The 72,089-nt window shown below is 40.2% G+C and overlaps 1 protein-coding gene across 1 annotated transcript; it reads left to right on the top strand.

The window, feature by feature from the left end:
- The first annotated feature begins 49,943 nt into the window (after positions 1-49,943).
- olig3 (oligodendrocyte transcription factor 3) lies at positions 49,944-56,268 on the top strand. The gene is made up of 2 exons (XM_072554396.1): positions 49,944-50,941; positions 54,572-56,268. Exons 1-2 carry the CDS (start codon positions 50,151-50,153, stop codon positions 54,600-54,602), a joined length of 822 nt encoding a protein of 273 aa, XP_072410497.1. The 5' UTR covers positions 49,944-50,150; the 3' UTR covers positions 54,603-56,268.
- Positions 56,269-72,089: the final 15,821 nt, after the last annotated feature.

The following is a 72,089-nucleotide window of genomic DNA, read 5'->3' as shown; positions in this document are numbered from 1 at the left end:
TTCTCTTCTGTGATATCGCCGTAATAATAAACTGTTTGTCAACTTCACTTCGAGCTGCGCTTTGCAATCTCTAACCTATTGGGCAAATTTCTCTGACAGTTATTACAGTTTGCCAATATTATGATATTTACAATAGTATGCTTTTTTTTTGCTCACTTCACATAGAGACATAGATTCATAGAGATGTATAGCATGGAAACAAACCCTTTCATCCAACTCATCCATGATGACCAGATATCCTAAACTAATCTGGTCCCATTTGCCAGCACTTGGTCCATATCCCGCGAAATCCTTCCTGTTCATATACCCATCCAGATGCCTTTTAAATGTTGTCATTGTACCAGCTTCTGCCACTTCCTCTGGCAGCTGATTCCATACACATGGAATCTGCGAGAAAAAGTTGCCCTTAAGACCCTTTTAAATTTTTTCCATCTCATCCTAAACCTATGCCCTCTAGTTCTGGACTCCTCCACCGTAGGGAATTGACTTTGTCAATTTATCCCATCTCTGCCCCTCGTGATTTTATAAACCTCTATAAGGTCACCCCTCAGCTTCCGATGCTCCAGCCTGTTCAGCCTCTCCCTGTAGCTCAAATCCTCCAACCCTCGCAACATCCTTGTAAATCTTTTCTGAACTCTTTCAAGTTTCACAACATCCTTCCAATAGGAGGGAGACCAGAATTGCATGCAATAATCCAAAAGTAGCTGAACCAATGTCCTGTACAGCCACAACATGACCTCCCAACTCCTATAATCAATGTTCTGACTAACAAAGGAAAGCATACCAAACACCTTCTTCACTATTCTATCTACCTGCGACTCCCCTTTCAAGGAACAATGAACCTGCACTCCAAGGTCTCTTTTACAGCAACACTCCCCATGATCTTACCATTAAGTGTATAAGTCCTGATCTGACTTGCTTTTCCAAGTCACATTTATCTAAATTAAACTCCATTTGCCACACATCAGCCATAGGCCCATCTGATCAAGATCCCATAGTAATCTGAGGTTACCTTCTTCGCTGTCCACTACACCTCCAATTTTGGTGTCATCTGCAAACTTACTAACTGTACCTCCTATGTTCACATCAAAATCATTTATATAAATGACGAAAAGCAGTGGACCCAGTAACGATTCTTGTGGCACACGACTGGTCATAGGCGTCCAGTCTGAAAGGCAACCCTCCACTACCATTCTCTGTCTTCTATCTCCCTGTATTCCATGAGATCTAACCTTGCTAACTAGTCTCCCATGGGGAACCTTGTCAGACGCCTTACTGAAGTCCATATAGATCATGTCCATCGCTCTGCCCTCATCAATCCTCTTTGTTACTTCTTCAAAAAACCCAAAGAAGTTCATAAGACATGATTTCCCATGCACAAAGCCATGTTGACTATCCCTAATCAATCCTTGACTTTCCAAATACATATACATCCTGTCCCTCAGGATTCCCTCTAACAACTTGCCCACTACCGATGTCAGGCTCACAGGACTATAGTTCCTGGCTTGTCCTTACCACCCTTCTTAAATAGTGGCACCACGTTAGCCAACCTCCAGTCTTCCAGCACCTCACCTGTGACTATCGATGATACAAATATCTCAGCAAGAGGCCCAGCAATCACTTCTCTAGCTTTCCACAGAGTTCTAGGTACACCTGATCAAGTCTTGGGGATTTATCCACCTTTACGCGTTTTAAGACATCCAGCATCTCCTCTTCTGTAATATGGGCATTTTTCAAGATGTCACCATCTATTTCCCCACATTCTATATCTTTCATATCTTTCTCGACAGTAAACACTGATGCAAAATACTTGTTTAGTATCTCCCCCATCTCCTGTAGTTCTACACATAGGCTGCCTTGCTGATCTTTGAGGGTCGTTCTTCTTTCCCTAGTTACCTTTTTGTCTTTAATATGTTTGTAGAATCCCTTTGGATTCTTCTTAACCCTATTTGCCAAAGTTATCTCATGTCCTCTTTTTGCACTCCTGATTTCCCTCTTAAGTGCACTCCTACTGCCTTTATACTCTTCTAAGTATTCACTCGATCTCTACTATCTATACTTGACAAATGCTTCCTTCATTTTCTTAACCAAGCCCTCAATTTCTCTGGTCATTCAGCATTCCCTACACCTACCAGCCTGGCCTTTCACCTTAACAGGAACATACTGTCTCTGTACTCTCGTTATCAAATTTTTGAAGTCTTCCCATTTTCCAGCCGTCCTTTTACCTGCAAACATCTGCCCCCAGTCAACTTTTGAGAGTTACATAGAACATAAGAACAGAGTTCTGGCCTAATACCGTCAAAATTGGCCTTCCTCCGATTTAGAATTTCAACTTTTATATCCGTTCTATCCTTTTCCACCACTATTTTAAAACTAATACAATTATGGTCACTGGCCCCTAAGTGCTCCCCCACTGACACTTCAGTCACCTGTCCTGACTTATTTCCCAAGAGTAGGTCAAGTTTTGCACCTTCTCTAGTAGGTATATTTGCATACTGAAACAGAAAATGTTCTTGTACACACTTAATAAATCCTTCTCCATCTAAACCCTTAACACTATGGCAGTCCCAGTCTATGTTTGGAAAGTTAAAATCCCCTACCATAACTACCCTATTATTCTTATAGATAACTGACACGTCCTTTCAAATTTATTTCTCAATTTCCCGCTGACTATTAGGGGGTCTAAAAACACTCCTAATAATATGATCATCCCTTTCTTATTTCTCAGTTCCACCCAAATAAATTCACTGGATGTATTCCCAGGAATATCCTCCCTACGTTCGGCAGTGATGCTATCCCTTATCAAAAATGCCACTGCCCCTCCTTTCTTACTCCCTCTCCCCTTTCTATCCTTCCTGTGGCATTTATGTCCCATAAAATTTAGCTGCTAATCCTGAGCCCTGAGTCCATCCCTGAGCCACGTCTCTGTAATTGTTATGATATTCCAGTCCCATGTTCCTTTCCAAGCCTTGAGTTCATTTGCCATCCCTGTTAGGCCTCTTGCATTGAAATAAATGCAGTTTAATTTATCAGTCCTACTTTGTTCTCTGCTTTGTTCCTACCTGCTCTGGCTGTTTGACTGCTCCTTTTACCAACTGTACCAGTCTCAGATTGATCTCTTTCCTCACTATTTCCCTGGGTTCCATTCCCCCACCTTACTAGTTTAAATCTTCCCGAGCAGCTCTACCAAATCTCCCTGCCAGTTCAGAACAAGTTTGATTATCTGAATGGGACGGGTAGGGAGTATTTTGTTTGGATAAGTACTGATTGCTCGGATAATTGATCTGAATGTAAACAAAGGAAGCCATAGTGAGTATAATTATGTAAAAAAGCATATTTACAGAGTTTTTATTTCATTCAAGCAATAAAATGTGTATAAACACTGGATATTGCTTAAAAATTCATAATATTTTGCAAATAAAATCACTTTTTGGCTAGATTTTGACTGAAGTCTGTGAAATTTTTCACTGACATTTTCCTCGGTTTTATCCTAGTCCTCAACAGAAGCCGGCATCTTTCTGTTCGGTGTCGTCTCGCTGTCCAGACTGATCAAGTGCTGTCCCTCCCTCCTCAGTGACCGCCGAGCCCTTAGAAAAAGAGAGAGAGAGCGCAAAATACAGGGGAGGACATGAGAAAGGGAAGATTTTTTTTGCTGACTTCAGTTTCTGTCCTCTCATCAATTTCTTTTTTGGGTAGTAATGTTTTCCTCGTGTTTCCTCCCGTCAAGTTTCCCTCCTGTTTATTTTCACGTGTGCTAACTCACGATGATTTGCTCTCCCAAATCAAAAAAAAAGTTACATTAAATTTTCTTGTCAGCTGAAAGATATTGAACAACTTTTTTGTTAGGAAAAAAATGTCGTCATGGGATAACAGGAAGAAATAGCAACGGAAATGAAAAATGCAAGCACATTTTTTGAATTAACTCTACAGAGAATGAACTGTGGAAAAAAATTGTTGGGTTTGCAAAACGGAGGGAGTCAATGTGGAGAGGGAATCTTGCTGTTAGAGCACACAGGTCGGGCTTGCACATATGTTGTTCTTATGTGTTCACAGTCACAAACCTTTGTCCTTGAGGAGATTAAGTATCGGAGAGCCTTTTTATAAAAAGCGTAAGATTTAACTCTAACATCATGTCGCGAATATATATTTTAAGTTAATTATTTATTAAAGCATACTTGCATCTATATTCATGTCAGATTTACAAAATGATGCATTAAGTGGATGAAAAATAGAATTTTCCTACTTCAATTGAAATGCATGTACAGGGACCTTGAGATCTTGTTCAGATAATCTGAATTTCGGATAATTGATGTTCGGATAACCAAGGTTGTTCTGTATATTAGTCCCCTTCCAATTCAGGTGCAATCTGTCCTTCTTATACAGGTCACTTCTACCCCAGAAGAGATTCCAATGATCCAAAACTGTGAACCCTTCTCCCCTGTGCCAGCTCCTCAGCCATACATTTATCTGCTCTATCCCCCTATTCCTATCTTCACTAGCTCATAGCACCGGGAATTATCCAGATATTATTACCCTTGAGGACCTACTTTTTAAATTCCTGCCTAATTTTCTATATTCTCCTTTCATCCTTTTCTTTTCCTATGTTGTTATTTCCAATGTGTACAATGACCTCCTGCTGGTCTCTCTCCCCTTTGAGAACATTCTGCACCCTCTCTGAGATATCCTTGATCCTGGCACCAGGGAGGCAACACACCATTCTGATTTCTTGCTGCTGGCCGCAGAAGCATCTGTGCCTCTGACGAGGGAGTCCCCTGCAATAATCAATCGCTTGGAACCTGACGTACACCTCACTACATTAGCTCCATCTTCAGTAGCAGGAACTTGGCTGTTTGTGTTACATTCACCTGAGAGTCCAATTGGCAAACTAGCAACAGCATGAAATAAGGTAATTCAATCTCACTAGTTCGTCATTTCAATCTCAAAATGGTTAGAATTTCTCAGTTCTTCCAGAATTGTTTCTGTCACTTAGTGGGCATAAGTTTGTACTGCACGATGACTCTTATTTGTGAGATTGATTGCAGCTGTCTTTAAAGCCGTGGGATATCATTTACCTCTGGGCGATAGGGACGAGACTTGAGGATAATGTCAGGGCTCTTAGGCCATGCCCATCCTTCCGGATATTATTATGTTTCTGCCTTCATGGATGGAACAGGATTTACCCAGGATGTTAAAATGAGAGTCCTGGATGTTGGATGTTAAACATGACCCTGTGACTAAGACTATGTTAAACTGTCTGCTTGACCTTGGGACAACACTCTGAACTTGGGCATCAGTCAACAGGTATTAAAGAAAATTTGCAAGATTGACTGGCCCAGATTTGCTCAGGTCGTTGTCATATTTCCTTACATCCTGTAACTGAGTGGTGACTTCAAAGACTTTTGATATGCAATTACAATGTTTAGCAGCAAAATTAGATGTCAGCCAGGTTGGGTACCAGGTCCCTTTCATGACCACATTACGTTTTTATGCAATTCAGAAACTGGTGCTAGCACAGAAGTGATCAAATTTATTGAATTTAACTTTATATTTAGTTATGGTGAAAGATGAACTCATGATTATGTATTTAATAACATAATCACTAGGCTATCTTCGGGAAACTGCTAATAAGAATTTCTAGCATTAGGTGATTCATTTTATGGGTGACTCGATGATTTTAGCATGAATTATTTAGGTTTTTATGTGTTTTCCTTGTGTTATAAACATTATTTATATCGCTGCACATTCAACTAGGTCAGAAATCAGGTGGCAGCTAGAACCACTTTGAACAAATAAATTGAACTATGCGAATGATTTAAATGGTACTGTTTGAATTGGTTGCTTTTGCTGATCTATGTTTCAATTAATCAGATTTGCTAATTGGCTTATGTTAGCCAATCAGAAAAATACAATATTCAGTTTGTCTCTGCTCTGATCAAATTTAAAATGCCATCCTGCTCATTTACATGAGAGTGACCATGCACAAGAGTTTTAAGTAGATAGACAGATGGAGATAGATTACCAGACAGTCAGATAGATAGATAGATAAATAGGCAGATAGACTGAAGAAAGGTTCTGAAAAAGGGTTGCTAAGCCTGAAGTGTTAATTCTGATTTCTCTCCACATATGTTGCCAGACCTGCTGGGTTTTCCAGCAATTTCTGATTTTGTTTCTGATTTTTTTTTGTTTGTTTAGATTGATAGATTGATGGATTGATACTGTTTTGCCAATAGTATAGCTGCTGAAGATGGTTGCATAGAAATCATAGCTGCAACATATGCATTGACATAGCACCTACTGGTGCGCTGTGAGCCTTCCCAGAATTTGCAGGGAAACCTCAGTGGCTTTGTTTGCTTATGTCAGAGTGAGATGTAGGGCTTAGCAGCTTTAAATTTTATGCTGCAATCATGATCCGGACAAATAAGTCAGGGATTTATGGAGCAGTGCAGCTGCCAGGATCAGTTGGTACAGGGAAAAGTTAAGAGATCCTGACAGAGATTCTGGAAAATTTGAACACAGTTTTTTTTCTGTCATTATTTTGTCTCCATGCCCCTGGAGTAGTGTCACATGGTCAAATTGTTGCCCAGTCCAACCTCAGCCAGGGTTTCGCAGGTTCAGTTATGGGAACCTTATTATGAACCATGGGCAGCAGCACAGGACTTAATTTTACACACGCCCATGATATGTTGTCACCAATGTCTTCTCCATGTTTCACGATATCTCACTTCCTTCTAACTCCTGTTGTCATTAGCAGGACATGTTATTAAACAAGCACCCATTGCATCACAAGAATATGTCCATCATGCTTGTCCCCATATGACAATGCTAATCACTATCACTTGAGTGAAGATGTTAGTCCAGTATAACTGCATCCTTCCATATATTATAATAACACCATCAATAACAAAGTGTCATATGTCAGTGTATATTACATTTTGTTAAAGTGAATTTCAAAGGGGACAAAATCAACATAATCATTTAAACACATGCTCTCCCAAGGTGCCTGCACATGATTTATTTTGGTTGACCTATTACTGTGCTTTTCCTCAATGTTGCCTGAGGGGCTGTACTACAGGAGTTGGTTGGCTGCTTCGGCTCTACATAGACTCATGGGATTGAGCTGGCCCTCATTTCCTAGCAGCTTGCTCCTGGCAGTGGAGTTGCTGCTGGCTGCATCTCTGCAGCTCACTTCTGGGCAGCCTGGTGTTGGCTGCAATGATCCTCTGGCATGGTACTCTGAGAGAGATGGCTGGAGGCCAGATATGTGCTGCTGAGAGAACCACAATACTTTATGGGTGGACGTACTCGACTCTGAATCTGGGTCTCCTCTGCTTGTTGAGATGACTGTCTTCATGGCAACTTTTAACTGTGTGGAGCTGGTGATTCAAGCTGCACCCCATTCTGTCCCCTGTTTGTCCTGTTATGATCCCCAGGGAGGGCAAGTAACCAAAACAACCAACATTATCAAGTGATGCTGGAAAAGCGCAGCAGGTCAGGCAGCATCAAAGGAGAAGCCCTTCTTATGCCCGAAACGTCGATTCTCCTTCTCCTTTGATGCTGCCTGACCTGCTGCAATTTTCCAGCAACACATTTTTAAGCTCTGATCCCCAGCATCTGCAGTCCTCACTTCCTCCTATTATCAAGTGATCCCAATGGAAGACCAATAGTCAAAATCTCACCTTGTATCACTTTTTACTTTAACAATCAAACCAGAATTAAAATAAATTAGCACAAATAACTTGGAAAGTTACATTCAATATGCAAAATAAATTACATATTCAATAGTGTATCACAGTGATATTTATCACAATTTATCAGGCAATGCGCTCAGAATATATTGCATCAATTTCAGCCACATTGTTTTTCAAGACACTAATTTTCCCATGTAAATTCTATTTTTTTTCTTCAAGGCTTGAGCCACTAATTCACACTCAATAGCAGCAGCTCCTACTCAACCCTGGTTCCATGGGTACAATATTAAGAAGAGGATTGACTTCTCCAGAATCTTCTTAGCTTTGCTTCCATCAGCCATAGTTGTGTCATAGTTACCTTTTCGCAACTCATCAGTAATGAACCTGTGCATTGCTGTTCCTTTAATTACTTTAATGTAATAAGACAATAAGCAACCTTATTTTTTGCTTATTACTGCTCCTTCTCCAGCCACACTACATCTTCTACTCAAGCACAAACCTGGGGACATCAGATGCAGTTTTTGCTTCCTGCAGACTACCTTAGCTGATACAGCAATGTTTAAGTTAGCCCATGTAACTGGGCATGAATATCCTGGTAACGAGGAATCCAACAGATATTTATTACAGCTAACCATTATGTACAAACATTATCTTCACAGGCACATAAGGGTCTGAGTAAGATGGAGTGTGAGATCTTTATACCTGCAGGTCACAGACTACGATGTAGAGACAGTTACATGAGCATGTCTCTTAAAGGTCTATTGATATACTGAGCATGAGGCATAACACAACAACATAGCTCCATTTTCACACATTGAACTGCTGTCCTGCCAACCCAGTTCACTGGTATCCATGTCCTTTTTTCTTCAGTTCATCTGATGATATATCGTCAACACAATCTCTTTGTATTTACTTTCACTTTCTTGTGTAATTGTAATCTGCTGTAAATAATCTCCTGTTGCTTCAACATCGATAAGTTGGTCACAGGTTGCTCAGGGACTATTGGCATTGATACTACCCAGACGTACACAATCTATATATATGTGTTCCCATGAAGGGATAAGTATTGACCAGTCTTTGGTCCCTCCTTGGCCAAACATCCATGAGAGGTTACCTAGAAGCAGTCACACACTCTACTGTGCTTGCAGTGTAGATGAAACATCAGTGATATACTGTGCAAAGCATCGCTATGGACTCAAGCATGTCACCTCTCTGGTGTTGCTCATTCTTGACAATTGACCTTAGTTTGTGAATGAACTTGTAATGCTCCACAGTGAGTACTCTTGAATTATGGATCTCAAGACTCTGAAGCTACTGGCAGCTTTCTCAACAGCCTCCAAGGGAAAATGATATATTTTCACCTATTCCCCACTCCCTCCTATTTATTCATGTTGCTGTTATGTCAAACTCTATTTGGATTTTATAAGAATGAAGACATGCAGTAGGTGTATTAGAAAGTGAAAGGAAACAACCAGGCACTGTTTTTTGCTTATCTATTTGCTGCTAATCTGTCACTGCAGAGTGCCCCAATGAGAATGTAAATAAGCAGACCCAGGAAACTTCCCTCTTTAGGCACTGCTATTTTTAAAGGGAAACAGTAGCATCACTAATTTCAAGAAACTGTTAACCTAAAGGTCTCTGCTCTTCATTGATCACCCTCTATTAGCTAACCACATTTTGCTAACCACTTCATATCTCACAAAATGTGAAATTATACATTTCAAATAACCATATTTCAATCTAAATTTCAAGTTCACCTTTAAAATATGTCACTCCTTGTCCTGTCATGGTCTGAATGCCCATGGTACTACTACTAAAATATACACATTATTTGACCTGTTTTTGCTTACAGCAAATTGTACACTAAGAATTTTCTATATAATGTCCTTTTGCATCCCTAGTCATGAGCACTTTACAATTGTTGCTCATTAGTGGATAGATTATGTAATTTACATGTTCAGGTTCACTGACCTAGGGCAGCAAATCCCAGTAGAGGCCTCAATTCTTTGAGAGTGATTTGAATTTGAAAGCAGTAACACAAGTAATTACATAATCTGTCATTAATGACCATAGTGCAATCCCCAACAGTTTCTATCCTGGAATAGGAACTTTCAGGTTGAATCCCTTGTGCTTTATCCAGCCCCCTGCTTCTTATTCCAGTTTACAACAGTTGAAGATTGCACGCTGGTTATATGAGACAGACTTAAAAATAAACAGTTAAAACAACATCTCATGCTATTATATATCTGCCAAACACTTGAGCAGTTCTCAGGTTTAGGCAATGTTATGAAAGGGTGACAATGAGTCCACAGCCCAATTCACATCTCTCCCAATTTTATTAGAATGTCCATTCTGAGTTCTTATCAGCCATTTTAGACCATTGTGCAAAGTCAAGATTTGTCCATTATTTTGTTGCAGCTATAATTCTCACCTCACCACACAACAATTCAGTTCTGAATTGGCTGGTATCCAGATGTTAATTGCCACACTAGGACTGTTAATCACCAACAGGATTGTGAATTGCATATCCTGCAGCAACATACCACATCACTAAATAAAGGACTACTTCCCTGGACAGCAGCAAACATGGTCTCTAATGTAGTAGCACAGAGGCATTTCCTTTGGTAGGAGTCCTGTGAGTATAATTGACAAATCTGGCATTTAGTGCATAGGTGGGGTTATGTGACCCTGATTTTATGCAGCACAGAGGAAGTTTGTGAGGCAACCACTAAATTAAAACAAAGATCCATCTGGTGATTGTATTTTGACAGCTCTTCATCAAAAAAAACAACATTTATGAGTCATGATATTCTCCTGAGTGAAATGCTGCCTGGAATGCATCATCACTGAAGAGGATAACTTGAATATTCTGTGTATGACCAATGTCTGTAAAAACATTAAACATTCATTTAATGCTGCCTGCAGAATATAGGGTTACTTCCAACAAAAGCAGGCAGCTTAACATAACTGATTCAGCATTTGTGATGCTGGAATCATACAAACTTACAAATTTATCAGGCATCTCAGAAAGAAAGACCTCTTGTCAGCTTCAAAAAATAGTTTCTGGCAGTTGTATTTGAAAACACACACACACACACACAGACACACAAATCATACACACACATACACAAACACACACACACACATACACACACACATATACACATACACACTCACACACACACTCACACACATATACACACTTTTTGTCATTGCATGCATGTACCAGACATTTTTGTGTATGCTTCTGTGAACACCTTCCCGATGTTTCCCAATGTTCAAAGTACAATATGAAAGAAAGTTGTTGCCACTGTTCCTTGACATTGCCTAAATGGTGGTAGATTCATGCCACAATATAAAAAGGTAATATGTGGTAGCAGCAAGTGCTGTGTAACTATGTAATATAAAAAGGGAATAGATATATTTAGGTACACTGTCAGGCTGTTTTTAAACAAGGGTTGGAATTTCATAACTTGAAGAAATTTTAAGATTGATCTTTTGCACAAACAACATAACTAACAATGCCATCCTGAACAAAAGTAAAGTTAAATTTTCACTCCATAATTATTATAGGTTATTTTGGGTCTTTACTAAGGAAATAGGTACAGACAGCAATCTGAGTAGGATGGATTTTTATATTTAGCCAAACATCTAACACTTAAATGAAATAAAATAAAAGAGTCGTGAAGTGACTTTTCTAACATTGAATTCCTGGCATTATAATCCTCTCACAATCTTTCTTCCACAATTTTTAAGGGACACACTGAGGAACAGCCTCCTTGTTCAACTCCACTGAAAAGTTTCATAAAGGAGAAATGGCCACCAACATTCAGAGTTTGTACAGTATGACCTCGGGGCCGAACATCTACCAGAAGTTGAGTAGCAAAAGGCCAGCCCCTGAAGCATAAAAGGGGCTCACATCACTATTAAATAATTCTTTCTCAGAGAAGCAGATTTGTAATTAGTTACTGTGGTAACTGTAGAGGACTGGAAGTAAGCCTCAGACAATGAAAGCTAAGAAGATGTGTTCAGAGGAGTAGAGCATATTCTTTTGTATCTGTTAGTTTGTTTTCTGATTTGCTATGCTGCGCCCAAAGCAAAAAAAGAAGTCTCACCATTTGAAAGGACATTGATAAAACAGTGGCTCAGGATTAGCAGAGAAAGAATGTACAGACTGCAATAAAAAACAAAATTCCGCAGTAGTTCAATGCAGTTTCTCAATAGTCAGTGTGCAAGATTTGTTTAAAGTAGCCTCACCTTGACATTTTCAATAAACTACCTATGTACGTTTAGTGTGATATTAGATAGATAGAATTATGTTTGCCATAAGGTAGAAATGCTATACTGTGTGTACACCATATAATACACACAGTATACTATACTGTGTGTACACCATATAGCAAATATAATACACATCATAACTGGAGGTTGTGTGTTGTACATTATTTCTAGACAGTGCTTTGTATCTTCATTAGTACAGGATTACAGGTAATATACAGCATACACATTCTATTTTAAGATTACAGCTGGCAAACTAGATTTCATTCTCAAAATTTTTATTTAGATTTTGATCTGTCAGTTTTGCAGCTATCTTAAACTGATATAAGATACCTGTCAATGTGAATGTTCAAGCTACGTTGATTTCAATTTAAAGCAAATGCTTTACAAGACTAAAGAGCTGTGCATTTTTCAGCACTGAGAAGTTCTGATGCAGATAACAAATCCTCAGAGATAATTTGAAATATAAAGTCATGATTGACAAATGGGAAAAGAAAACCCTAAATTGTAGATCTATGTCACGGATGATGTGTATTCAATTTGCTGAACAAAACTACTCAAATAGTTTAACTTAGAATTGCTTTCCCTTTTTGCGATTCTCGAACATTTTATCCTTTGAATTTAACAGCCATTCTTGTGTCCTGTTTTAGTGCCCTTCGTAAAATGCACTCCTTTCAGCATATCGAATAGCTCCACCAGAATGACCATGACAATGGATGGTCATTTTACTGCTGTAAAGAGGTTTAATGATTAAGAGGTTGCAACAGGACATTAAAATACAAGCCATTGATAAACACCCATCAAACTCCTTTGGTTTAAAATGTTCTGTTGACAGGATCAAGAGTGTTTTTCATCCTGTTCCAAAGCAGAAACATCTGCACTTTTATTGATACCTCCCACTTAGCAGATATGGTTAATGTGTAATTAATGAAACAATCTTTCTAGTGGATACATGCAGTCATCAACAGGTATCCCTCAGTCTTGACGAAGCACAAATAAAGCTGGCCTGCCTTCCCTCCTTGTACTGCCATTCAGCTATAATAAACCCTGTTCCCAGCTTATCAGACCAGCTTACATCTTAATCTTTTTTTATCAGCCTCCTTAGGGAGTTGAGATGAAAACCTTCATTTTCTGGTCACATGAGCCCATTGGAAGTGGATGAACCAAATGCCAACCTACATACAAAGCAGAATAGAGGTTTCAGAGCTGAAAGGAATATAGAAAGGAGCCAAAAAGAGGTGGACAATTGACAGGATTGAAAAGATAGTTAAACAGTAGGGATTGGGATGCAGGCTAGTTCAGAGCTGGATCATATGTACAGATTTGGCTTCAGCTGTCAAGGAAAGAGGCAAATTGATGTTGCATTATGAACTAATCAAATTTTTTGGATTTGGAGGGCAAATTATTCTGACTATTTGTTTTTCTTTTGAGCTGCTGTTTGCTAATGTTTCCACCAGTCTATCCCCATATGTGGCACATGACTTGCAAATTTATTCACTAATCCATTTTCTTTGCACCTTGGGTTGTTCTCAAGCAAAGTTTGTACACTCTATATTTATTGTAATTTCTACAAGTTTAGTAAATCTTCTCTCGCGTGTATATTAAAATTAACAATGTTTCAGACTAAAATTAAAAGAAGGAAATATTGCAAAGTGCCAGCTAAAGCAATTGGAAGTGAAAGATAACTTTTTTTCTGTCTAAGTCCCACCTGGATGCTGAACTGTCTTTTTTTACCTCTGTCTTTGTAACATGTACAATGCAATCATTTTCTATTTTAATTCTTGATTTCCAGAATAAATGGGTTCTCTTTACATTTAATAGATACTTATTATTTACCATTTAAAACAGATACTAATATGGATTAGTGGTGCTGGAAGAGCAAAGCAGTTCAGGCAGCATCCAAGTAGCTTCGAAATCAACGTTTCGGGCAAAAGCCCTTCATCAGGAATAAAAGCAGTGAGCCTGAAGCATGGAGAGATAAGCTAGAGGAGGATGGGGGTAGGGAGAAAGTAGCATAGAGTACAATGGGTGAGTGGGGGAGGGGATGAAGGTGATAGGTCAAGGAGAAGAGGGTGGAGTGGATAGGTGGAAAAGAAGATAGGCAGGTAGGACAAGTTCGGACAAGTTATGGGGACAGTTACTGAGCTGGAAGTTTAGAACTAGGGTGAGGTGGGGGAAGGGGAAATGAGGAAACTGTTGAAGTCCACATTGATGCCCTGGGGTTGAAGTGTTCCGAGGCGGAAGATGAGGCGTTCTTCCTCCAGGCGTCTGGTGGTGAGGGAGCGGCGGTGAATGAGGCCCAGGACCTCCATGTCCTGTTAATGCCACAGGAGCAGAAATAAACCTTAAAGCAGTTGAGGCAGGATTTCAGTTTTCGCTGTCATGCATGGTGAAACTTCTGGCATGGTCCCAAATAGTGCTCAATAGTGTAAACAATAAACCTGAACTAGTCAGGGTCTAAGAAATCTTGACTGACCTGAAGGTGCACATTCAGTGGGTGCGATGCAAAATGACATTCATCGTGATCCTGAAATTATTCTCTGTGATGCTGGTCAGTATTTCCTCGAGATTAGCAATGGTCTAACAGGACCAAGATTACACCAGTTCCTTTGGACTATTGCATACAGTGGTGAACTTTCTTAGAACAGCCTCTCTTAAGTTTTTATGGAACATTCCTGGTAATGATTCTATCTGCTTACGAATGTGGCACTGGGGCATGCAATAAATTCACACTCCTGTAGAATGTGGATGTTAAAGGGTCAAGCAATATGGTTAGTTTTGAACTGGCCTCCACGAAAGAGCAATTATTGCAGTAATTGTTGTTTTATTCACTTGCAAGATGTGGGTGTTGTTGGCTCGGCCAATACTTTATTACGTATCATCAATTGCCCTTGAGAATGTGGTGGTGAGCTGGCTTCTTAAACCATTGCAGTCCATATGGTTTTGATACACTCACAATGCTGTTAGGAAAGATGTTCCAGCATTCTGACCTGGCATCAAAGATACATACTGATATTAGAGTCATCGAGTCATAGAGATATACAGCACAGAAACAGATCCTTCGGTCTAACTCATCCATGCGACCAGGTATCCTAATCCAATCTAGTCCCATTTGCCAACACTTCTCCTCCAATTATCCCTCTTTTGAATGAAATTCCTACTGTGGTGACAATTTCTATTTACTGATCTTTCCATTGGTGATTAATGCTGAATTGACATTAGCAAATGAATTGGGCAAAAAAAAAGGATGGGAATCTCAGGCATTCTGTCCGATTGTGACCTTTGTCTGCAACCATATTATTACTCATGCTAAGTTTCTGGTAAGTGGTAAACTCACATAATCTTGACGGTGCAGAATTCAGCAAAGGCAATGCAATAGGACATCAAGGGGAAATGGTTGGATTTTCTCTTGCTGCTAATGGCAATTACCTGGCATTTGTATTTTTAAACAGCAGAGGTTTGAGCTCATTTAAACTAAGCTCATTGCTCTTTTAAAATGACGAAGAGAAAAGTGTGTATTAATTTGCGAAATGTTTACATACTAGTGTTCGATGATGTAACATCAAGTCTACTGTTCTTTTGATCCTGGTACCGTAACTCACACAACTTCATGTTTCTAATTCTTGATGTGATAAATGATCTTGCTGGATTACTAACGGATTTGTTTCATTCCAAGTATTAATTCTTCATTTTCAGTTATTCACTCATCTTTGTATATCTTCCAAATTTTCTGTTGAATTTCAGATTTGCAATTTCACTTTGCCATTCAGCACATATTGGAAATTTAGGCAAATATGTTGCATATTTTTAATTAATGTTTAGAAAGCTATATTTTCTGTTTTGTGTCTCCAGTAAAACAAGATCAGTTGGACAGTATTAATGAAGACTGTGGGAATTGGAAATGGGGATCATAGAATCATTGAGTCATAGAATACCTACAGTGTGGAAGCGAGCCATTCAGCCCAAAGAATCCACACTGACCCTCTGAAGAGCACACCAAACTAACAACATCACTGCCATTTGTGGAAGAGAATTCCAAACATCTTACCACCCTTTGTGTGTGGAAGTGCTTCCTTATATCTCTCCTGAACGGTCTAGCTCTAATTCTCAGACTGTGCCCCCTAGTTCTTGAGTCTTCAACTCGTGGAAATAGTTTATTTTTATCCACCCTATCTTTTCCTTATAACATAGTAATTGAAACATACAGCACAGAATCAGACCCTTTGGTCCAACCAGTCTACAAGAACCAAATGAATCTGGTCCCACCCTGCCGGCACTTGGCCTATAACCCTCCAAACCTTTATAATTCATGAAATTATCCAAATGCCCATTAAATGTTGTAATGGTACCTGTGGTCACCATTTCCCTGACAGTTCATTCCATATATGAACTACTCTGTGTAAAAATATTGCACCTCATGTCCTTTTTAAATCTTTCTCCTCCCACCTTAAAAATATGCCCCTTTATTTTCAACTTCCCCAACCTAGGGAAAAGACCCTTATCATTCACCTTACCTATGCCCGTGATTTTATAAATCTCAATAAGGTCACCCCTCAATCTCCTATGTTCCAGTGATCAAAGTCCTAGCTTTCCCGGTCTATTTTTATATCTCAAACCCACCATTCCCAGCAACATCATTAGTAAATCTTTTCTGAACCTTCTCTACTTTAATAATATCCTTCCTATAACAGGGCAACTAGATGTACACACAGTATTTCAGAAGAGGCATCACCAACATCCTGTATGATCTCAACATGACATCCCAACTCCTATACTCAAAGATCTGAGCAATAAATGCAAGTGTGCTAAATGCCTTCTTAACCACCCTGTCTACCTGTGATGCACATTTCAAAGAATTATGTATCTGAACCTCCCCCCCAGTCTCTTTGTTCTACAACACTATCCAGGGCCCTACCATGAATTGTATAAATCCGGTCCTTGTTTGTATTACCAAACTGCAATACCTCACATTTATCCAAATTAACGTCCTGAAGATTCTGACAAGGTTATGCTTTTAAATCCCAGACAAACAAGACCTAATTTGTCTAACCTATCACAACGCCTGATGTCCAGGTATCATTTTTGTAAACCTACATTGTACTGCCTCGAAGGCCAATGTATCCTTCCTAAGGAGTGGTGCCCAGTCTGCTCACAGTACTCAAGCAGGGCCTGACCAGGATTTTGTATACCTGCAGCCTAATTTCTGCATTCACATAGTCCAGTCCTCTCGGGGCATAAAGGCCAACATTCCATTAGCTTTCTTGATTATTACCTGCACCTGTCTGTGGAATTTTAAAAATCTATGCACTTGAAACCCCAAGTCTCTTTGGACATCATTGTCTTTAATTTCATATCATCTAGAAAGTAACTGGATCTATCCTTTTTCCATCCACAATAGATAAACTCACATTTGAACTCCATCTGCCACAATTTTGCCCATTGACTTAGTCTATCAATGTCCCTTGGTAATTTTATGTTAACATCCACATTGCCTGGAATGCCGCCTAACTTTGTGTCATCAGCAAATTTGGATATATGGCTTTCTATGCCATTATCCAAGTCATTAATAAATAATGTGAATAATTGAGGCACTATTACAGATCCCTGTGGGACACCACTGGTCACATCTTGCCAATGTGAGTACCTAACCATTATCTTTACTTTGTGTCGCCTGTAACTCAACCAATTTCCCAGCCATGTCAGTAATTTGCTCTCAATGTTTAAAATTGGCATGCAGCTGTGTCTGAGCTCAGCAGTTTTCCTTGGCTCTGTGGCAGAAGGGAGGGGAACGGAATAATGGTACCTTGGATGGAGGCTCTGAACAGGCATAGCTGAGTCAGGAGTGAGAGGATTAGATTGGGATTTGGAGTTATTTGGGAAAATGAAGAAGTGGAAGAGGACTCCAACAGATATCAGAGTATGGGGTCAGGGAATGTAAGTATGCAAGAGCGTCTGGATGTTGTGGAGGGGTAATCAAAACGAGACACCTAAATGGCAAGGTCGACAGTGTCTCTATGTGGACCCTGTAAGTCAAACTTAAGTGCCAGTTGCTGGAGGGAATATTCACATTCACAGAAAGGGTTTGACTCAGTGAGAGAGAGGGGAAGCAACTTCAGACTGGGGTACGGATAGCCAAAGGTGTCACAAGCCAATTCATGGGATCTATTGAAAACTCTAAGGCTGATGTGGTGACAGTCTAGAATCAGAAGAGGAATCAGAGGAGGGATAGGCTCAGATTGAAGAGATGACATGCACACTTACACAGGAACCAAGGTGAATGGGGGCTAGTTCAAGGGTTACAAAGAAAGCATGTGCAATGATGTTGGGAGGGTAAAGTGTACTTTGGTCAAACTCAGAGATGATGGAGGAGGTTAGATAGTCATAAGTTGCAAAGTGAGGGTGACTAGCAAAGTATAAATACTCATTTTCAAAGATTCACTTGTAGCTCCCTGGAGAATAGACACAACCAAGAAAAGGCTGGTGTAGGATAGTAGGAGATTTGGGTGTGGACAGAGGGAGGGACAGAAAATCCTAATACTCGCAGCTGAATGGATAAAACCTCTGGACACACAGGTTCACAATTCATTGATTTTTTTTCCCACAATGCTCACTTGCTAGAATCTTCCTATAACCATGTATTGAGCCAGCAGATTCTGTGAGCCTGAGGTAGATGAGGACTAGATGCCATAAGACTACAGAGCATTCAATGCTTGTTCATGCTTACACCATGTTAGACGTTTGGTTGAGTAGGGCTTCACTAGAACCATGACATCAGATACCTGAGGAACTATACGTTAGGTAACTGAGGTAGTCCTGGGAAGCGGTCACTAATATCTGTCAGATCCTGCTGCCACAATGATTTGGATAGTAATCCAATACTGCTGGCACTCAAAGTGATGGTGGCACTCAACTTTTTCACTACCAGCTACTTCTGAATCCATGGACAACATGTGGCATTACTTAGCTGTTATATACAGGAGCATCAAAGTGGTGACTACTGCCCTCTTCCATCCTGTCAATGCATTCATTCAGTGAATGATAGTCATCATCCATTTCCCCAAAAGGCAAATATTTAGGTAATTCACATGCAATATTATAGTAAGTTAAGTGGTGACACTAAATCTTGAGGAGATCAGTTTTTCAGCCATAGTCACTGGACCAAACCTTACCATCATTTAAGTTCTTCTGCCGTTGGGATAAAATGTGCTCCCAATTCCAATGATATCAGCTGACTGCACAGTCCTCCCACTTCCTTCAGACCAAAGGGGTAGCCATAGGCACCTGCATGGGCCCCAGCTTTGCCTGCCTCTTCATTATGTGAATATGTCCATCTTCCACAGTTACATCTGCACCATCCCCCATGTTTTCCTCCACTGCATTGATAACCATATTGGTTCCCACAAGGAGGGTTGAACAGTTCATCAACTTCACAAACACCTTCCACCCTGACCTTAAGTTCACATGGACTGCCTCAGACACCCTCTTCCTCTTCCTGACCTCTCCGTCTCCATCTCCGGCAACCAACTCAACACGGACATCTATTTCAAACCTACTAACTCCCACAGCTACCTTTACTGCACCTCCTCCCACCCCCTTCCTGTAAAAATGCAATCGCTTATTCCCAATTCCTCTGCCTCCACTGTATCTGATCCCAAGAGGAGCAATTCCACTCCAGGACATTCCAGATGGCCTCCTATTTCAAGGACCACAATTTCTCCTCCCACGTGGTTGACAATGCCCTCCACTGCATCTCTTTCACTTCCCACACCTCTGCCCTTGAACCCCATCCCTCCAATCACAACAAGGACAGAACTCCCCCTGGGCCTCAACTTCCACCCCACTCATCTCCGGCTGTAGCGCATTATCCTCCACAATTTCTGCCACCTACAATCAGACCCCACCACTTGAGATGCATTTCTCTCCCACCCCTTTCTGTGTACCAATCCCTCAATGACTCCGTCCTTAGGTCCACGCCCCCCACCAACCCACCCTCCACAGCTGTGCCACTGCAAGAGGCGTAAAATCTGCACCCACACCTCCACTCCCCATCTCCATCCAAGGCCCCAAAGGATCTTTTCATATCCAGCAGAGATTTTCCTGTATGTCCACCTACCTTATCTACTGTGTCCATTTCTCCCAATGTCTGAAGTTTGTAAAATCATAAGGAGCATGGATAGGATAAATAGACAAAGTCTTTTCCCTGGGGTGGGAGAGTCCTGAACTAGAAGGCATAGGTTTAGGGTGAGAGGGGAAAGATATATAAGAGACCTAAGGGGCAACATTTTCATGCAGAGGGTGGTACGTATATGGAATGAGCTGCCAGAGCAAGTGGTGGAAGCTAGTATAATTGCAACATTGAACAGGCATCTGGATGGGTATATGAATAGGAAGGGTTTGGAGGGATATGGGCCGGGTGCTGGCAGGTTGGACTAGATTGGGTTGGGATATTTTCGGCATGGGCATGGGCAAGTTGGACTGAAGGGTCTGTTTCTGTGCTGTACATTTCTATGACTCTATGACTCTATGTGGTCTCCTCCACATCAGGGAGACTGGATGTCAACTTATGGTGCGTTTTAGAGTACATCTCTGGGATACATGCACCAAACAACTCCATCGTCCTCTGGCCGACCACTTCAACTACCCCTCACAGTCCCCCAATATCATCTAAGTCCTGGGCCTCCTCCACTGCCAAATCCAAGCCACCTGACAACTGGGACCCTTTAACCACATGACATCAATGTTGACTTCACTAGTTTCCAAATCTCCCCTCCCCCCACCTCATCCCGGATCCAATCCTCCAACTTGGCACTGCCCTCTTGAATTGGCCTACGTGTCCATCTTCCTTCCCACCTATCCACTCCACCGATCTATCACAATTACTCCCCACCTCCATCCACCTTCCCAGCTACCTTCACAGGTCTGATTGGGAGAGTGATGGTGGGTATAATACTGTGGATTCAAACAAGGTGCCATTAAGATGCCTCAACCACACCAGTCCACAAATGTAAAAATCATTCAAGGTGACAGGTATACATAATGTACACTCTCTGAAATGTACAGCTGAAGGGGAGATTTGATTGAAAATTTTAGGATTTTGGCTCTGCATAATGGAAGCTTTCTAGATGCCTGATATGCAGGTCTCTTCCCTTAAATGATGCCCGAGATTAGGACTTGTTAGGGTAAATAGAGAGAATTTTCTTCTGTTAGTGGGGAAGTCTAGGAAAAACAAACACCCATTAAAATCAAAGAAAGGAGAGAGACAAGGGATAGTCTTCATGAGAATGGTAATAAAAACGTGGAACACTCTCAAAAAAGCCTAAATGCTTATTTTGTTGATAATTTAAAACCTGCGATTAATCGTGCTTTGGTAAACTTGGGTACTAATGGATACAAAAGCAAATAATTAGAATTAGGATACTGATCATTCATTCTCTAATTGAATAGCAGAATAGGTTTGAGGGGCTGAATGGTCACTCCTATTTCGAGCTATTTTATTAATTCCTTTCAACTGAGTTGCTTGGCTTGTTGATTACTGTTAAATTGAAAGGGAAGCTCCGAAGGTAGTTCCGCTTTGCAAACTTAAGAATGCAAATGTACCAGGAGAGCATGGTTTTCTGCTTATGGGTGGCTGCAAACAGACCCTCGGGCTGTTTGGAAATGAGAGCCTCAGCTGGTTCGGCAAAGCCCCTCCAAGCTACATTGGGTGATCCTCTATTATTAATGTCACTAAAGAGGTCTTACAGGGACAGAAGCCCTCTACACATAGATCTCTAGGTCAATAATAAATTAATTTATAAATTTGTAAAAAGTCAAGGAAGTATCTGTGGAGAATCTAATTGTCCTCCGTAAAAAGGGAGAGTACTCTCAACAAAAACAAACACTCTTTCTTTATCCGTCCATTAAATGAATATACGTTTTGGCTACATGCTAAATCTTATTTCCAAGCCAAACATCAAATTGTGTTGCACGTTGTGCATTGAAGGATTTGTCTTCTTTCCGGAGAAAGGGAAAATAAATGGTCCCAGTTCATTTTCCATTTGAAAAACAGAAGTTGACACACCAGTCTTGCCACAGTATCTGTTGATGACCTGCTGGGCAGTGGTTTCTAAAGCCTTTCACTTGGCCCCTGGGTTTCCAAATCTTCCCCGGTAGGCTGGAGCTCGACCTACGTCTGTCGTTGCTCCAAGATGATCAGGGCTGTGATAATGAGGCAGCAGGATGATGGGGGAAGGAGCAGAGTGCTGTTCTTGTATGTATGTGGATGTTTTGAACCTTTTGCCTCATTTTCCCATACGCCCTAGTTCATGATGCATAATGAAATCTAGGCCATCATTAAATGATAGGGACCTGCATATCAGGCAGTTCGGAAGCTTCCATTATGCAGTGACAAACCTGAATTGCTTAACGTCCTTCCCCTTGCTGTAGATCATATACATTGTCTTGACAAGGAATATGTTCCGTCGACAGTTTTGAGGTCTTGGGCATTTTAATTTTTAATATTTAGTTTTATTTTACTACTAATCCAACAGCAGGCAGCGAGCTCACCATATGGGGAAGCAAACCCCAACAAGTTGGCTTGTGCACTTTCAGGGAGCAAGGTTTCTCAGCTCCCGATTAAGGATGTCCACATTAGGAAGAGGGGTCTCACTAAAAGTCCTCCCTTGAGTTTGCTGCTGACACCCGTCACTAATCTTTCCCCATAACCCCAATTGCACCATCACACTTCTCTAAACTGGGATCTAGCAGCAATCCTAAGACTTGGCTGGTGTCGTTCTGACCGGCAGCAGCAGGCACTACCCCATCAGTAGCATTACTGCTCGATAGAGCTGCTGACCCAACTTATCCCATGTTGGCAAGGCACAAGGCTTGACTAATTGTGTAAGTCCCATTATGTTGGGTCTGTGTTCTGCTTGTCCTGACTGTATATTTCCTGTTGCATATCAGATGCAGGTCATTTTGTTGCCCTTTCAAAAAGTGTTAACTTCTGTACATGAGTCCTACCCTAAAGCAGTCACCCTGCCCTGCAATTGACTTTATTCTGTTTCTTGTGATCTCCATTAAAATTTGCCACCACAGCAGCTGAAGATGGGCTTTAAATTTTACAAGGGTTTAGAAGTGTTTGGAAGAGTTTGTGATCTGTTCTAGTTGTTTTGGAAAATGAACTCTGATTCAGTTGAATGTTTGGTGTGTTGATTTGAATTATTTCTGTGAATGCAGCATCTACTTTAAGACAATGATGCACTTTCAAATTATTTTGTTCACTGTGGAATGTCTGATAATCATGGAAGGCACTAGATAAATCAAAGACTTCCTTCCTTTCTTTTTCTTGATTTCCTTCCTTCCTTAGTTCTTTTCATTTCTTCTTTATTTCCCAGGTGGATTTTTCCAAACAGGATTATCCTATTTGTGCCCATTGAAGGAAGGGGAAAACTTAGCAGATCTCTTGGATGCCAAACAAGTGAAGCATGACCGTAAGGAGAGGGCATGTGCATGCAGTACCCCTGCTGGAAGAGTAATGTATTCCTACAAACCTTTTCTACTAATTTGAACATTTATGAGACACCTTGAACTTGGTTCAGCTTGAACTTGGATCTTTTGGATCAGAGATAGGGCCACTATAAATGCACCACTATAATCCCGAAAGTAGAGGGAAGTAGCATTTGTTTGGAAACAAGGAGCTTTGGCTAGTGTGGGGATTCAATGCATGACTCTGGAATCATTAACACCACCCTCTAATTATCTGAGCTAACCAGCTTCCATTGAGCTTTTTTGCTTCTTAACCAAGGAACAATATATTTACATATTCCAGAATAACATAGTCCTATACAGGCAGTCCTTGGGTTGAGAATGTGTTCTGTTCTTGAGTTAATTCACAAGTCTGTTTGTACAAAACTCAGAACTCAATGTAGAATCATGTAAAATACCATTTGTAGTTACAGGAAATGTTTGTTAAGTTGAATCTTTAAGCTTACACTCCTATATGCATTCATAAGTATGAGTGTTTGTGAGTCAGACACTTGTAAGTCGGAGGCTCCCCTGTAACATTGTGGCAGATTGAAAAGCAATTTACAGCTTCATTGAAGGTTTCACACAGCATTACCTGTCATCAATAAAGTCACCATAGCCTTGACATGTCAGTATTAGTCATTTCACAATCCAACAGTATACTGAGCAAGGCACAGATGTATTGCTCGCCTAAGCCAACCAATACACTGAAAGAGCCCACATGAGAGTCTGCCAAGCTCTAGGCTGTATTCACATGGCTGAATTCCCAAAGTCCAGATGATGCTGGATAGCACAAATGTATCCTTTCATGCATTTCTTGTGAAGAGTACTCTTATATGAAGGAGCTTCACTCCACAGTCGTTCAGCTGGTGTCTGACTGTTGCCACAAGACGACACAAATAACAGCCAGATTTTCTGGAAGCTTGGATATCTTCAATAGAGGGCGATGAAATATAACATTAAGAGACTGCATGGTTGGCTTGTGGTAACCATGACAATATCTGTCTGTGGTCTATTACAATCTAGCTCCTTTTTGGGGCTATTCTAGTTCAGGCATACTTTCCGGTTAGTCTTCTTCAACTGCAGATGGAGGATGTCAAAACTCAAGGACACTTAACTGGTTCTATAAAGTCTGATCATTCTCTGCCTCAAGGAAAACTGCCAGTTTAGATTATTACCTTTATCCTGACAGCCTTTTATTTTTAATTAGTTTTTTAGCCAGATTGCAATTTTCCTAGTTATTATAAGGGTGGGTGAATACCCTCAGTTAATTATCCCACAACCAAAAGGGAATAGGAGTTGGGTTTTTTGGTTAGTGATGCAGAAAACTAAGTGAGACAATTTAAATTTTAAAACACTGCAAAATGTAGTAACCTGAGCAATCGGGTTGTTTGAGTTATTTATATGTTCATATGAAAAGCATAAATTGTGAAACTAGATAAATCCAAAAAAAATGCTTATTTCTAACAGAAAATCCAGGGTTAAAATTGTAAATATTACAGAAATATTGTTTTAAAAAGGAAAGAATATCCATTAATTATGAAAATAATGTTACCTTAATATTACCTTAATCCAAGTGTGTGTGAGGCTTGTTAAATTCAAAATTAATCTAAATTTGTACAAATTTGTTTCAGTTATTTACAGAAATCTTGGAAATTGTATAATTAATTTTACAGGGATATATGTTTCTTTCATTCATAATGAGACCACTTATTGGATTTCTCATATTTAGTGAAAGTACCTTCTGCATAATGAAAGGATCTATTCAATTCTATGAAATGCTATTTTTACCTGTTCTTTAGAAGTTGAATCTTTGTTAACTTTTGGAAATATTCTGATGCTTGGACATATGATTATCCACTTCTGGAGTCAGTGGGTCTCAAAGAAAGTGAGGACTGCAGATGCTGGAGATCAGAGTTGAGAGTGTGGTGCTGGAAATGCACAGCAGGTCAGGCAGCATCCAAGGAGCCGGAGAATCAACATTTTGGGCATAAACCCTTCATCAGAATTCCTGGTGAAGGGCTTAAGCCCGAAACGTCGATTCTCCTGCTCTTCGGATGCTGCCTGATCTGCTGTGCCTTTCCAGCACCACGCTCTTGACTGGGTTAGACTAGAATCTAATCTCCTAGCTCAGAGATAGGGACACTACTGCTGTGCCACCCAAGAACCCTTTCAGCAGCCTTTATGTTGCTGCATGTTTTTGTAGTTAAAATACAGCTTCAAGTAAGAATAAAATGTGGGGCCCAATATTCTTCTCTTGGCTTGTGGGTTTAATTATCAGGGTTTGTATTTTATGCTTTGATGCCAGTGTAATAGAATATCATTTTCTCAGGATGGCTATTTTCTCATCAGAGATTTAGCATTGTTACAAAGTGAGTTAACCACACTGTGGTTCCAACCTAGTTCTGACCCTCATCAAAAAGATATATTTTTGTCTGAGTTTTTAAAATATTACTGATGTATCATTATCATATCTTTTAGCCCTTATTATTTCATATGACCACTGTTGCCCTGGATCATCACAAACACTGTAGACAAAGACAAATACCATGCTGAGTTTTGCCAAAGTCGGCTAAGTGTCAATTTCAGGGAGTATCATTGAGTGTTTATGACCTCCAGTGAGTTATCACTTGCAGTTCTCTGGTGCTAACCTTATTATGTATGCACCATGTCCCAACAGCACTGTGTTCGGCTGTCATTGTACTCACCAGCAGCAGAAGTACTCAACATTGCCAGGACCAGCTGGGATTTGTGCCATGGCACCACATTTAAAGCCCAGCTGTGCACCAGGTCAAACACTGTCAGCCAGAAATAGATCATCACAGTGCATGCAATAGGAGTTAAACATAAAATATTCTAAGGGCACATAGATGGCTCAGGTGACACTTCATTGTAAATAGAATCACACAAATATAAACGTGCTCTCTCTTTACATTATCACCTGTCTGTCAGTCATATTAACTGCAGCTGTAAGAATGAAGCTACAGATTCTATGCATCCATAGTATCATATCATGTTACAATCCCATCTGAGGGAACTCTGCTCTTTCCCTAATTCCCTAATGCATAATATCTTGTCATTGTTCAAAGGTGGAGCACAAGTTGGTAAACTTTCAAACGATCAATAAGATTAACTTTTATTGAAGAACAGGAAAAGTGAAGAAGAGCAAACAAAAAACTGGCTTTGCTTCTGGAAATAGCCAGAGGCTACTTGTCTTCCACGTAGCAACAAATGTACAGTCAATGAGTGATGACCCCTCCCAGTTCATATCTACTGGAACCGCTAGTCGAGTAAATCCTGTCTGGCTTGTGGTACCCCACTATCTATCACTCTACTATGGTGAAGGTGATGTTCTTGCTGCTCAATGCTTTTATCTTCCTCCTCTGAAGACCACTGTTACCCTTCCGGTTCTTCAGCCTCCATCATATCCCCACTTTGTCTCGTCAGCACACCTGTTGGAGTTGACCTCTTCTGAATGGATCGCTCTAATTTCAAATCTATTGTTGATCTTGCTTTTGTGCACCTCCTGTGCAGCCATAACCGTGTACGCCTCTCTCTGTCTAAACACCCTATGATCTGTATGTCCTTGTATGTTATGATCTGCCTGTACCACTCGCAAAACAAGACTTTTCACTGTACTTAGGGACATGTGACAATAATAAATTAAATCAAATCAAATCAAATTGATTGTGAGGTTGTCCCCAGACTCGTCCAAATGTCAAAACATCATCTTCAGGAGCCCTGACATCTACTCCCTTATAGTCCTGATACAAGACTGAATTTCATTGTATCTATACTCCACCTCAGTTGTGTAATGGAGTAATCAGTCATGGTCACAGAGAGTAGTTCTTGTCTCCCATAAACCCTCCTTGTAAGGCATCCAGCCCTTGACACGAAGCAGGAACCTGAGTGTTATCACAGATATAGGCATCATGGCAGCTTAAAGTATATTTGGAAGAGATCTCTAAGATAAAATGGATGTGGAGAGGATGCTTCCTGTTGTGGGGCATTCTAGGATGAGAGGTCATAGTCTTAGGATAAGAAGTAGCAAATTGAGGAGAAACTACTTCTCCCAAAGGGTTGTGAATCTGTGTAATTCACTACCCCCAGGTGCAGTGGATGTTGGGACAGTGAGTAAATTTAAGGTGGAGTTGGATAGATTTTTAATTGGTAACGGGTTGACGGCAGGAAAATGGGGTGAAGAGCACATCAGTCCTGATCGAATGGTGAAGCAGACATGATGGGCTGAATGTCCTAATTCTGCTCCTATATCTTATGAACCAGTGAATGTGGTGCTGATGGTCACAGTTGGCTTCTCTTACTGAATAGAATCCTTTTCTGTTGATGAAGTCTGCCATATTCTGATTTGGCTCTCTCAGTGTGACATGTGTATGTTCTATAGTGCTCTGTATCAAGGGAAAGCCAGCTGTCTTGGCAAAGCCTGGGCAGCAGCACTGACCATATCATAAGAAAATGAGATGAAGCAGTGTGATCTAGTACAACATGCAGCAGTAGCAGTTTTGATACATTTGTGGGCTGAGGCTTGAGAGATCCCAACATTTCCCCAGTGACTCCTTGGGTACTGTCAATTTCATAAGGAATTCATCACAGCCACTGGGATAGTATGGCCACTAAGCCTTTCAAAGCACAAGTCTGACTGCAACCAATGAAACAGTTCTGTGGCAACATACCGGGACATCTTTAATCTGCAGGGGCATTGTGCCTCATATATCTGAAGAAATGGTGTTCAGGACAAAATGCTTTAGACTCCTGTATCTCCTGCACATCTTTAGAGAATATTCACTTGTGATCTCTTCATGTGGAGGCTGTTCAACATGTACTGAAGGTTACTTCTGGTTCTGGATTTGCTGGTGTATCTGTTCCTCCTTCTTTTCTCTGTGCATTCATTGCACCATAGCAACAATGACAAGGACCCTTGCAATTAGATCTATTGGTCATGACTCCCATGAATCTAAGGGGGTCATACCAGAAAGATAACAAGTCCTTAGTAACATGAGGAGTCAGCATTCACATCACACACAAATGACATAGTCCTCATTACAGTGAGATATGAAGGACTCTGTAAATGAAGCTTCGACATAGTGGACCTTATTCCCATGTCCACAGCACAAGTCACACCATGCAAACAGAGTAGGAAAATGTAATTGCAGCTTGATTACTGAAACCTTGATTCCCCCCGCCACATCTGCCAAGAAAGGCAGCATTGCATGAATGATCATGTTGTCAAATTCTTCAAGGTGAGAGGAGATTGGCACATTGCTCTTATTCAACCTTTGAGACCTTGGTTTGCCTTGCTGAATTATGGCTCCCAAATGATACTCTTAAGGTTCCCCATGACTCTCTCTGATTCACAGAGATGACTATGATCAATTTGTAATGACCAACAGTATGGCCAAGATTCTTTCTGGCCAGAATTTGTACTCCACTCACTGCATAAATATCACATGCAGCATTCTATGAGCATGGGGTTTTTGACCTATACTGTGTAAACACATGATTTACAATTGCCTCTTGAAGGGTCTCACAATGTTCACAAATAGAGGCTGCCTGCTCAGACTGAAATAACACTGACTCTACCCACTATACCCAGGGTGTTTAAGCAGTCACTTTTCCATTTTCCATTTTCAGTTAGAATAAGGATGGACATGTTTTTATGGAATAAGCTGTAGGCTCAGCCTGTTAATTGAGATGAACACCCTAAATCTTCACAGCTTCTTTCTTTTTTGCACTCCCCATTGATTAATCAGTTCTGAGCTTCTCCATGTTTCAACCAAGCTCTTTCATTTCAGTCTTACTTTCTCTACGTTAACTCTTGTACTTCAGACCTACAGTCAAATCATGCCAGCCATTATAAAGCATTGTTCCCCCATCAAAGTCTAATAGGTGTTGAACCCCTCACTCTACTGTAACCAATGTCTGCCAATGCACTATCATCTTCCATCCTTCTAGTTTCATTTGCCCGTCTTCATGATAATTGGCCCCTTTGTGTCCCAGCATGTTTCCTCCAGTCCTCATGATTGTGTTCCCCCACTTTTCCACTACAGAGGTGGCCACTAATAGAACCCCCTTGACCTCAATGAGTTGATTCCCAGAAGTGATCATGACCCAGCTCCATGGCTGATTTGGAAAACTAGCCCCAACTGATGACTGATTAGACCTCTGACTGATCTCTGTGCAGTTACCCAATGACTTACAGCTAATCCCTGAGCTTGTTGCACTGGACGTTTGTGGCCCACCCCCTAGACTGCAGTAATTTGGAATCTCTCACCAAACTGCTAAACTGACCACACTGTTTCAGCCCTTGGACTGAGACTGGATGATGCCTGTTCCTGATATCAAAACGCATTGACTGAAAACAGTCCTCTGTGGCTTGCCTGAGGATTGGTCCTTTTAGACATGGAGATTTCTCCATTTGGTTGAAGCATGTTGACTATGTTTGCAGTGTAAGCTACTGGCACATGCTGTAAGTATGAGACAGATGTACCATGGTATCATATAGCGTCAAGGCATCCCCTTGACTGATCACTGCTGGCAAATGTGACAAACTGCCTGGCTTTGTGTCTGTGCTAAAAGGTAAACAAAGACAGGGGTAATATAAGGTTTTAAATTCTGAATAAGACAATAATGTACAAGAAAACAATACAAGACGGAGATACTGTAAGCAACCCAAATAGGTGCAAAGTGATTGAGTTGGCAGCAATGAAATGCACACTGTTATGATGGATGAGATGGGTGTCTGCTCCTGCATGCAAAGTGGTCTCATTGCATTGGTGCAATAAAAGATGTCAGTGAGGTCCAACATACTGTACTGAAGTGGAAAACTGTTTGTAAGCAAGTTGGAGATGTGCCATGAGGATGTGGTAATGCTGGTGAGTGCCCGATGCCCATTTCCAGTGACAAAGGATGCAAGCAGTTGCTGCTCACAGAGCATATTCAGAGATGTTGGGGAACCTGGTCAATACAAAGGCTCAGAAGAGCAGGCTAGGTGCCTACTCTATCTTTCATATCAGGAATTGACTCTACACTGCTTGCTAAAAAGCAAACTACTTATTAATGAAGTGTCATAAGAGGTTAATGCATCAAAATAGGCCTCTTACTGTTCTTTAGCAAGATTCACACAGCGCTCTTACAGCCTTTGGTAGAAAATTTAACCTGTTTTTGGGTTTCAAAATATTTTTCCATATGCACTATGATGTTCCTAAAATTTCTGGGATAATTATATGAATCATAAAAAGAGCTAAATATCACCTGACAGAAAAGCTGTGACCTTTTCACTATATTTCACTTGAGCATGTGTGAGAATGTGTCAGAATACTGTAAATTCAATGTTTGATGCTAACTGTACATTAGGATTCCATAGTGTTTTATAATGGATTGAGAAATATTCCTACCCCACACAAGGACAGTGATGAGGAACTAAAACTCTCAAGATTAAGTGACGTGTGTCTGCAGCTTTCAAATTCCAGCAGATCTTTGACAGCCAGTATAATCATGAAATCAAGCCTGATGACTTTTTACTGCTACTTAAGATAAGTAGCTTTGGGGAGCAAGGTCAGAAAAATAAAAAGAACCAATAAAATATCCTGGATGTTTCAGATTGGGAGATGGTTAGTGGTGCATGAGAGTCCAAACCCTTCTATGCCTTGACCTCTAAATTCATCATTGTAACTTGTAGCCTTAGAAGAAATTGGGAAACTGAGCTGTACATTTAGTGATACTGATATCTACCTGAAGATGCACATAAAGACACTTTCTAGTTAGCCATACAAACTTGATGTTGACAGGAAGCAGCCAAAGTTGCAATGAGTGGCTTAACCAGTCCTCCTATTCATTGACAAAGGGTCACTGGACTTGAAACATTAAATCCATTTTTCTCTCTGCAGATGCTGCCAGACATGTTCTGTTTCTCTAGCATTCTCTGTTTTTGTTTCAGATGTCCAGCATCTGCAGTTCTTTGTATTTATTCTCCTATTGACCAACCTCTTTAGCAACACTGTCAAAATTCTTACTGCTATCTGCACTTGAGAGAATTGAATGTCCTGGAGACAGCACATACTAGAAAACCAAGCTTGGAAATTCAGTTTACTGTTTATTATGTTAAAAGAATAGAATATTAGATAGATTGTTCTGCAAGCACATGATTCTTTCTAACCAGATCCCCTTTCTGTGTTGCATGTAGTCAGTCCAGTGCACCCAAATGGATTAAAAGAAGAATTGCATTCATAGTCTTAAAAGAAATAAGTTTTAAACATGTCCAATTTATACCGATCACAATTTGGGAGTACAGAACTTGAGTCTTTGCTGAAAAAGAGTCATGCTGGGAAAACCTCTCATCATGCATTTCCCAGGATATTTGCAAGAATGCCAAATTTCAGACAATAACAAATTATAGTGCATGAGAAAAGGGATAGCACTGCTGCCTCACAGCACCAGGGTCTCAGGCTTGATTCCAGCCTCGGGCGACTGTCTGTGTGGAGTTTGTACGTTCTCCCCGTGTCTGCGTGGATTTCCTCCCACAGTCCAAAGATGTGCAGGTCAGGTGAACTGGCCATGCTAAGTTGCCCGTAGTTTTAGGTGCATTAGTCAGGGGTAAATGGGTCTGGGTGTGTTACTCTTCAGAAGGTCGGTGTGGACTGGTTGGGCTGAAGGGCTTGTTTCCACACTGTAGGAATCTAATCTAACCAATCACTTCAGTTACTGATCAGTTGAAAGGTAGACTCTGACTGGTCAAGGTTTTGCCATGGAGATTGCATCAATCAGCTATTGGTTCCATGCTTTTGTTTAATTCAAAAAAGGCACAATGCCTAGACAGGTTTATCTTTCATACAAAATATTGGTCAACACATGTAGCTTCTAGCAGGCAGAGGTGAGCTATACTGCCAGTCTGAATGATCATTTTAAATTGGTTATTAGTGTTATGTTTAACACGCTCAGGATTATTCAGCAAATGTTTTCTGATCACAGACTCACATTTAACATTGGATATTGCATTCTGAGCTTTGCAAGCATAGGCTGGTAGAGAATGGTCAGTTCAACAGTTACAGGTACAAGGGAGAAAGTGAGGACTGCAGATGCTGGAGATCAGAGTTATAAAATGTGGTGCTGGAGAAGCACAGCCAATCAGGTAGCGTCTGAGGAGCAGGAAAGTCGATGTTTCGAGCATAAGCTCTTCATCAGGAATATGCTTGAAACGTTGACTGTCCTGCTTCTTGGATGCTGCCTGACCAGCTGTGCTTTTCCAGCACCACACAGTTTAAGGTACACGTTCTTTGATATTTTCCTTCAGTTATTGGGGATGTCAGTGCCAGTCTGATGCCAGAAGATGGTCTTAACTATCAGTGCTTTACTGATGGCGCAGGTTGGCTGTCTATGTCCTTAAAGCAGATGGCAAGGACCTCCAACTGACTCTGGGCTGATTCAGAAGCTGCCAATCCAACTTCTCAGGTTCATTGCCAGGTAGGCATGCCAGGAACTGCAGATGTATTTGGTGGAGGCAACTTGGACTCCTCAGCCCACACATCTCCCTGTCATGGTTTCATCTTATACCATGATGTATGGTATGCCCTGTGTATATATTTGATTCTTCAAACAAACTTCCATCATTAACTTAACTTGAATTGCTGCCTACCATAAGTCTCTATGTGTCTTGCCAATTCTGCCATGAACTCATGTGCATGCTTGTATTTTAGAGTCATAGAGTCATAGAGTTGTACAGCATGGAAACAGACCCTTCGGTCCAACCCGTCCATGCCGACCAGAAATCCCAACCCAATCTAGTCCCACCTGCCAGCACCCGGCCCATATCCCTCCAAACCCTTCTGATTCATATACCCATCCAAATGTTTTAAATGTTGCAATTGTACCAGCATCCACCACATCCTCTGGCAGCTCATTCCATACATGTACCACCCTCTGCATGAAAAGGTTGCCCCTAACGTCTCTTTTATATCTTTCCCCTCTCATCCTAAACCTATGCCCTCTAGTTCTGGACTCCCCAACCTCAGGAAAAAGACTTTGCCTATTTAGCCTATCCATGCCCCTCATAATTTTGTAAACCTCTATAAGGTCACCCCTCAGCCTCCGACGCTGCAGGGAAAACACCTCCAGCCTGTTCAGCCTCTCCCTGTAGCTCAGATCCTGCAACCCTGGCAACATCCTTGTAAATCTTTTCTGAACCCTTTCCAGTTTCACAACATCTTTCCGATAGGAAGGAGACCAGAATTGCATGCAATATTCCAACAGTGGCCTAACCAATATTCTGTACAGCCGCAACATGACCTCCCAACTCCATTACTCAATACTCTGACCAATAAAGGAAAGCATACCAAACGCCTTCTTCACTATCCTATCTATCTGCGACTCCACCTTCAAGGAGCTATGAACCTGCACCCCAAGGTGTCTTTGTTCAGCAACACTCCCTAGGACCTTACCATTAAGTGTATAAGTCCTGCTAAGATTTGCTTTCCCAAAATGCAGCACCTCGCATTTATCTGAATTAAACTTTTTAAAAATGAATGCTTTAATTCTCCTTTTTTTTTCAGTTTCACCGAATAAACTAAAGCTTCAACTGCATTCATTGAAGTTACAAACAGTAAGGATAGGCCCTTAAACATCTACAGTACACTCCTTTCAAAGGTACAGTCTTCGAAGAAGATAAACATATGAAAGAAACAAACAAGACTGAAGCATTTGCATCCATCTTCAGCCAGAAGTGAATGATCATTTGAGGCCTCCCCTAGTATTACAGAAGCCAATTTTCAGCCGATTTGACTTTTTGGTTGTAACATTAAGAAACAGCTGACTGTGCTGAGGTGACTGCCTCACAGCGCAGGGACCTGGTTTGATTCCAGCCTTGGGTAACTGTCTGTGTGGAGTTTGCACATTTTCCCCATGACTATTTGGTTTCTGCCGGATGCTGTAGTTGCCTCCCACTGTACAAAGATGTGCAGTTGAGGTGGATTGGCCATGGTAAATTGCCCTGTCGTGTCCAGGGATTCACAGGCTAGGTGGATTAGCCATGGGAAATGCAGGGTTAAGTGAATAGGGTAAGGGACTGAGTCTGGGTGGCATGCTTTTTGGAGGGTTGGTGCAGACTTGATGGACTGAATGGCTCTTTCCACACTCCAGGGATTCCATGATTCAATGCTCTGAACACAACAGCAGTTATCAGATCAACACCATCTAGTTGTAGTGCCCTTAGCTCCTAAACTTTTTCAGTATGGTTACAACATTGAAATCTACCAGACAATGTAGAAAATTGTCCAGATATGACCTGTCCAAAAAAAACAGGAGAAATCCAACCCCGCCAATTACTGCCCCATCAGTCTACTTTCAATCATCAGCAATCATCAGAGGTCAAGATATTGCAAGAGATCATGAGCAGTCCCATCAAGTGGCACTTACTCAACAAAATTTGCTCATTGGTGCTCAGTTTGGATTCCACTGGTCTTTGATCCAAACATAGGGAAAAGCTCTGCACTAAAGCAGGGAAGTGAAAGTGACTCCCCTTCACATTAAGGTAGCATTTGACTATAGCATCAAGGTGCCCTAAGAAAACTTTAGTCGATGGGAATCAGGAGGAAGACTCCCCTCTGGTTGGAATCATTCCTAGCACAAAAGAAGATGTTTGTATTTATTGAAGTTAAATTATTTCGGTAACAAGACAGCTCTATAAGGCTACCTCCGGGTATTATCCTCAGCTCAATCATCTTCAGCTACGTCATCAATGACATTCCTTCAGATATGGAAATGTCCATTGATGATTGCATAATGCACAGACCAATTCATAATTCCTCAGATATTGAAGCTGTCCATGTTTAAAAATGCTAAGGCCCAACAGCTCATCTAAAACCTTTAGCATTCATTCCCTCCACCACCTATGCACAGTGGCAGCAGTGTGTACCATCTACAAGATATGCAGTAACAACTCACCAAGATTTCTTGGACAGCATCTTCCAAACCCATAACCTCTAGTAGCAAGAAGGACAGGAGTAACAAAACTAATAGATATATGGGGACACCGCCACTTGGAAGTTCTCCTTCAAGTCATATACAAATTTCCTTTGGAGCAATGTTGCCATTCTTTCATTGTTGCTGCATCAAAATCCTGGAATTTCCTCCCTAACAGCATTGGGGCCGATGCAAACCTCATGAACTGGAGCTATTCGGGAAGGCATCTCACCACCAACACCACCTTCTCAAGGACAACTAGTGATGGGCAATTAATACTGACCCATCCTGTGACTCGCTCTACCCATAAATTAATTATTTAAAAATACTGACTCCTGATTTTAGTTTCAGTTATGCCAAGATAACTACCTTCATTTCTTTGCAGCATTGGCTCCAATATTAGCATGTCCGAAGTTGCAGAGGTGAAGTGAGTGACTCCCTAGACATCAAAGCAAGATTCAAACAAGTTGGCATAAAGGATTCCAAGTAAAACTTAAATTATTAGAGTTCGGTGTTCCCAGTGGCCTCAGTGATGCCTGTTACAGATACTCTTGTTTTGTTTAAAGCTGATTACATCAATCCAGGTCACCAATGCAGGAATAACCTGAATACATCTTAAGAAGAACCATCTTCAGTTATTTTGTTCATTTTTCCTCCAACATTATTTCAGAAATGAAGTATTTGCTGATAATGAAGCAGTCCATGCCATTTGCAGCAATACCTGGACTATGTCCTGGTTAGGACTGATGTGGAACATTGCCAAATAATTATCTTCCCTGAAGAGAGAGTCTAGCTATTTTCCCTTGACATCCAATGATATTGTCTTCACTGAAACTCCCACCGTCAACATGATTCAAGAAGGGTGCAAATCACCAGTAACTCAATTGGATCAACTTCATAAATGCCTTAGGCAAAAGTGAGGACTGCAGATGCTGGAAACCAGAGTTTAGATTAGAGTGGTGCTGGAAAAGCATAGCAGGTCAGGCAGCATCCTGATGAAGGGCTTTTGCCTGAAACGTCAATTTTCCTGCTCCTCAGATGCTGCCTCACCCGCCGTGCTTTTCCAGCACCACACTAACCTAAACTTCATAAATGCCCTGCCCATTGGAGCAGATCAAAAACTGGAAGGTCTGTAGAGAGTGATTCAGCTTCTCACACCCCAAAGTCTCTCCAACACTTTCAGGGTGAGAGGCAAGTGGATGGTTACCTTTCACCTGCAAGAATGGGTTCAGTTAAATCAATGCTTTTTAAGCTTTACAATCACAACAAAATATCCACTTGATAGACACCTCATCCATTAGTTTAAACCTCCATTTCCTCCATCATTGATATACCAAATGCCAGTCTTGCTAGTGATCCTACAATCCAGAAGTAGATTTTCACAAATCAAAGGGTATTAATTTCACATGTTCTACATTTGAAAGATGTACATGAATAAAGCCTCACATAGCACATGCAGAATCTGTAACACTAACCCATTGAGGTGCAAATGGTGGCAATCATTCTTACATCATTGTCTCAATTTCAGTTGCAGTAAACCGAGGGTCCAGATATTGTATTTTCCATCACTTCACTACAGAAAAGAACCATCCATGGAGCTTGAAGATTTATTTTCTCTTCTTTTGTTGTTGTCATTTCTTAGTTTCATCTTTTTTTTTGGTAAGGTCTGGCAGCAAATTGAAATGCCGAATTATTCTTAGACTTAACTATAATTGTTCCTCTCCCTTTAAATTTTACATCCATTTCAAATGTCATAAAGCACAGAGTCATAGAGATGTACAGCATGGAAACAGACCCTTTGGTCCAATTTGTCCATCCCGACCAGATATCCCAACCTAATCTAGTCCCACCTGCCAGCACCCAACCCATTTCCCTCCAAACCCTTCCTATTCATATACCCATCCAGATGCCTCTTAAATGTTGCAATTGTACAAGCCTCCACCACTTTTTCTGGCAGCTCATTCCATACACGCATCACCCTCTGCATGAAAAAGTTGCCCCGTAGGTCTCTTTTATATCTTTCCCCTCTCACCCGAAACCTATGCCTTCCAGTTCTGCACTCCCCGACCCCAGGGAAAAGACTTTGCCTATTTATCCAATCCATGCGCCTCATGATTTTATAAACCTCTATAAGGTCACTCGTCAACCTCTGACACACCAGGGAAAACAGCCCTAGCTTGTTCAGCCTCTCCCTGTAACTCAAATCCTCCAACCCTGGCAACATCCTTGTAAATCTTTTCTCAACCATTTCAAGTTTCACAACATCTTTCCGATAGAAAGGAGACCAGAATTGCACACAATATTCCAACAGTGGCCTAACCAATGTCCTGTACAGCCACAACATTACCTCCCAACTCCTGTATTCAATAGTCTGACCAATAACAGAAAGCATACCAAACACCTTCTTCACCATCCTATCCACCTGAGACTCCATTTTCAAGGAGCTATGAACCTGCACTCCCTAGCACCTTACCATTAAGTGTATAAGTCCTGCTAACATTTGCTTTCCCAAAATGCAGCATCTCACATTTATCTAAATTAAAACCCATCTGCCACTTCTCAACCCATTGGCCCATCTGATTAAGATCCTGTTGTAATCTGAGGTAACCTTCTTTGCTGTCCACTACACCTCCAATTTTGGTGTCGTCTGCAAACTTACTAACTATACCTCTTATGCTCACATCCAAATCATTTATGTAAATGACAAAAAGTAGAGGGCCCAGCACCGATCCTTGTGGCACTCCACTGGTCACAGGCCTCCAGTCTGAATAACCACCCTCCACCACCACCCTCTATCTTCTACCTTTGGGCCAGTTCTGTATCCAAATGGCGAATTCTCCCTGTATGCCATGAGATCTAACTTTGCTCATTAGTCTCCCATGGGAACCTTGTCAAATGCCGTACTGAAGTCCATATAGATCACATCTACCACCCTGCCTTCATCAATCCTCATTGTTACTTCTTCAAAAAACTCAATCAAATTTGTGAGACATGATTTCCCATGCATAAAGTCATGTTGACTATTCCTAATCAGTCCTTGCCTTTCCAGATACATGTACATCCTGTCCCTCAGGATTCCCTCCAACAACTTGCCCACCACTGATGTCAGACTCACTGGTCTATAGTTCCCTGGCTTGTCCTTACCACCTTTCTTAAACAGTGGCACCACGTTAGCCAACCTCTAGTCTTGCGGCACCTCACCGATGATACAACTATCGATGATACAACTATCTCAGTAAAAGGCCCTACAATCACTTCCTTAGCTTCCCATAGAGTTCTAGGGTACACCTGATCAGTCCTGGGCATTTATCCACTTTTATGTGTTTCAAGATGTCCAGCATTCCTCCTCTGTAATATGGGCATTTTTCAAGATGTCACCATCTATTTCCCTACATTCTGTATCTTCCATGTCCTTTTCCACAGTAAATACTGATGCAAAATACTCTGTTATTATCTCCCCATCTCGTCTGGCTCCACACAAAGGCTGCCTTGCTGATCTTGAGAGGCCCTATTCTCTCCCTCGTTATCCTTTTATCCTTAATGTATTTGTACAAACCCTTTGGATTCTCCTTAATTCTATTTGCCAAAGCTATCTCGTGTTCCCTTTTTGCCCTCCTGATTTCCCTCTTAAGTATACTCCTACTGTCTTTACACTCTTCTAAGGCTTCATTTGATCTATCCTGTCTATACCTGACATATGCTTCCTTCTTTTTCTTAACCAAACCCTCAATTTCTTTAGTCATCCAGCATTCCCTGTACCTATCAGCCTTTCCCTTCACCATAACAGGAATATATTTTCTCTGGACTCGCGTTATCTCATTTCTGAAAGCTTCCCATTTTCCAGCCGTCCCTTTACCTGCGAACATCTGCCCCTAATCAGCTTTTGAAAGTTCTTGCCTCATACTGTCTAAATTGGCCTTTCTCTAATTTAGAACTTCAACTTTTAGATCTGGTCTATTCTTTTCCACCATTATTTTAAAACAAATAGAAATATGTTCGCTGTCCACAAAGTGCTCTCCCACTGACATCTGAGTTACCAGCCCTGCCTTATTTCCCAAGAGTAGGTCAAGTTTTGCACCTTCTCTAGTAGGTGCAAAACATTTTATTGTATCAGAACATTTTATTGTACACACTTAACAAATTCCTCTCCACCTAAACCCTTAACACTATGGCAGTCCCAATCTATGTTTGGAAAGCTGAAATCCCCTACCATAACCACCCTATTATTCTTACAGATAACTGACATCTCTTACAAATTTGTTTCTCAATTTCCGTCTGACTGTTAGGCGGTCTATAATACAATCCCAACAAGGTAATCATCCCTTTCTTATTTCTCAGTTCCACCCAAATAACTTCTCTGGACGTATTTCTGGGAATATTCTCCCTCAGCACAGGCTGTAATGCTATCCCTTATCAAAAACGCCACTCCCTCTCCTCTCTTGCCTCCCTTTCTATCCTTTGTGTAGCACTTTTATCCTGGAACATTAAGCTGCCAGTCCTGTCCAGGCCTGGGCCTTGTTTCTGTAATTGCTATGATATCCTAGTCCCATGTTCCTAACCATGCCCTGAGTTCATCTGCCTTCCCTGTTAGGCCTCTTGCATTGAAATAAATGCAGTTTAATTTATCAGTCCTACCTTGTCCCTGCCTGCCCTGACTGTTTGACTCACTTCTGTTCTCAGTTGTGCCAGTCTCAGATTGATCTCTATCCTCACTATCTCCCTGGGTCCCACTCCCCTCCCCCCCCCCCCCCCCATCACCCCCACCTCAATATGCTCTGTGTTTTTCAAAATTTGCATCTGAATTTTACCATGATTATAACAAAAGAAAGTCATCAAATATAAAAGGGATTCAGTCTAAATTTATTTACTAATGGAACTGAGAACATGGATCCCAGTATAACATGATGTTATTCAGGCAAATAGTACAGATGCATTTAAGGAAAAACTGACTAAAGGAGAAAGGAATAGGGTTTTAGATAAGAAATTCTAGGTGGAGTCTCGAGCAGAATGTAAGCACTGGCAAAAACTGTTTGGCCTCAGTTCACTATTTCTACATGACACATGCTTTGCAATTCCATCTAACCAAAGTTGCAAATTTAAGATTATGACTGCATTTTCCTCCTTTACCTTTTGACTACTCTGCAACATTTGATATTTTTGGTCACAGCATGACTTCACCTAATTCTATTCTTATCTCACAATAACCAAAACATTTCTAACAATGACTCCTCTTCTAGCTTGACCTCTTCACAGCCTCTATATTGTCATGCTGCTCAACTTAAATGAGTTGCAATTTAGTTGATTTAGACATTAAGAAGATTGAAGCCATGATCTTTGCTCATGCCTAAAAGCTCAATATCCATCTAATAATGCTATTCCATTTGCTGGTCATTGTCTTAGGTTTTTTTGCAATATTGAATCATGGTTGAATCATGTGTACTCTCCGTCTGAAAGATTGTACTAATTAGACCTTCATAGGATCACTCTTTTTCATTACTACTTAGATCATCCACTGCTGAAACTCTCCTTAATGCCCTTGACTTCACCTGGCTGAACTATCATAATGGTCTACTCGTCAAGCTCCTATCCTGTACGCTCAGGAAACTTCAGTTCATTGAAATTGGTTAGTGCATGTCTTATGTCATAGTGCATCCACTCACCCATCACCAATTGTTTGCTTTATTGATTTTTGACACCTCCTTCCTTCTCCATTCTCTGATTCAAATTTTAACTTTTTAAAATCTCTTCATGGACTCACTTTTGCTTACCTCTCTAATTCCCTCTGTTCCTGATGAAGGGCTTTTGCCTGAAACGTCGATTTTCCTGCTCCTCGGATGCTGCCTGAACTGCTGGGCTTTTTCAGCACCACTCTAATCTAGAATATGGTTTCCAGCATCTGCAGTCATTGTTTTTACCTACCTCTCTAAGCCCCTCTGTCTAGCGTACTATTTCAGAATCTCTATTGCCCCAATCTCTTGTACACCCTCATTCTGTTTGCTCCACAAGTGTTGTCCATGTCTTTCATTGTCTCGGTTTTGATTAGATTAGATTACTTACAGTGTGGAAACAGGCCCTTCGGCCCAACAAGTCCACACCGCCCTGCCGAAGCGCAACCCACCCATACCCCTACCTAACACTACGAGCAATTTAGCATGGCCAATTCACCTAACCTGCACATTTTTGGACTGTGGGAGGAAACCGGAGCACCCGGAGGAAACCCAAGCAGACACAGAGAGAATGTGCAAACTCCACACAGTCAGTCGCCTGAGGCGGGAATCGAACCCAGGTCTCTGGCGCTGTGAGGCAGCAGTGCTAACCACTGTGCCACCGTGCTTTGGAACTTAATTTATCAATCTGCCAACTTTCCATCTTCTTTGAAGATCTTCCTTAAAACAGAACATGTTTTTTTTCTTGTAATTTCCCTACTATATTCTTCCTAAGATCAGTGTTCTTTTAAAAAATATTTTGGTCAAACATTGTTTAATTTGTATTATAGATGCAATAAGCATGTAAGTTGATGAGCAGGTGTTGGTACTATTTATGGGAGTGGAATAGTGATTCCTTTTTTTAATGCTGGACATTTTGATTATTCAGACTGCAGCTGAACTGTCTTCTAATGTAAAATGATATAATACTAACTCATGTTTTAATCTTACTCAAGATCTGAAAAATGCTTTCATTAATCCATTAGTGAGGGGAGATTGAAAATGCTAGGTAGGTTGATTCTTCTGTGAAAGTGTTGACTCTGGAGTTACAATGGTGGATTGAAATAATTGCTGTGATTCAGAAGAAAAAAATTCCAGCCACTATGTTTTGTTGACTTGTTTCAAGATTATTTCTCCTTACTTAAAATTTCATTTTCTGATTGTTTATTGATCTTACTCTTTTGCATTTAAACCTTCAAAGTCTTATATTATGTAATTCTAACAATGCATTTTTCTTCAAAATATAATTCATTGTATGAAACATTTTGAGAAGATTTCACATGAAAATTGCTACATAAATAGAAAAGTGATTTATTATTTATGCATCATTATACTGTGAATAAATTATAGCAAAAAGAGACCCTTTCTCTATGCGTACCAGTTTCTTGGCTTCTTGCTGTGATCAATCATTCCCCCAGTTGTTACATTTTTAGTTCTGCTTTCTAAAATCCAGGTAATAATTCCCCCAAGCTAATATTGATAATGTACCTGGGAAAAAGAAGTTAGCTTTGTTTCAACAATTACAATCATAACCACATTAGAGTAATCTGCAATAAATCATACACCTTTATCACAAACAATATTTTGATTTAATTACTTGCACTTTGATTGTTTCAATGCCTGTAGGTCTCTGCATGTTTAAGAATATTTAGATATGTGCAGTAATCCAAGGGATTTAGCAGCGAGGGCCCAACTGATGGAAACATATCATTGAAATCAACTGTATGAACACACTATTCTTGGAATGAGGGGTTTATCTTACCAGGAGAGGTTGAGCAGATTGGGCCTGAATTAATTGGAGTTTGGAAAAATGAGAAGTGACCTAATTGAAGTATATAAGATTCTAAGGGAGCTTAACAGTGTAAATATTGAGGACCTTTCTTCACATAGAGGACTTAGATCCAGGGGAAATCATTTAAAAGTCTTCCTATTAAAATGGATATGAAGAAGAATTACTTTCTGAGGGTCAGTAGACTTTGGAATTCTCTTGCAAAGAGAGAAGTGGAGGCTGGAACTTTGAACATATTTGAGGCTGAGTAAGGCAGAATATTTGATTGACAAGAGTGTTCAGGGTAATGAGAAAAGTGATATTGAGTCCACAATTAGATCAGATCAGCCATGATCTTATCTAATGGTAGGGCAAGCTTGAATAGGGAAAAAGTCTAATTCTGCTCCACTTTCTTAAATTATTTTAAAATAATGGAAGATAATACTGCCCTGCGAATACTCCAGAGTGTTCTTTTCACTTTTCTAAAGTTCTGGACTGCCTGTGAAAAGCATTTTCTGTGACCAAGAGAGCAAATTTTAAAAAAAAACTAGTTGTGGGTTTAATCACTAGGTTAGAAGGTGTGAACTTTCACCCCTCATTCAGTGCTTCCGTTATAATTACTCTCCTCCTAACTGCCTTAAATATTTAATTTTATCTTTTTATCAACCTCTGTTAATTCTTTATAGTCATGTACATGCTGTTTTGATGAGAAGTCTGTAAGTTTTATTTACTGTTTCAGTAACAGCTTATTGTGACCTCAATTAGCCTGTTATAGCTATAGAGTCATACAGTGTGTAAACAGATCCTTCGATCCAACCAGTCCATGCTGACTATAATCCCAAAACAAACTAGTGCCACTTGCTTGTGCTTGGCCTCCAAACTTTTTTATCCATGTACTTATCTAAATGTCTTTTAAATCCACCACTTCTTCTGGAAGTTCATTCCACACACTACCACTCTCTGTGTAAACAAGTTGCCCATTATGTCTTTTTAAAATCTTTCTCGTCTCACCATTAAATATGCCTGATCTCCCCCACACTAGGCAAATATTCCTCATCATTCGCCTTAACTTTGCCTCTCATGATGTTATAAACCTCAATAAGGTCACCCCTCAACCTTCTCTACTTAGTCTTTTCAGTCTATTTTTCCATCTCAAACCTTCCATTCCCAGAAACATCCTGGTACACCTTTTCTTTTCATCATCAATCCCTATGGAAAATTGTTGGTAACAGGCCTCCAGTCTGAAAAAGACCTTCCACTACCACCCTCTGTCTCCTGCCCTTAGGCCAATTTGTATCTAATTGGCAAGCTCACTCTGAATTCCATGTGATCTGTAATGTGGGGTTGAAAGTTTATTTCAAGAGATTAGTCAATGAGATGATTTAAAACGGAGTTATATTTTGGTTTTGAGTCAGTAATCTGCAATGAGACTTTAAGAATGGGAACTCTATAAGTTCTGAAAGAATCAAATTGCAGCTTCAGCAAGTTATTCGAATTACAAAAATCGAATACGTTAGCATTAAAGCAGCAGGCAGATTGTTTCCAGATCTGTGTGACATATTAATATATCATGAAGCGATTTCAATGTGAATTGTGAACATTTCAATATGTTTGACGTCTTAACATTAAATGTTGCAGTCTTGCTGATTTTTTTGAGGGATGGGGTTTGGTGGAGTGAATCTATTAACAGCATAGTATTTGGCTTAGGCAGCGTTTGCAATCTTTCATACTTCCATTTGAATTGTAGGCATCAACGCTTTCATAACCACATTAACGTGAGTAAAGTCGGGTGCGCTTCAGTAGATCCCAGTCGGCGACTGTTCGCATCCTTTACATAATAGTTTGGTTCATATTGTTTTGGAAGCTTTGGAAAACCTTTTTGTTTTATTCGTTCATGCAGGGGCGACACTAGTTCTCTGGTTGTTTATACCATTTACTGTAATGCAGAGATTGTTGTAATTGCAGTGGAATATTATGTGCTTGGAGATCAGTTTTAATTGCAGTTTATTGCACACCAACTGATTTAGCAGGATACAATGATGCTCTACAACTCCAGATATTGCCCAATTTCGATGCATGATTTGGATTGTCTCCCCACTGATGAAAGACTATCCTATTTCACTTTAAGCTGGGTTAACTGGTTCTGAAGCCTCTCTGTTCAAATACACAGGTTGACGACCACTGTCTCTGTGCCACAGATTTGTGTTAACTTTCTTTGTGTTCCTCCTGCCGGGCGCACCGTTCCCTCCAGCACAACAATTTCCCCAAACAGCCAGCACCAAGCTTCCTTGGGGCTGTGTACTGGAATTGTGTAGCGTGCAGTATGGGACGGGCTTTCCTGCTGAGTCGATTTCCTTTCCTGGGCTAGCTGCGAGTTGGCGAGAAGATTTCCTCATCTCCTGGCCGAGGGGGAGGTGATGGAGATTCCAGCAGCATCCCTCCCATAAACTCTCTCCCCTTGGTAGCTGTCTCACACTGCGCCACTCTTAAAAGATTTTACAGATCCTGGGCCACATAACGCTCAGATCTGTGTGTGCTACCCACTCTTACAAAGAAGTCCAGATTAGTAGGATTAGAGGAGATTCACATATGTCCAGTTCAAGCAATTGGTATTCAAAGCTTTACACTTTCAAAAGCCACCAAGAGAGAAAAGGGGAGGCAAGGGATCCCTCCACCCCCACCCGTTTTGTGTCTTTTGTGTGTGTTTGTGTGTTTTCAGCACGCCTGCGAGAGACAGCGCCGCCTCAGCAACGCGACACCCAGCTCAGGTTTAAACATTGTACGCATTTCAATAACTTTCGCTACAGCGCCGGCAAACTCCGACAGCTCAAACATCACAGGCTCATTTGCAAACTCCATCGCCCCTTACGAATTTATTGGTACTTTTTTTCTCCCACATTTGCGATTTAAGTGCAAGTTATGCTACATTTTGAGTTCGCTGACAAACGCACAGTAATTTTCAACAAAACCTAGACTGTAAACTCATGTTTGCATTCACGAGGCCTTACCTTCCTAAGCATGCAGTAGATTAGGCTAGACAAATAATTTGAAAGAAATCCGAATTGCCACTTATTTATTGCCACTGACAAGACAAAAGGCATGCAACTGAAAGTGATCCTGTTTAATTCCTTGCGGGTTAATCATCTACATCTTCGTAAAGGATCCAAGGAGATTGTACATGGACTACCAACAACACCTTAAAGGACGGTGTAGATCACCCAACATAAAACAAATATGAAATAATTATTAAACGAAATAATTGTTCTGCCTGTGAGCTGGAGTTAATCTATAAGCCAGCCAAGTATCAGATAATTACGAATTTGTGTGTAGCAGATTTCCATTAAGAATGCCTTATTTTGGTTGCTCACGAACAGATTGTTGCTGTAAAATATATAGCTAACACCGACTGGGCACTTCCTTGATTTTAATTTCAAACGTTACTTCCATTTACCAAAGAAAAGACATGAACAAGAGATCTCAACGGACCAGGAAATGCGATGTAGGATGTGAAGTAGTCCATTCGGCCCATCAAGTCTGCTCCGCCATTCAGTGAGATCCTGGTTGATCTGATAATCCTCAAATCCACTTTCCTGCCTTATCCCCACAGCTCCTGCTACCCTTACTGATTAAAAAACCGTCTATCTCAAACTCGAATAGACTCAACAGAAACTTATACTGACGAAAGAGACTGAACTTGATTTACCAAACACATTTACCGGTCATGAACTGAATGAGACTGTCGAGCTTCCGACGAACATTTTATAGCATTTGTCAATACAAAGCGAATCAGGTCGAGATGACGTGTGTAAACGGAGGTTATTGGTATATGGACTTCTGATCAGTAATTCGAATACGGTAATATTGACCAAGACTCTGACCACCTTCTCCATTTCAACAGTGCCACTGGACAACTGGATTCAGAAGGTTCCTGATGAAGGGCTTTTGCCCGAAACGTCTATTTCCTGCTCCTCGGATGCTGCCTGATCTGCTGTGCTTTTCCAGCACCACTCTAATCTAGACTCTGGTTTCCAGCATCTGCAGTCCTCACTTTTGCCTAACTGGATTCAGAAGTTTTGCCTCTTGTAGCCCTTCCTATTTCGGTGAGAATTAGCCACAGAGACTTGAAAAATAACTGACAATAAAACTTTTCTCTGCTGAGGGGAATATAGACAGCCAAACGTTTTTTTTTCTTCAGGACTGGGGTAGCTGGCTGGTCAGTGAGAAGCTGGAGATCGTCAGTGTGCTGTAGTAGCTGGCCAGTGAGTTACAGAGAGCTCGTCAGCGAGTCCTTATGGATAGTCATCGGATCATTTGAGTTAGTCAGTGAATCGTGGTGAACTATGACTAGTCAGAGAGTAAGGTCGGCTCGTCAGTGAGCAGGAGAGAGCTAGTCATATTGTTGCAAGCTTGATAAGGAAAAACACCACCCCTTACCTCCGGGACTTAAACCAAACCCGGGCCTTAGTTTACTAAATTTAGTTTATTTGGAAGCACGGCACTAGCTTTCGGGGCGCTGCTCCTTCGTCAGGGCAGGAACATAAAACACTAACTTTATAACACAAGATCATATTGCCCCACTGGATTCCTGACGAAGGAGCAGCGCTCCAAAAAATTCCAAACAAACCTGTTGGACTATAACTTAGTGTGTGATTTTTAACTTTATCCATCCCAGTCCAACACCGGCACCTCCACATCATAAATAAAAACCGAAAGAGCTGCGGATGCTGTTAATCAGAAGCAAAAACAGAAGTTGCTGGAAAAGCTCAGCAGGTCTGGCAGCATCTGTGCAGAGAAATCAGAGTTAACGTTTCGGGTCCGGTGACCTTTCCTGAGAACCTGCTGAGCTTTTCCAGCAACTTCTGTTTTTGTTCCGGGACTTAATTTATTCATTCCACTCAGAAAGCTAGCTTGGGCTGAAATTGTGAAATCCAGTTTCCACAGACCGACCGCGCACATTCACTCTTAATGTGGGGGTACCGGTCTCGGACTGGGATCTACAAAGTTAAAAATCACACAACAGCAGGTTATAGTCGAACAGTTTCACTTGGAAGCACTTTCGGAACTAGCTGGTGTTGTGTGATTTTGAGGAATTGGAAATAGTCAATGCCTGATATTAACGCAGTTTAAGCATTGAATTTATTTTGTTATCACTCAGATATGGAATTGTGAATGCTTCGGCTTTTGGAAATGTAGATTTCCTGTTTTCTCAGAGGATTGGCAACACGGTTTGGTTTGCTTTCTTTAATTTCCCCCTGCCTGATTGTTTATTGTAAAAATGAATGAAGGCCCAGGGGAAATCTGACAATCCTATTCCCCACAGTGTACGCTTACCTTTTAATTATGCGTTAGTGAAAGCACAGACACGTCTAACAAACCACACAGATTTATACCACAGTCACATGTACACACAAACACAATTAATAAACACAATTATACAAGCGCCATATACACGCTGAAACAAACACATGTTCAAGCGGAGATGCACACACAACCGAGAGCAAGTGCACATCCATAAGAGCCTGGTTCGACTATCCCAAATGCTCTGGGTGAGAACTTTCTTCTCTTTCCGTAGCCATGAGAATATTCGATTTTGAGAGCAATTTAAAGATCGTTTGCAGTCTGAAGAGGATATTCAGAAATCGCCGCACGCCCCTTGCTAACTGTTTAGCTACTATGACTAACCGCTGAGCAGACTGGCTTTGGTGACCGACCGATGATCGTTAAGTTTATGAGGTTAATGCACTACCGAGAAAGTACGATGACTCATTTAACCAATTAACTGTTTGACAATAACCGATTGGGATCTCAAGCTACACACAGCTGGTTGACGCTCTGGTCATTTACCCTGCCCTCCGCCTGGAGTGAAATATACCTTCCCATAGTCAGTAGACAGTTTTCAGTACCGTATCGGGGTTCTGGTCAATTCTGAACAGCACAACAACAAAAAATGCGGTGCGCAGAAATCAAATAACTTTTGAACAACGAAACTAGTGACAATACTTTTTTTTAACAAAGCAGAGCGAACTGTCTACACAATATTTTCAGATGAATCAGTTGATTCAACTTGTTTTGTGTTTTAACCTATTTCTTAATAACAGGTCCCAATTTACATACAGATTGTCTCACTATTGAGACCCTTAGCAAATAAGGTACTCGCAGAGTCAATGACTCGGCTGCTGGAGCATGCGAGGACTTTCAGTTTTGTCAGGTTTCTCAAATGCGCTACTCCACGTTTTTTCCCTCAAAGCTTATGCGGTTTTCTGTCGCTGGGAGGCGGTGTGTTTCACTTTCTCTGGATCCTTGTTTCACTCGCATCTCTCGCCCACAGGCTCGACAAGCCCTCGCTTCTTCCCAAAATGTCCCAGCTCCTCAGTCGAACCGATATCTCACAATAAAGATTTTAATGGAATCAGTTCCCCCATAGCACGTCCGGTTGCCTGAATAATCACCGAAATAAGTCAGACGTTTCCTTAACAATCTCATTCAAGACAGAGACGCATCTTTTATTTACACCATATAGGAAGCAGGAGTGGGTCATTTGTACACATTTTCTTCGAGTTGCATGTCAGTAATCGCGTGGTTTAAACGATAATAGAGCGTCAATAGTGATGGCTCTTATGGTAACATTGAATAGATGAAATCTACTGTATTAGAACTCGAATATAAATTAACATTGAGATCAAACGGTCTGTATTTTGCTAAATGGCTTCGTTATGCGCCATCTCGTACAATGATAACTTCTAGTTTATCTGTATCACAAACTTTAGGGTCTGGACCAATTCGCATTCTATCATTAAAATGTTTGCTCGTTGCGATGTAAGTGTTTTTTTTTTCTCTCTCTCTCTATTGCTTCAGATCGCCCATGGCAGGGTGTCCCAGAATGAAAAAAGCACAATGAATATGAATGGGACAGAGCTAAATGGAACCGTCAAAGCTGCGCCGCCCTCAATGATCTCCACGTCATACTAACAAGACCATTATGTATAGGAGGGAGCTTTTGTTTCCTTGCACTCTGCACCTCTATAAAAAGCTTCTTTTAAAATCAAATCTCGTTCAACATCACAACTGCCCAAGAGGTGCAGCCTGCTCGGGGAACGCTCCTGAGCTGGGAGGGGACACGGTGTGGGGTTTTGTTTTGTTGTTGCTCGTCTCTGTCACTGACGTTGGAAGTTGGCATCAAAACAAGGTCTCAAACTACTGACTAGAGAACATCTCATAATAACGAGAGGCAATAAAATGAATTCTGACTCGAGCTCTCTCTCTAGCAGAGCTTCGTCGCCAGACGTGGATGAAATTTATCTGAGGGATCATCTGCAGCACCAGGACTCCAGGATGAACTCGGTCTCTTCCACACAGAATGATTTGCTCCAGCAGCTCGCCAATGAACACAGCATCACTACCCTCAACAGATCCGAGGACAAGTCGGGAGGCAAGTTCAAAGTGAAAAAGCAACTCTCGGAGCAAGACTTGCAGAACCTGCGGCTGAAGATTAACGGGAGAGAGCGCAAAAGAATGCATGACTTGAATCTGGCGATGGACGGGCTCAGAGAGGTCATGCCTTACGCCCATGGGCCGTCAGTGCGGAAACTTTCCAAAATCGCCACTTTGCTGCTGGCCAGAAACTACATCCTGATGCTGTCCAACTCACTGGAAGAAATGAAAAGACTAGTCGGGGAGATTTACGGCGGACATCATTCTGCTTTCCATTGCGGGACAGTGGGACATTCTGCTGGGCACCCAGGACACTCCACTTCTGCCCATCAGGTCCACCCCATCTTGGGCAGTGCCCTGACCTCATCCTCTTCCTCCATCTCGGCTTCTCTCCCGGGCATCAGCGCGGTGAGACCTCCTCATTCACTGTTGAAAACGTCGTCCGCGCCCCCGGTACCGTTAGGAAACACTTTTCAGCACTGGGCAGGATTGCCATGTCCCTGTACTATCTGCCAGGTGCCACCGCCGCCTCACATCTCAGCCCTGAGCACAGCCAACATGCCAAGGCTCTCTACAGATGGTAAAGACTTAATGAAGTAAGCTCTGATTTTGGCAGCTCCGCTTGTTATTAAATAAGGACGCCACGTTGCATTAAAAGCCTGACTTTTGAGTTACACTTAAAAAAGGACTGACGTTGTGTTGTATAAAGTTAAGTCTTGTCAGCTAACTCGCAACAGCCAGATTTGATTGCATGCTCGCTTGTTTTTGTTTCCCCTCCTCGCCCCCTTTCTGAATTGTGAATTTTCAAATCGTGTAGCCAAACAAGTAACGAAAAGAAAATTCCTTGTAACAAGGATTTGCTACCTTTGTGTAAATAATTCCTCACAGACAGACGCATGGGAAACAGTGCAAATACAATCCGAGACAGAATGTGATTTGCCAGTGTTTCGAATTCCTCTCGTGCGAGAGATATTAAGATTTTATTGAAATGTAGTTGTTTAGTTGAGACGTGTCTGTGTTGTCCAGGTTTGCTCAGATCCGCATGGCTTGTGACGTACAAATTCATTGTAAAAGAAATCACACGTTCTTCAACATTTGCTGCAACTATTTTGTTATACATCGAAGACAACAGTCGTGTCTTTTATTTTTGTATTATCTCAATGACTTATGGATATATTTATTAAAGCCCGGTGTCCCTGAATGATCACGTTTCAATAAAAGTCAATTTAAAACGAAATTAGCCCGAGCGGTATCTTGTTAAATTTGTTACGGGATTTGTAAATACTCCTGTTTGACCACTGTCTCCAGCCAGTTGAGTTGGAGTCTGCCTGCAACTCACGTCAAAGTTGAATTTCGATTAAACTCCGTGCAAATGATGAAATTCAACTTCCCAGCCAACCACTTTGCTCGTGTTGCGAGAGTCAAACATTGTCGACTTAACTGAACAGTCTTTAACGATTGTAATGAGTGGCGTATGAGGTGCCTATAATAAAATGTACCCAAAGTAATGAGAGATGGCTAATGGGGCATTAAGGATATAATTTACCAGCAAGTTTACGAGGCAGCTTACTTTGTTGGGACTTCCGCTATTAATATTGTACGTTGCAACAAATTTGATGTCTACTTTCTAGGTGCAAATCGTTAATGGAGGATGTGGTCAGTAGATTGACTGGTAACAGCGGGTTTTACACTGTAACCTGTGTTTCTGTGCCTCGTAAGACTTCCACCACGGCAGAGACAGAGCCTGCTACCAAAAATACCGTAGTTTCTGTAAACGTTGCATTGACCTGTTCTACAATAGGATAAACTCGGCTTTTAAAAAACATGCATTACTCTGTAAGTGCGACTGTCCTTGCCTCTGTGATAACACAGCCACAGTGAAGAGACGGGCCGGGGGTGGGGGGGGGGGGGGGTGGGACGAGGGTGTAGTGTGGATGGTGGTTAATGAACCCGCGCCCTCTCTGTGTCTCTCTGATTGCCGAGCTCCCTCCTTCCCCAGCCCCTGCAGCAATCGGCAGAGGGGCAGCCTTGGGTCGAACACTCCGTTATCTTTTGCTGTCTCGCTGTAAAATGGTTCCACGATGCCCCCAAAACCTACGGTTTTAGTTTAAATGAAACTTCACTGTTTTTTTTAAAATTCGGCCGAAACCTTCAAGTTCAAGCTGCTGAGGAGAGGATTGGCGGAAAGTGGGAGGTGCCTGTGTGTTCTGAGTGGCGGCACGCTTTGCAGAGGACAGGAGATGATTTGCACACGACAGGGACTTGGAATGGGACATGGAAATGCCATCCTCTACCGTGAATATACATCCCATACACCCATTGATAGTTCACAATAAGACTTTGCATCTTCAGACAGGCCACTTCACAGTAGACAAAACAACTCTGTTTTATTCCACATCCGTTTGTTTTGTTGGGGCTTAGCGGTAATTTTGGGATCAATTTGCACATCTTCAAATGTAACGTGCAAATGTAACAGGCCCCGGCAGTTTCAAGTATAACCCACGAGGTTTTGATTCTGCAGAAACGAAATTACAGATACTACTTATCTCCACGAATAGTTCTTGGGGAAAAATAGAGAGAAAATGTTTAAATTAGGACTGCCGAAAACCACACACCTACAGCTTTGTAGTTCCAGATGGTGATTTAGTTCCAATGGAATTTAATAAAGACGCTATTATGTTTTAACCTTTCTACCCCCCGCCCCCAACCTTTACATTTTGTTTTAACTTTTGCAGCCAGCAATTGACCAAGAGGAGGGTTTAGTAAAATACTTTATTAGATCATTAACCGGGGAAGGACAATGTTTTGCGGCCCGTCTTGTCTCGAATACACCCTTTATCCGACACAAAAATAAACCAGAGGGGAAAGTAGAGCTCGTTTTGCTGTGTTATGGAACCAATCCTTTATTTGTAATAAGAACAATCAGTGGCATTGCTCAGAGGCTCAGATAGAAGGTAGTTCTTGTTTTCTCCTGGTTTAGGAGACGAAACCTCTCCAAACAAACTTCAAATTCAAAACAGCAGGGACGTTCTGTTTCTATTACTTCGACAACGAAACGAAATCCGGAAGCAAGTTAAGCGCATGATTTTCTGTGACTTTGTCACTTGGGCCTTTTTGATTTCACAAATAACCTGCGATTGGCAAGTGAAACACAATACCCGTTGTCGACGTTTAATCCCACGATAACATAAACCTCTCGGTTGGAAATTGAAGCGAATTGGAGTTGGTGGAAATATTGCGATGATTGATGACAATCCAGCTGCAGAATGAACACAGTCCACCCCGCCTTTTATCTACTGAGTCGATTTGTTTATAGACATTCCACCCAAGTGTCTGTTTGCAGAGATTGCAAGGGATTCACTAGATTCCTGGTGAATAATATGAGGAAGTGCATTCAGAAAGTCAGTAAAGTGTGCATTGCACAACCGTTGATTCACAGCGCCTCTAAAACAAGATTGTGTATTCCATCCACTTGTTAAATGAAGGAATTGAGAGTGTGAACCGAGTCCCTGGTGTGCGTTTATAGACTGGAATATTCCTGGTTTGTTTTCCCGCAGATTCACGGTTAACACCGTCAGCACAATAGAAAGTTTGTAATTGAACCTTTTGATTTCGGATGCAAACAACACTGAAAAGCGACGGAGGAGCAGAATGAACTGGCAGATGGAGCAAGATTAACTTTATGCAAATACGTTCCTTTTGTTTATGGCGTTAGCTAGATTACACTGAAATAATTTCAATTTTTTTAAACTGCACCCGCCCCACCAGCCCCTTTCCACCTCTCCCCACTACCCACCCCCCCACCCCGCCCCTACAAACTGACCACAAAAAAGGTGGCAGCTAACGGATTACAATGCCAATATATTCATAAACAGTACCCGTTTCAATCTTTCCCTAAAGTATTTCACAGAACCGCAGAACTCGAGGTACAATTTTAATATTTGCTTGTGAAAACGGCAATTCATGAACGTCAAGCTCCTCAGAAATTAGTCATAGCGACTTCTTCCGTTTAATGAAACTCTTCTGATGCAGAATATCGAATCATTATCTGAATTCACTTAAGTTTATCATATAAAATTGGAAAATAACAGTTCTGATGCACTCGTTACATTGGACTGATATAATCATTGTAGTTGCAATCCAGTTCAGTATTGCTTGCCGGTGCATAACATCTGTTAAGTTTTGACTGGATGTGCCTTCTTTTTACATGTGTTTTGTTTTTCCAGAATTTCAATTAAATCGTTTTGGCTGAGCTAGTTCTCTCGGTGTGACATGACACAATTGATCACTGACTGTCCGGAGATCACTACTTGGATACTTCTGAATAAATGACATTGATTGGAAATTGATTGGTGTTGATGGCATCCAGAAGACAGCAGGTTTCGTTATTATCTTGATCGAAATGTTTTTTTTAATTTTATAAACTACATTTGGCAACTTCTTCATCTGACATGAACCTCACCACATGGGCAGGTGTCAAAGAGCTTGGCTATGAGTTTGCGTTGGACATGCGGTGATTTTTGTTCCCTAGACAAAGTTTTCCCAAACGATTAGAAGAAACAAGTTTTCGGGTCGTTTAGAAGCTCCCAAAAATCGGATTTTATTTTACGTGATGTATGGTCATCAATAACAGTGCGAGTTTTTAAAAAAAATTATAAATCAGAATACGTTTCTTTCGCTAAAAAAAACCCCTCTCTTTATCACTCTATGGTCGTTATCTCGCTAAACAGACATAACTACCGAGAAAGGTCCGAAGTATTCTTCCTCAAATCTGTAAACAACCCCAACAGTCACACGAACCTCCGAACTGAATCTATTATTCCCTTTTTTAAAATACTGCATTACGCCCCAATGCATCTCACCAGGGATTGTCAGAGCATTTTTGTGCTTGCTAAGTGGATAAATCTATTAAATTAGTTGCAAAATGTTTCCCCGTTTTCTCCAAACTCTCAAAGGACACACCTGTTGGCTGAGCAGTTTTTAACCAGTTTGCTAAAACCGATCTGACAGATCAAAGGGGCTTGGGCGACACACATAAACTTGAACAATGGACTGGCCCTTAGTATAAGTGCTACTGGCAGGCCCAGGCTTGTGCCAGGAGCATTCAGCCTGCAATTGAAAATAAATTTTATTTGAATAATAAGGACCTCTGCCTGATCAGAGGGTTCCCCGGCGCTGAAACAAAGGCAGTTGGAGATAACTTATTGACTCAATTGACAGCCTGAATACAGTTCATTACGCTTGCCCACTCTCACTAAATGTGACAGGTTTTAAAAGTGAATTAGGCGGCAGGTGCACAAGCCATTTTCCTCTCCCTCTCGGGAGAGCAGCGGACCAGATATCACCTGATTCCACATCCCCCACCACCTCCCCGTGTTTGTAACTCGTGCTCCGCTTTTCCGTAAAACGAAAATACTTTAAGGGGAATTTAGAAGGGGAGCAGCATTTCGGTTACTTGTTGTTTTGCTGGGTCAATGTCGGTGGTGAACGTCTCCAAGTTCTGGTGATGTTCGATCTCTTCGTTTTCTCTAGCAGATGGTGTTCACTAGTTGGTCACAAATGGCTGTCATTGAGCGCTTGTCTGCCTGCCAGTAACCCATAGTTCAGGGGATCCCTCAGAGAGTCTATCAGCACTTGCTCCTCTGGTAGAACAATCGCAACGAATGAAACTGCATCTTCTTGTCAACCACAAGATGATGTTTCTTGAACACTTTTATACAAGAAAACTGTTGGCACACCGACTTAGTGAACATTTCGTCGTGTTGTTAAGTTCTTTATCTTTTTAATCGAGCTCCTTATTTGTTTATTAATTATTGCATGAGAAAATCGCGTATTCGGTAGAGCAGATGTATGTGTTCGAATAAACGTTGCAGAATGGTTGAGTGTGGTCTTTTTAAAAACTCACATTGATTGATGTACTCTGCCATTTCCCCAGGAAAAAGTCCTGACTGCATTCAGAGCAGAAAGCTGATGTAATCACCTTTAAAATAATGCTTAAGGAGGGCGGCTCTTAATTTCACAGCTCAGTTCTAACTAGACAAAGTGTCTGTCGCTGAACAACTGTGTTCCAACGCCGCACCAAACCAATGTTTCAACTGGATGAATTTCAGTTTTTGATCTGTGGTATCCAAGACAAAACAAACAGTTTAACAAGGGGAAATGTTACTGTTTGATTATGGAGTGAGTTTAAACAAACTTAAAACAAATCAAAACATGTCATGCCAATCTTAACAAATTCAGTGATACAGCAGAACTTCTGGAGACATGTTGAGACAATTATGGCCAACCATGGCCATTAAATTGTTTTCAGGATGCTGTATAAGTGCTTGGTTTCCAGTTGCTGTGAGTTGGGGCTTTTTGCCCCTCATTATTCACTGGAGATTTTTGTGCATTTTTATCACGCACAGAATAATAAAATGACAGTTAATACTGGAATACACTTCTGTATTCTTAACTTGTGAAAATGTGAAGGAAGTTTTCAGTTACTGAACTTATCGGTGTTTCGTTTCTCGCCTTTCATGGTGTGGACATAGGGAAGCAAGTGGTAGAATGCAGGACAGCGATTTACTACCCATAGGAAGTGAACGCCTAGTATTTCTGGTCTGCAAATTTGCGAGAGATTCTCCCAAAACAACGGCTGGTGATTAACAAATACCTTGAAAGCTGAGTCATTTTCACCAATTTTCCTGGTAATATTGATGCATATAGCCTGAAGAATTGTATTTCTTGCGTTTTTTGCAAAGTGGAAAATCACAACCCTACAATTTATGACCCGATCCAAGATCTCTTTGCAGTCATCACAGGTGTTCTTGTCATGTGATATTAGATATCTTTAGCAGGACTGGGTTGAGAATGCGAATTCGTTAGTTTGCAAATCTGCAAATTCGCCATAGTAAGTATGAAGACTGATCTTGTCTATTAAACTTTGATCATTTTTATTTAAAATGAAGCATTTGTTAGATGTGGCAACTTTTGTCTGAAATACAGTTGGGTTCAATTGAATCTTACTTAGATAATTGATATAATTGAGGAAGTTTTTTTTATCGGCCTCCAAATTATGCTTGCTGAACTTTTTAATGTGGCTCTCATACCATATTCATTCTCCACATTTTTTTAAAAAGGAATAAGGTAAAGATTCATTTCCGTTTCATCGACAATGAACATATCTGTTAAGCCATTACATGGTTTATCTTAGTTTATTGGTTTTGCAAACTTGTAAGACATCAGAAAAACATAATTTTCTGTGTTAACTTATACAACTGATTGTCTACAAATTTCTGACTTGCACTATTTGGTTGCAATGGTTTCATTTAATTATGGTATATACTACTGATTTGAGAATCTATTCTATTTCACCTAATTTAATACTTAAGGCCTATTTCTATAGAACTTCAATAAGAAAATTCCTGCTTCATTCATCTCTGCTCTAGCTTTAGTGTGATATTTGTAGTCAATTATATTTTTTCTTGTTTAAAATTTGTTTAGTAACTCATATCTACATTGTGATTTTGACAAATGGTTCAACTCACAACTGTGATGGTTGTATCAGTTTAATTTATAAATAGCAAAGGTCTCTGTAATGCATCCCCCCCACCCCCCCACCACCCCCATGCCATGTGATTGTACCGAGAGCCCTGTGTCAGAAGAGAATCGTATGTTGCAGCAGTATTACTTTTTATATCTCTCACAAAGTACTCCAATATTCTTTGTGAGCTTTATAATGCCTGTTAGGTTAAGACTGAGGGCTACTGTGTGTCAAGGACTTTTAAGAGCAAAAATAATTAAAGTGCTTCCAACATCTAAAGTCATCATAAATTATCTTTTTGCCAGCACCAGTGGAGGGAAGAGCAGTAGTTTATTCACACTTTCTCCTATCCCTCCAAACCCTTCCTATTCATATACCCATCTAAATGCCTCTTAAACGTTGCAATTGTACCAGCCTTCACCACATCCTCTGGCAGCTTATTCCATACACGTACCACACTCTGTGTGAAAAAGTTGCCCCATAGGTCTCTTTTATATCTTTCCCCTCTCACCCTAAACCTATGCCCTCTAGTTCTGGACTCCCCCACCCCAGGGAAAAGACTTTGTCTATTTATCCTATCCATGCCCCTGAAGGGTCTGTTTCCATGCTGTACATCTCTATGACTCTATGACTCCCCACACTGATTGTTTTAGCTTCTGTTTGCATTGGATAAACCAAACAACATAGCACTCACAGGACTGAGGTAATGCACCATCATATGTGACAATCTGTCTAGTTGTCAGTTACAGATGACTACCAGTGTGTTGAAAATGAGCAATTTAAACTATACGTGGAGCTAAGTCAATACAAGTCCATTTATACAGTTATGGTTGAAACCAATCTGATGATTTGGGTAAATTGAAATTACACTTAATTTTACAATTGCAGAAGTGTTTTAATGGCTGTACTTTAAGTTCAGAAAAAAATTATCAGGAATTTGGATAAGGACAGGAATAAGAAATATTTGAAGAGATATGGGCCAAGCACAGGCAGGCGGAACTAGTTTAGTTTGGGATTATGGTTGGACCAAAGGTCTATTTCCATGCTGTATGATTCTACAACTCTGTGTTATAAGGCCATGAAACATGCTATATAAATGCGAATCTTATTGTCAGTTAGTTTCACTAAAATTAAAACACCGATAAACTGAATTATACAACAAATAAAAGGATGTGTTGTTTATCTATTTTGTTACGGTTCTTTTTTGCTCAATAAAGACAAATTCTTTGTGTGTTTTCTACGTTAAGGTTCCACAGGTCAATAATTTTCTGATATAGACTAGGAATCCAATAACTTCCCAGCTTTTGTTATTAATTCCAGAAGGATGATTGTAAACTGTGACATTTCACCAAGCTAAATAATTTAACTCAAAGGCACTTTAGGAAAATGGTCCAAAGTTGCTGAAGCCAATTATTGCACCCTCTAATACTACTCTATCTGAGAACTTATGCTCTTTCTGGTTCTTGTCTTTAGTTTTATATTTTTCTTTATTGTTCAGCTATTCACTGTTTTAACAAACTGAGTCATTGTTGGCCCCATCCCAGTAATTTAAAATGATCCATGTTGCTACAGATGAATTTAAAACTATAACTCTCACTGTAATAGTTATACATTTACACTCGGTGACAATAATACACAAATGTATTTCTATCCCAGACCTTTAGCATTCACTGCAATATGGAAAGAAATGTTTATTTCTCTGATTCTTTTCTCCATAGTGCTCTTGTCCAAAAGGCATTGGTACATTAGTAATGTTTCTATAGATGTTAGTCATCATCCAGTCATTCCCTCAGCAAGGTGCTCTTCAAGAGGTAACCAAGACAGTGAGTGCTGATAGGATATTCAAACTTGAAACTTGATCCTGACTTCACCAACATTCATGAGCATAGACTTCCAGCAGGAGTCACTGGATAACAAATCAGAAGTGGGAAACCTAGTTGATTTCTGCTTCTCAACCTAGCAATACCAAAATGAATTGCAACACCTTTTGTACCACTCGAATTCAGAAGCAAGGTTTTCTGTTATCTGTTTAGCTACTCACTGCTTTAACCAGTTGAGCCATAAAGACCTAATCCTAGCAATTTGCAATTCAATAAAATAATAAATGACCAAAAGCAAAATACCATTGATTGTATGTTCCACTCATGTAATTTTGTGCAGGTATTGTCAAATAAACATCACTTTACATCACTACCTTTTTTCCCAGAAAAATACACATTCAATTTTGGAAAGTTTATTTACTTGGGATATTTGAATCCTGTAATTTATATTTTTATTTTTCATTGATGACTGTTCAGATAATTTATCACCTATTTGAAAACAAAAGACATGGTTAAAATATTTCAATCTGAACAGACATTGTTGCTTATGTATATGAAGCTAAATCACAATGCATAAGTCATAGTCAACCTTGAAATTTCAAACAAACTTTGCAAAAAATAGGGTCAGCTTATACACTGTATAAAATTTGTACCACCAATGTTAGTGCAGGAAGATCCATTTCTCTTTTACAGCAAAAACAGAAAGTACTAGAGAAACTCAGCAGGGCTGGCAGTATTTTTGTCAGAACATTTCCATTTCTCTTTGTGGTTACCATATGCAGTCTGCTCTGTGTGGGCATGACTGAAGCTGCCCTGTATCTTCTTGCATCATAGCCCATAAGTGGAGTATAATTCTATACCTACACTTCAGATTTGAAAAACTAAAGTCGACGCTTTAGACAATTGGAATCCTACCATGCCTATGTTGTCTGAACAAAAGGGAATCAACTTTTATGTTAAATGTACGCATAAGCACCCATTTTGATACAAACATTTGGGGTTGTCATGCGCACTGGACCAATTTATATGCTGTGATCTGTGGTAATTATAAAAATGTAATTTCTTCCAGTGAAAATACATTGGTGAGTTTAGGCCATTACTCTGAAAAAGGCCTTTCATATAAAACATGGGAACAGTCACTAAAAGTAGGTAGGAGTTCAGTTTCTGAAGGAAAGAAGACTATTACAGACTGAAATCAGAGATGATATCAGAGATTAGATGACCATATTGGCTGAGCCTCAAGGGAAGTGTGCGAAATGAATCAGATTAAATGAAATTGATACAGTGAATACTTAATCAAACAGACAAAGGTAGTCTGCACAGCTAATTAGGGGCAAATAGTGTGTCCCTCTTGTACCTCATTTAACTGACAAATTGTGCAGACAATTTTAATGGTAAATCTGTTTAGCAAAGAGATGGCTGATCAACTGACAGCTTGGCAAAATGTGGTTTCTGCAACACCACATGATGCTTATGTAAATTAAGCCTGGTACAGCTGATCTCATGCGCTGACAAGGTCTTTTTGAACCAATGTCAGATGGGGCTCTTACACGGAGTTTATTGCAAAGTTTCATTGTTCAGTCCTTCTTAGTTGTAATTACAGAGAAGTAGTTAGCCTGATTAAATTAGCCTTAGTTTGAATTACATACTATGTAGTACATTTTGTAGCAATTTGGCAAGGCAAAAAATTCAGGATTTTAAATGATATCAGACTTGAAACTACATGGTTTTCTGTCAGACCATACACCTTCAGATCCATAATAATAAATTCTTTATTATCCCTTGGTGTATATTATACTGCACTGATTGCATTCAGCACAAGATAAAACAATGAAAAAATACATTTTAAAAACTACAAATAATATGTTGCAAATAGTAACAGACATTTACATACAACGAGAGAGAGTCTGTAGGGAACATTTTTGATTTAAAGACTTAAAAAACGCAATTTTATGAGGTGGTTGGGTGGCCCACAGTTCAGATCATTCACTGCTATGCTGATCAGTGATATCACTGTGGATGCATACACTGTGTGTTGTAAAGTGACTCTGCTGAAAATCATGAGACAATAAATTTGAATTGGTTTGAGAACTGGTTATTACTTTCACCAGGAGAGCATGCTACCAGCTGGATATTCTGCATTTCCAGAGGATAATGTTGTTTTGACTGACTAACACTAAGTTGGCACTATGTTAGGTTTCAGAAAACTTTCTGTGTTACCAAATTTGAAAGTGACCAAATGACCCATTGTCCATTGCTTCTTGGCTTTTTATAACTTGTAGGTAAGAATAAAATATACAATTTGCATAAACCTGCAACTAAGTCTGTCTAAAAATATGGCCAATGTTGTTTCAGTTGAGTTTTTTTATGGCATACTAGGTGCATGAGTGCTTTCAATAGAAAGTGTTCTCCATGGACTTCGTTAAAGTTCAAAATAGTAGGCTTGATAATGACAACATTCATTAAGGGTTCAAATCTTGTTCCCATGGTTTACAAGTTATTAGAATCAAACACTGTTGAGTGTTCTGCTTTGTGAGTTACTTCAGCCAACCAGTATCCTAATTATGAAAAGTACATTTTTAAAAAAGTCCTGCCTTCATGACTGTCCCTCAATGATCACAGGACATCCCAAGTACTTTACAGATGACTGAATACCTTTGAAATGTAGACAGTGCTGAAATATGGTAACAATTTGTATTTGTACAGTGAACTTCTACAAATGCAAATGTGATAAATGGCCTGTTAATCAGTGCTTCTGATGTTAGTTAAGATATATATATATTGTGTAGTAAATCAAGATACCTCTTATTCTCTTAGGTCATAGACTTCAGGTTATTGTATTTCAAAATATTTGGGTGTAGCACTGATTCATTCATATCAGTATCTTGCAGCTTTGTGTACCCTTTGCAGAAATTTTGCTAGAATTTCCAAAGGCCAGTTGCTAAAAATATTCATATTCACTATGCCTTTCCCATACCCCAATCTCATTGAATCTTGTTGACTTTACTTTCATGTTGCACTATGTAAGTTTGCATGGCATGTTTAATTAGCAGTAACTTTTGTGACCTGGTACAAATGGGTTGGTCCTTCAACACATGGGAGAAGCCATTACATACTTAACTAAATTCTTGTACTAAGGCTGTTATGGACCAGTTTACATTGATGCCTTCTTATTTAAAACATGCTAGCTTCAAAGAGTAATTCCGATTAAATTCTCAGGAAAGGTCACTGAACCTTAAATCTTAACTCTGATTTCTGTCCACAGATGCTGTCAGATCTGCTGAGTCTTTCCAGCAAGTTATGCTTTAGTTTCTGATTTCCAGTATCCGCTATTCTTTTGGTTTTTATTTCACTGTGTAATTCTTTGTTTTAAAGGTTAAACGGTTTCTTAAAACCAAAAACAGTGACACAATATATTGTATACCAAATAGAAACTTTAAGGATATAATCTTACCACTTTTCATTAAAGTTACTGATATTGTTATGTATGTATCAGCCACTTATTTTATACATATAAAGCAATGTTGGATTTAAAGATTAGTGTGGAATTTCTTCCTCGTTTTCAACGATAATAAAAATACTCAAAGATAACTTATTGTAATAAAATTATTACTTCATGTTGGTGCTATGCAGTCTAATAGCCCATCTATAATGCTACTGCTGTAAATGCAAATTATTAGTACAAAAGTTTGGTATTTTACAGGATTCAATTTTCTTACAATGAGACCCTCCATGAAATATGACTTGAGTGGGTCATTCTGTTATATTCTTCTAGCTCTAATATAATAGAAGGCTATGTCACCCTAATTTGGATCAAATAATAGCAGAAGTTTAATGTTCTGCATGTGACAGTAATCTGGTGCTAGTAACACAATGGTAAATATATTTTGGGAAAAGCCAGTTGCTCACATTTAGAGCTCTGATTTGATTCAAAACTTTGCACATGGCAAAGCGTGAGGAAACTTAAGGGAGGGTTAAGTTTAACTTGGCAGATGCAAATGAGATAGTGGTATTTGCTTTCAGCTTTATTTGTCTGGAATTAAAATTGTTACAATTGTGCCAGCCTAAATGTATAATGATACACAGTATCCTTTTAAATTAGACCACACTATTGTTCATCAAACATCACATTCTTACAATGGACTATAGACAGTATAAAAATAGTTGTTCTGATTTAAGTTTTGATTCTCAATGTATTGCCTTTTGAACCTTGAGAATCTGATAGATATCCATGTTTAAAATGCTCAACATCACACTTTCTATTTACCTGCCTGTTATACTTAAATAGCATCGAACATCAAAGAATCATCATGAACTGTCTCAGGAAATTCAATTTCCTTGCGGAATGAACAGTGCATTACATTTACAAAGCTTGTTAATGGATGTAATTGTGTCTGTAATGAGGAATGGTTGTGGATTCCAGACTCTCTGACAGCCCATGTTCCCCCACCCAAATGAAAGTATGCACCCATAGGCTAAGGGATAACAACAAGAACAAAATACCTCAGGCATATCTGTCACTGTTTGTGTGCACTCTACTAAGATTAATAACAGCAATAATTTCTTTGCCAGTTACTGTTGCATCAATATTATTGATGCGGACATGTTTATGAATATATCATTGTTTCACAATGAAATGTATATCATGATAGTAGGATACGTATTACATCTATAGATATTTTTGTTTAAAAACCTGTGAAACTAAATAACCATCTGATAGAAATCAGTTTGACTGAATTTAAAAAGGAAGCAATATGTAGCCAGTCTTGAGATATTGATGGAAACAAATGCAGACTAAAACATATATGACAGTAATAGTAATCATTGTTGTGTGGGATGTTAATTCCTTTCAGCCATCTACAACTTATATCTGAAAGAAGGCTAAATTGCAATATATAGAAGAAAATCTCCTTGTTTGTACTAAAACACAGCAGAATGATGCTACATGGTATACATGCTTCGTATGTTTGGACTGGTTACTTCTGTTACAGTTGCACTGCACAACCTAATTTGCTATTTGATGACACAACATCAAAACATTGATCTGGTAAAGATTGGCAGTAATCCTGTGACTGACAAGCTTCACATTTGAAGTGACCTCCCTTTCTTAGAGCTTGTGTCTGTAGTGTCTTAAGTGTTCAACATCTCATATAGGCTGATCAACTGATAAGAGGAAAATTTTCAACTGATGCTTCACCACAGGAAGGCAAGTGGGGTAAGGAAAAAATATACTTTTAGGGATGGACAATAACTATTCGCTTAGCCAGGAACACTCAATGAACGAATTGATTCTTAAAAAGATTACTTTCTTAAGATTTTTCTGGACCGGTGATCAAGCAACATTTTTAGAGATCATTTGGTTGAGGAAGATATGTAGCAAACAGAGGAAAAAGAATGCATTTTAATATTGCAGTATTATTGATCCAGATGGTGTTAACTGTGGCTTTAAATATTCTCCATAACTTCATTACAATGAAGTAACTTGTTTTGGAAAACACTATTATGGAATATATGAGCCCTCCTTTCCGCAGTTTAGGGCCAAAAACTTTTAAAACCAGAAATCACGCTGCATTATAATAATGCCATCTGTCTAATGTGATGCATTTCTTGGGATTTCGATCAATTCCTCATGGGTTGCCATCAGATACAGTTAATAATGACACTAAATTAGTATTGACCGTTAAACAGAAGTGACACCACCAATGATCTTGTCCCACACTCTCAGTGAATGTTCGCAGTGAGCGTTCAGTCGAACCCGGAATGGTTTGCAAATATGCCTAATCCGACAGACACAATAAAGTACACTTCCGACAAGGCTTGAGACTTTATAGGGTGAATCACCGAACGATTTGACCTTGCCAGTTCAGTAATACTATTAAAAACAGGCGATTACAGCTTTCTTTAGCAGACAAGAAATCACGTCACATTCTAGTCTGTCCCATTGTTTGAAAGGAAAACAAAATTTGTTCGAGATGTAAAAGTGCGAATTCCTCACCGGTCCTGATCAAAAATCACGCAGTATGACATAACGCTTTCCCGTTTAATTCTGATTGGAACTGAGCATATTTCTAACAGTTCCTCCTTATCCTGGGTGTTCTGCAGCACTCCCTCACTGAGCACACTGTTTAGCACCGGTGCGGGAAACTAAAACATCTGTGGAGATGTAACATGACAGATTTGCAGCGAGTAATGCAAGCTGGCCTAAACAAAAGAGACATTGCATCGTCAGGACTGGCGATTAAAAGTGACAGCATCCAAATCCGTGCTAATGCCCTCGAAAGCTGGAGGAGCCAACAAATAATGAGGTGATTTGCTTGAGTAAATGCCAAACAGCCAGTACTTCTGGAAAATGTGTATCTTCCACAATGTAAACACTAACTATTGTACAATAGAATAGAGTAACACTGGTCGATTTTCAGTCATGCATCACTATTTCGTTTTTTTGTGTCCTTTGTCCATAAGTCCTACACTGGAGCCTAGCCTATGTAGGCCACTGAGCCGGCTTGTTGTGAAGAGGATGAATCTCTGTGGAACCCAGAACAGGAACCGTCTCCCACTATTGCAATGACCTACGTGCTGCACTGCTGCTGTTAGCTAACGCTCGGCCAAACGTACCACCAACATTTTCAATCATAAACTTCCGCACACAGCCTTCTAGGCTAATTCCGGAATCAGGAGTGGACCCACCTCATGATCCCAAGGAATGTCATTGTCCTTCAGCCAAGGAACAACTGAAGTTTCTGCTCCGACGCAGAAGATTGTTGTCCCCTTTTAGGTTTATCGCTACCAGATGTCCTGTTTTCCTTTGTAAAAGTGCGTGCAAGTTGATCAACCATGATTCTGATGGAAACGCTGATTTTACCCCGTTCCCTTCACACATGCTAACTGACTTGGAGACTTTTTTCAAACACTTTCTACTTTCATTATTGGAGTTAGTGAGGACTGCAGATGCTGGAAGTCAGGCGCTTATAGTTTCGCAGTGGGAGAGAGACTCACTGAGTTCTCTTCGGAGAGAGGAAGAGGTCATTATTGATCTTCTGTGGTATTCTTCTCCGCTATCTTGTCTAAATGTGTGGCAGCATACAACCTCCTCCAAGGTTATGGAAAGAAGGGCAGTTTGGTGGACCACCCACCAACCATGAGTCCAGCCCAGTGGATCAAAATGCAGCCTGATCCCGACTGTCCAGTCAATTGAGCAAGCCAGCCTCAAGGCAATCCCAGTTGTGTGGCATCATAAACTTTCACTGTTGACCATGTCAAGGGTAGTGATGGTAGAGGGTCCAATTTCTGTCCATTGTATGACTGCTCCTTCTTTGAACTTCTGTGTGTATTGGTTGGATTTATAAGTTGATACTCAATCTGTTTAACTATGTTAGGAAAATTTTTTTTTGTTTGCTCACCAAATCCTAAAACGGGACTTGAACCCAGACCTTCTGACAGAAGCAAGGACACTACTCCTAGGGCCGCAAGATTTCCATTCTGTGATGATATTGAAGGGCACATTTGGATAGAATTCTAACCTGCACCCTGCTAGCACTCAATTGGAGTGATAGTTGTGTCCTTACTTATTTTCAATCTCCTTCCTTTGCATCAATACCAGTGGGTGGGAGAGGTTTGGAACTCTCTTCCACAAATGGCAGTTGATGGTTGACTAGTTGTTAATTTTAAATTTGAGATAGATAAATGTTTGCTAAGCAAAGGTTTTACGGGATATGACCCAAAGATATAAGGCGTTGGGTGACACGTCATCCATGATCTCATTAAATGAGGGTGCACGCTTGAAGGGCCGAATAGCTTCCTTCTGTTCCGATGTTTCTAGTATCTCCCATTGAGTTCATTTCCTGTCCTTGATGCTAGTTTTCAGTCAAAAACCACCTCCGCCCATATAGCACCAGTTCAATCGGCAAAATTTAAGGCAGGAGCATCTCCAATGTGTCCCAAATGCAAAATAGAGGTGGGCACTCTTGTACATTGCCTATGGACCTGTCATAAGATCCATAGATATTGGACTAAAGTAGCAAGTACCCTGATAGAAATTTTAGGAACGGACATTAAAGTGGACCCTGTATCTCTTCGTTTGGGCTTTTCGAACTTTCCCTCCCTGGACATGTACGGAAAGAGACTATTTTCTATTCTCTCTTTCTGTGCAAGGAAAAATATTTTGGTGAAATGGGTGGCTGAGGGCCCCCCTGGACTTTCAAATTGGCACAGATTAATTACGGAATGTATTCCCCTTGACTTCCTTACAAATATGGTGCACCGAAAGACCGAATTATTTTATAAAATATGGCAGCCCTTCTTGAATTACATAAATACAGATATTTCGGCTATCCTAACAAGGGCTTTTATTTAATTGAGATTACAAACCTGGCTGGTCCAGGGCCCCTTAGGAGAGGAATCCCGCATGAATATGGGTTTTATTACATTTGATGTTAACACATTCCGAGCATGTAAGAGACTTAAATATACACTCTGGTTAGTTGTAGGTTAGATTAGTAGAAAGTTGAGTTTTGTTTTATTTTTCTTTTTTGATATTTTTTTTCTTTTGTTAAATTTTGGCTATTGTATATTTGATTTAATTGTATATCAATGTTTGTATTTGACAGTTTTGTTTATTTTTGTAAACTTGTAAAAATGTTAAATTTCTAATAAAAATATCTATTAAAAAAACCACCTCCACACAAGAATTGTGTTATACCTGCCTATAGACCTGTGATTTTAACCTGCTAGCTCTCTTGTTTTTACCTCTGGTGCAAAACAAAAAGGAATTATGCTGGAGCCACATTCAACTCCTGACCTTTTGTTATTTTCTCCAACAAACTCCCACATTGAAGTATTTTTCTGGTTGGACTTGGTAATTACAAATTATTATTGCAAGGTTTGTGATTCTGGTGAGGTATTTTGATTAGTATGGTGAGAGGCAAGGTTATAGGATAGATTAGATTAGGGAATAGAATATCTTATTGATAAGCTTGTGGTGGTTTAAGTTCATTGATATTTTTGTGTTTTTATAAGCTTTTTTGGAGTGTTTGTAGTTGGCATTGGGATGGGAGACTTTCAGTGTAAGTTTGCCTCAGAGGTTTCCACTAACAGCGTGCGAAATGGTTATTTTCAAAATGTGATTCAGGAAAAATGTAATATGATTGGTGAATAATGAAGGCACATCAAAGTAGAACAGAAAGGATTCATGAACTCCTGTGAATTTATAGAAAAAAATGACCTAATAATTGACCTCGTGCCATGCGTAGGAGAATTAGTCTCCATTCAATCTCATTAATGCCTCTATACAGCAATTAGACATTGAAGCTTTAAAAAGCATATAGTGTTATATCAGCAGCAGAGATATACATTGTGCATTGTACAACATAAAATTTTGATCATTATTAAACACATATTCTCTCATTTATAATGACTATTGTTGTTGATGTGCTGTGTGATTCTATAAAGCAGAGCTTTTCAACTGGTGTGCTGCAACAAGGTGAAAGGCAGGCCATGAAAATTTTGGAAGCGGCTTCAGTTTAACTGTGAACACCAGGCAACTCTATTGCAGAAACAGCTCCCAATGTCTGACTGATGAATGGTGCTTTCACTCAGTGACTGGAGCTGGTGAGTCTGTCAGCTTTTGCCTTTGCACCTTTGCTGGGCTGAGCCAGTCAGATTGTGCTCCACTGTTACTGTGGGTCATCACAGTCATTCTTCGAGCAGAGTGGAGAACATGGTGAGTGCAGCAATTGCAGCCGGCAGAGCTCATGCTCTCTTTTGGGGAAGCTGAATCCAAGGGAAATGGGTTCATCTCACCATCTTGCCCAAGCCCTGCACGGTGGGGGACAGCTGCTGCTGCTGCTGCTGACCAGGCTTCTTCTCCATGACTGGGCCACATGGTGGTGGCTACAAGATAGCCCCATGTTTTGAGAGGTGGATAGATGATGGTTGGTTGGATAATGGGTGGAGAGTAAGGAGGTCACAGGGGGAATCTCACTGATGATTTAGTGTGTCCATTCCTACCATAGCATAGTTATTGGCAGCAAATGTGTTTTCAGCTGAAAAAAGTGGAAATGCCTTGAATTATTTATCTCATTAAAGTACACCTTGATGCTGAAAAGGTTGTGAACCACTGCTGTAAACGCACTGAGTGGAGACAGATCAAAAGCTAGACCTCTGTAAAGAATTAAGGTATGTCTTAGCTATATCACAGCATCATTCAAACAATTAGGACTTGGCTTTCTAGTAAGCCAGCTCATTGATTATAACAACCAGCTGTAGTAATGATTTACTATCATAGTCTGGCTAGGAGATCATTTCAAACAATTATCATTTTTTGAAAAATTGAAATTATTCTTAATGCACTTGCTTTAAATTTACTTTCCATTCCAAATGGAATGTATGTTGCAGGTTATTAAACATCAATTTTGCAAAAGAAAATACACTCAGTTTAACTAATTCTACATATTTCAGCAGTCATACGTTAATGAAGAAACTTGTGCTTCTTATGAAATCAAGCTTTTTAATCTGGATTAAGTGATGTGCCATCTCTGGCTACAATGAATGTTGTTCATTATTTTGCATTTTTGGCATGTCTGATATCCTTTTGGGTCTCAGTCAGATATTGAAAATGCGATTTCATTGCACTAGTTGCAAGATCACCTGGAAGACATGGTTTCTATTTTAGTATTGGCTGCAATGTTAGTTTGTTAAAAAGTATGATGATGGTATGTGGGCATGATCAGCTAAATCAGTATTTAAATCCCATTCCTGATTGTCAGCCACATTGTTGCGCCTCTCATGTAGGCCAGGCCAAGTAAGGATTACAGATTTCCTTCCCTATTTGGCATATGAAAGATAGTACAATGAAGGGTAGTCGGATCTTAGAATAGGATAAAAGGCCGGCACAACATCAAGAGCTGAACGGCCTGTAGTGTTCTATGTTCTGTACATCTTTAGTAAACCAACTGGATTTTTACAGGAATCTGCCATTGGGTTACCTTTTAATTCCAGATTTTCATTTTTGGGGAAATCAAATTTTATCAGCTGCCGCTGTGGGATTCAAACCCCTGCTTCCAGGGCTGGGTTACCAGTTCAGTGACACTACTACAACACTACTGTCTCCACCTAGTAAAATACTGTTAGTTTCAAACCATCCTTGAAAGGCAAGCTTTTCAAGTCGTACTAAACTAATGCAATTTTCTACACTGCTATTTCATTTTTTAATTGAAAAGAATTTGCTATCTCTCTATTACTTTTTTATTAATTTTCTTATATGTTTTTTAGAGATATAGGCATTGATGGTTCAGCCAGCATCTATTGTTCAACTTCAATTGCCTAGAGGGTAATAAAATGTCAACCACATCACTTAGGGTCTGGAGTCACATGTAGGCTGGACCTGATAGAGATGACAAATTTCCTTCCCTGAAATCAGATGAATTTTAATGACAATTGATAATGGTCACATGATCATTACTGGACTAACTCTAGATATTTTATTGAATTCAAATTTCACACTTGCCATGGTGGGATTTGAACCCATGTATCCCCAGAATATTGGCCTGGGCATCTGGATTGATGATTAAAAATAAAATTAATAGTTGAAAGCCAATGGACAGCAAAGCAATAAACAGTAAAGGAACACTGGAACTCTTCCTTCTCAACCTTTGTTCTGATGTGACTGGACCGAGTGAACATTGTAAAAGCACAGTTAAAAAGTCAACTATACATTGGTGATTACTTAGAGTAGGAAGTCAGAGGGCATTTTCCCTGACAGTACAGGGAACTGTTCACTGGATCAATTTATTATGATCGTTCTGGAAGTGTAGTGATGCAAAGCACACCAGTCAAAAGCACAACTGCTAAAACTGTCCATTTCTCCCAATACGTTATCGCTGGCAAACAGTTCAGAGAAACACTGAACATGAAAACTTGATAGCCTGACCCAGAAACAATGTGATCTGGATAAAGGCAGAAGGAGATACAATGGGAGGAATAAAAAAGAGAAAGCGTTGTATAACTAATTATTAAATATCTTTGTGAAAAATGCAGCCTTTTGATAAATTTATTGGTTATGTGGGAACATAGAAATCGCTAGATGAATAAGATCAAGGTTTTTTTATTTTTGCTGTCTGCCAACCTGACAGTCAGTCACACAATGCAAAGGTAATAGCAATTAATCTCATCAATTCATCTAAAACAATCTACAAACCCAGGAATGACATAAGTAAAACTGTAGAGATGGACAGTTTTGGGAACCATAAATTCAAAGGCATTTGTTCCTCTCCTGCACATGGAAGGCCCTCTACTTTTTGTCATTTACATAAATGATTTGGATGCGAGCATAAAAGGTACAGTCAGTAAGTTTGCAGATGACACCAAAATTGGAGGTGTAGTGGACAGGGAAGAGGGTTACCT

The sequence above is a fragment of the Chiloscyllium punctatum genome, chromosome 3 (assembly GCF_047496795.1).
Source record: "Chiloscyllium punctatum isolate Juve2018m chromosome 3, sChiPun1.3, whole genome shotgun sequence".
In the NCBI taxonomy this organism is placed as follows: Eukaryota; Metazoa; Chordata; class Chondrichthyes; order Orectolobiformes; family Hemiscylliidae; genus Chiloscyllium; species Chiloscyllium punctatum.
The sequence above is the reverse complement of the archived record's forward strand: the minus strand, read 5'-3'. Positions and strand labels throughout refer to the sequence as shown.

Excerpts from the sequence above, each read along its gene's own strand:
- olig3 (XM_072554396.1), top strand. The coding sequence starts at position 50,151 with ATGAATTCTGACTCGAGCTCTCTCTCTAGCAGAGCTTCGTCGCCAGAC. Across the intron at positions 50,942-54,571 it reads GATGGTAAAGACTTAATGAA|AATTTCAATTAAATCGTTTT; the intron begins GTAAGCTCTGAT and ends TTGTTTTTCCAG.